At 40.7% G+C, this 60948-nt stretch overlaps 2 protein-coding genes across 2 annotated transcripts; one reads left to right on the top strand and one right to left on the bottom strand.

Moving 5' to 3' along the window:
- The first annotated feature begins 1451 nt into the window (after nucleotides 1-1451).
- LOC109040869 (uncharacterized) lies at nucleotides 1452-28485 on the top strand. The gene is made up of 2 exons (XM_019056962.2): nucleotides 1452-1694; nucleotides 26334-28485. The coding sequence occupies exon 2, from the start codon at nucleotides 26340-26342 to the stop codon at nucleotides 27705-27707; it is 1368 nt and encodes a 455-aa protein (XP_018912507.2). The 5' UTR covers nucleotides 1452-1694; nucleotides 26334-26339; the 3' UTR covers nucleotides 27708-28485.
- A 26564-nt stretch (nucleotides 28486-55049) lies between these two features.
- LOC109040686 (uncharacterized) lies at nucleotides 55050-58608 on the bottom strand. The gene is made up of 2 exons (XM_019056691.2): nucleotides 58483-58608; nucleotides 55050-56189 (listed from the first exon to the last, which is right to left on the bottom strand). The coding sequence occupies exons 1-2, from the start codon at nucleotides 58534-58536 to the stop codon at nucleotides 55455-55457; spliced, it is 789 nt and encodes a 262-aa protein (XP_018912236.2). The 5' UTR covers nucleotides 58537-58608; the 3' UTR covers nucleotides 55050-55454.
- Nucleotides 58609-60948: the final 2340 nt, after the last annotated feature.

Below are 60948 nucleotides of genomic sequence, written 5' to 3'. Positions count from 1 at the left end.
CGCATACAATAAATGAGAACTTTGCCATTGCTTTATAACCTCTCCGCGGCAGTTTCTCATCATGCACCAAAAATATTTTTAAATAATTCTCAACCTCCAACTCCAATCAGTTTTTATCGTTTTCCCCTAAAATTTGCCCTCAAAGTCAGATTGTTTTCTACCCAAACGATTCAATTTCAGAACGTGGAAAATTTTCGGCGATGATATTTGACGGTTTGGAAAACAGGAGAGATAGTGCACCGACACAAAATGGAACGCGCTTCAAAAGCTAGGATAAGAGGTGCAAATCCGTGGATAGAGGAGTGGTGGAGGGGGGGGGGGGCAACATTGGAGGGGGAGCGTGGTGGATGAAAGTAGACCACGGCTGGAGGCAAATCTGCCATTTCTGCGAGGAATTCTTTGATTTTCTCCCTCAAGACACTGATTTTGGAAGATTTCCTAGTGCTTTAAAAAATGCAGCAGAGTAAGGCGGCAAAGTATTGTACACCGGAGTAATCGTTCGCTCCGCTGCGCCGAGCTCAGAGGCTGTAAGTTTCGGATATCACCAATCCGGGTTAGCTTTTTCTTCATCCTGGCAATTTGACAACATTCGGTAAGTTTATTTAAAATCAAAATTTGTCAAGACAGGATTTTTTATCAAGATTTAAGTAGAGAGAATTAGTACATCTTACCAACTCGTCGGATCGATAGGTGGCAACTTTTAGCTCAATGCGAAGAGATACTATTTTCACGATTACTAAGGAAAACGGACGAATTTTACGTGCAAAATCGCAACATTGGGGAGGGTGGTAAGAAGGGGGGAATACAGAGACACGGCAAGGAAGATGCCGGCCCGCCTCAAAGAGTCCTCTCGCCCGTTAACTATTCTAGCATCCCCTGTGGGTTTCCTCCCCCTCCCACCGTGGCCCCGCCGTATCCTTGTCCTTTTCACTCGAAAATAATGATGAACTAGTTTTAATTTCCATAATGAAGTGCACGGTGCAGGACGATATTCAGCCACGCGGTTGCCACCGTGCTGTCTCGATTTTGTATTGCTCGTGATCATGACACAGTCTTAATTTAAAAAAAAAAAAAAAAAAAAAAAAAAAAAAAAAAAAAAAACCTGATCTCCATGTAGTTTTTGTTACAAGTTTTAACATGACCTCCGCCTTTACTCACACATTTTCCAAGAAAGCGAAATTTTCAATTTTAAAAAATTAGCTTCTGCGAGGCAAATTCCAGTTTCGAGAGAACTGGTGTACGAAATAGAAATTCAGCGTCAATAAATTGCGGATTAGAAAGGAAAACAACCTAGAAAAAAGCCTGGCACGGTGCCGATCATGAGTGTCGCACAACGAGCGGACTCCCCGCTAATTTGAAAAATGGCGCGTCAATTTGTATATTCTGCCGCGCGCGGCACTGGAATTGGCGGGAACCAATGGGAGTCAAGATTCGACTTGTTTACATTTGCCCTATTTTGATAAGCAAGTCGTGAACAAACGTGCTTAGTTCTTTATCATCTCGTGACTGTTGTAAATCCTTTGGATAGTTAAAGTTTCTGGAAGTTCTCGATTTGTTGTGCAAGTGTGAAGTAGTTATTTGCTTAGGTTAACGACTTCCCTTCAAAGAACACTAAATTGTGTATTATTATCGGTGTTCCCTAGTTCAATCTCCGTGTTGGAGACGAGACCTTCAGCTGTGCTCTCAACATATCTGTAAGTCATCACAAATGATTTATTATTTCCTCCTTGCAGTTTTACTAGCATTGTACTGTTCGAAATTATTGAGGCTTTCGAACTCCAGAAAGCTTCAAACCGTTCATTGAACCGTTCATCAGTTCATTGCTTATTTATCACCAGGTATTCACTTGTCATGTTGTGGTCTACCCAGGTACTCCAAATTTCTTTTGATCAGCATCTCACCAGGTTATTTATACTCAGAGTCACATTAAAGAGGGTTTTCTTAGCTGAGAGGTAGAACATTTTTTGCCTGAAATTATGACTCGGGAAGAGAGTAAGTATAATCTACTGGGTAGTGGCTTCTAGGGGCTGACCAAAGTTTGATCTTCCTACGATGATGATTGATCATGGGTAGAAAGTGGTTGCTTTCAAGCCTCAGGTGTAGGAGATCTATATGTATCTTTCAAGAATCGATAACAGGATTGAATTAATTTTCCTTGAAGTCCTGTAGCCTAGGTTTTTATTGTTTGAGAAGGAAAACAGAAGAGTTGATCTAACGATACGATCTAACGAGGCAGAATAAATTGAATGCTTTACGGCTGTCATGAACACTTACATTGAACGTTAAAATTGCTAAGTCTTTGAACTTCTTTCAAACAAATCTAGCTTCCCTCTATTGCTCACTGCTCTCCAGCAGAAAGTTAATCTTCACCGATAAAACCTAGTAGAATATACAGAGTGCGTTTCATACCATCTGTACCGGGCTGGTACCAACCCAGCGGTCTCTGACTTTGTATGACCTAAAACAACCAAGAAAAAAGCCTGGTATGAGTGGTCGGGGACACCCTGTACTTACCTGTGTTAGTGACATTGGAAATCTCCATTGCTGTTGGGGGTTTTTAAGTTCAGCCATATTCTTTAACTATTGATTCAGAATTAAGGGGCCGCAATGCATGCGTATTGCGTAACCTCATCAAAATTTCACGCAAAACATTTTTACTAAAAATGTCCAAAATTGACTGATAGGAGACAGATCAACGTTTATTGCACAAACTAATATTGGTCATTTCAAGCTTCTCCTTCAGAAAAAAACCAAAACCGCGCACGGTGAAGGGTTATTAAAAGTAAGCATAAACATTCAATAGATACCACAGTCTGGTGAGAGCATTTCCTTCCTCCTTGGCTACATGATATACCTCGAAATTTCAAGAAAAATTCAGCATCCTGAGTATGTTTTATAAAACAAGTAATGACTGAATTGAACTCAATAACGCTATTGGATCAAGTACACTTATTTTCTTGGCTAGCAAAGAGTTTAAACCGTCGAAGAGGGGGGGGGGGGGGGTTACTTGCTTACGTGTTGAATTCAGAAATTTCCGATGTGCTCACGTTGTTCCTCGTCCAATTCTGATGAGATTTTTTTATAGTATACATCATGTACCTATGCATTAGAACATACTGCACTCAGGTACACCAGAAACTTGAAGCGCACCATGAAACCACCTTAACACAAAGCCCTAGAAAGAGGAATATTGGTGCGTTGAAATTCCTTCATTTGAGGTAATTTCAGAGATCAATCAAGCCTAGGAATTCTCAAGGAGCATTTCAAATTTTCGGCTCTTAATTATTCAATTTTTTATGCTGTGAATCAGTGACCTATTCTACCAACAAATTGGCAACAATGTTAACTAGTGAACAATTTTCAAGTTGAGATATATTGTCACTTTAAGGAAGGACGTTAAGGGTCGATTATCGATATTATTAAAATTTCAAGATAGGTGCGAGCTTAAGGTGCTTCAAGGTTTGGTTTAGTATGCTGCTATCGTCTGCTCAATACCCGATGGACATTTTCACTTAGACATTTTCTCACCATTGATGCCGCAAGAATATCACAAAACCACTTTAATCTGTCATCTTTTTTTCATGAGTTTCACACATTATCTCACGTATGAAATTCTAAACGAAAAAAAATGAGCCAACCATACGAGCTCTCAGAATCGTGCTTTTTTGAGGGGGGGGGGGGATAATTATTCCCCTTCTTTTTAATTTATACAGGTCGGTCCAAACACTAAGTTACATCCTTCAATATTCAACAGAAATTTCACCCTTCGAGATTTTTGGTACTACATTGGGGCGGAATTTAATGCGACTAGTGCGATGTAGCTCCGATTGTGGCCTTGTTCATACGAAAATGCATTTGAATATCATAAGAACACTCCGTCGTATTTTCACGGATTTCCCGACTATGTCATGTATTTTGGCTCTAGGGCTGAAAGTGCCGTACCTAAAGCGAATTATATCTGATAGCAAAAAAGCACCGCTCATCAGATTAAATGGACGATTTATGCTCAAAGAAACTGTTGCACGCAAACCATGTCCACATAGCTCTTGTGTATGTATGAGCCGCTTTTACGGCGCGCCAGGGCGCTCTGCGACGCCTACTCGCCACAGGAATCTGTCATGGTAGAGATCCTCCGGAGGCTGGCATCTCTCCATCTCTTCACGGATGCCCTTGGGCAACCTGGTATCAGCCATTCTCTGCACATGCCCGTACCAAACCAATTGCTTGGTCATGATATCGTGCACAATCGTCCCCTCAACGCCCATTATCACTCGGACACGTTCATTCCTGACACGTTCTCTCCTCGAAATTCCAGCCGATCCTCGCCAGAAATCCATCTCTGTTCACTTCTTCACTTATCTGTTCGTCCATCCACATAGTTCTTTCCAACATAAATACGTTCAAATGGCAAAGTCAATGCAAGGAGTGGTGAATTTCACCGACATTTTTTAAGCGAGTCCTAGGAAAATGCTTTCCCGGCCCAAGGCGGCGACGTCGCGAACCTTTAATCGGTTTAGTTGCCTCAGGTGCATGATATACGAGGGAATCCTAGCGGATCCGACTGGAGACTAGAGTGCAAATATTGACAGTCATAGTAATAGTAGGATCCATTATCTCCTCCGACGAAGCTTTTGCTTGCGGCTGCATTTTACAACTCGGGCACGAAAACCGGAGAGAGATCTCGCTGAAACACGAGTACGATACGACGCGTTCAAATTTAGAATAAAATGTGATCGGCCGCGGAAACAGGAGACATCGAACGCATTAGCGAAACGGAACCAGCGCGATTACACAGTTGTAAAAATTTTGCTTCTTCACAATTAAGATTTGCTCTATAAAAAATCCCCAGAATAGCAAATAGTTTTTGCTTCCCGCCAAACAAAGTTTTGATTTTAAAGGAAAATAATTGTGTAATTTTTAACACCATACAAAACTTAAGTATTTTTATAAAAATAGAGGAAGTTGCACAGTTTTTAGAACACTGTAAACACCCTGGTTCCTTTTTGCTAAGTGTGATCCACATAATCCATTGAGGCAGAGGATAATTTTTCACAATTTTATAAAAAATGGAAAATTTAATACAATTTCCCGCTTGCATGCTACTGGGGTTCATTTCCTCAGAATTTCATTTCTATAGTTAGATCGCATTTCGCAAAAAGGAACCAGCGGGATTACGGTGCGGTTACAAAAATGTTGCCTCCTCATAACTATCCAAAAAATCTCCCAAAATAGCAAATAGTTTTGGTTTCCCACCAAAAAATTGTCACCATTGAAGGAAAATAATTGTGTTAATTTTAATAATGTACATCTTTTAAGTACTTATAAAAGAAAAAGAGGAGTTGGACGATTTTGAAAACACTCTCAACGCGCCGGTTCCTTTGTGCTAGATGCGATTCAGTTATACTGCTCTTTCTGATAACATGGCAGTGGTTCCGTAATGTATTTTTCTATTTGAAACGGGAATATGTTTTTGAAAGCTTTGATATTTTCTCCGCTGAAATGTAATCCAATGGAAAATGGTAAAATATTTGAGCTCTAATTCCTCACGTACCTCCCAAGTTGGTGGTGGGGGGGGAGGAGGAGGAGGAGGAGAGGAGGAGGAGGGAGGAGGAGGAGAGAAAGTATGATAGAAAAACGATTGGCAGGTTCTTTAACATTTTTTAAATTGATCATCAAAAATACTTAGCTTAGTTACTACCTGGTGGATTTTTGGAATGAGTGGGGAGGGAGGTAGGTAGCCTCCCTTCCCCTCGTTACGCCCTTGGTTGATTTATAAGTATGTTGAGGACATTAACGTACAACAAGGAGCTCTTGTGATTGAAAGAGGCATGGCAGCATCATAAAAAGCCTCTAAAAGTGAACTTTAAACCGGCATAAAAACTTTAATTTTCCCTCCACTCCGTGCAGTTTACCTTGTTGCCGTCGTTAAGGAGCCCCATTAAATATTTCAATTACGCGATCCCCCTTTAATCTGGAGAGCCTCGCCGAACCGAAGTTTCCTGGTATGCTCGAGTTCTGTTTGCTGATACAATTCAAAAAGTTGAGTCGTGGTCATTTTTTACAACTTTTTTCCCGCTCACCTCGAGTGGCCGGTGAAAAGTTCGCACTTTTGTTGTGGTTTAAGATAATATTTGTTGAAAACAAGCTTCGGGATTTCAAAAAGTGGGAGGGAAAAACTTGTTGCGTTGCTAAAGAATAAACGGGAGGTGGTGTTATATCCTTGATTGTTTTTGTGCGCGATGGAATGATTCTCGTCGCGGTATAAAATGGATGAAAGAAAATACTTGAGATCGGTCGTTCGTATTGATATCTAGCTGCGAAGATGACGGTTACCTTTGTTTTATTTGTTTCGCTGTCCCTTGCAAGTCTGCAGCTGTAAGTTCCTTGCAATTTGTAGGCATAACAATTTCATCACGGTGGTAAAATGACCCGGCACTGCTGTCTGCACCCTAATTTAGAAGTTACTTTTGGAAGTCGACGCTCATTATTCGCTAATGATAACAGATCACAAAAGAGTAGAGAGATTGACTAAGCAATCCTGACCAAATTTGAAAAACTCGTCCTTCAAAGTGTTCTGTCTTTCCGACTTTTATTAGCCATCAGTTGGCGAATGGAGGATTTGCACGCCAATTTTTTATTGCTTCACCTGAGAGTGCATAAAGTGTTTATTCCAAATTTGCAAAAGTGTTTGTTGAACTTTTCTGTAATCTTTGATCATCTCATTCTCAAATTCCAGTCTCCGTTCTCACGCTCATTCCTTGCCGTGCCCCTCATTCTCTGGTCCTTTCTAGTTTATAATCTTTGCAATTGGTGCAAATGTAATCTTCATTCCCGTTTGTGACACTGTGGAGGCCTAAAATACGGGAACCAATCAGAAATGGATTCACATTGTCTTGACTCTCAGTATAAAGGGACTCTACTGGCGACTTGCGACCTGATTGGCTACGAAGATTGCCGAACACGGCCGAAGGCCCACTCGCCGCTCAAGACGCGCGTCTAGCTCGCAGGTGTATATGCCCCTTGAGTCAGAGTCCCAGATATTTCTTTGGCATCGCGAAGACTGTGCGACGGGAAAGCGTAAAGCGAGGGCTCGGGCGATGGTTGAACCCGGTGCGAAGTTAATGTCACTCAAAGACATCCGACCGCGGGGCCTTGGGCGTAGGCGCGGGCGGCTGCTACAAGTTGGCCTCTGCGGCGGGCGACGATAGGCCGCCCAGCCCGCCACCGCCGCCTCACTTATTGATCACTTAATACGCCCATTTTCCGCGTCAACCCGGACCCCGTTCACTTTTAGCGAAATATTAATGGCGTGCTTAGCCACCGAGGATTCTGACCTCCGTGTCCGCGGACCCTTCAGGATTTTTCGTCAGCTAACCAAGCCAGGGTTGTCGTTTCTAGCTATGGAGTGCCTACACCATAGAGTACATAGAGTCGTAATGTAAGTGGGAGAGCTGGCGCCATGTTCTGCTCGACGAATTCCGAGCCCGGTGTGCGCCGAGTTCGGGTCGCTTTTTCGATACATTTTCGATCCAAAATGGCGGTGTGGAATACGTGGTAATTCCTATCTCCTTTGTTGTTGTTGTTGTTGTTGTTGTTGTTGTCATCGGATGGCCGGGTACCCGTGTATCGCAAACAATCGATTAAGTATCGAAAAAGTGACCCGGCGTCACACAGGAGTCTCGGAATTCGGGACATGGAAAATGCTTAAAAGTAGCGCCAGCTCTCCCACTTACATTACGACTCTATGTACTCTATGGCCTACACCAAAAACATTAAGACGGAGTGCTCGTATCCAAAAGCACGGGGCAAAAGCAGTGGCGTAGCGTGCTTTGCCATGTATCGATTGTTAGCCATTTACACCTATGGGAAAGGATCGATAAACAGGGTGTTCGCAGCGAAGACCTTAATAATCGATTCTTTACCATAGGTTTAAATGGCATAACAATTGATACATCGCAAAGCGCGCCACGCCACTGGGAAAAAGTGGGGCCAGATCTCGCGCTTGGCGATTGTGTGAAGGCCTAGACACACACGGCGATTAATCGCCGCGAGTGAAAAACGAAAGCCAATGGAGAGCCTTGATTTCGATCCATTGACGTCGATTCATCGAAATCAAGGCTCTCCATTGGCTTTCGACTTTCTGATTTTTACTTGAGAGCAGAAGGAAACTCGGTGGAATTTTCAGTTAACAATTCCCAATTGTCTCCCCGTAAAAATAAAATATGCGGGTAGAAATTCGGCAATATTTAAATGTGGTTACGCTTGTTCTAAAGGAGAACCACGATCGGTGAGAAATTAACGTTTTAACGAAATACCCTACTTTTGCGTTATGCCGAACCAGCTTTATTTAAAGTAAGACGGTCCAAAAGTCCATACGATGTCTTCACCGTTGTCTCTGTGAATGATTTAGAGCCAAAAAGGGAGTGTGAGATCAAATGACGAATTCCCACTCCCAATTATTTCATGTTACTCTCAAAATCAGTATGCGAGTTTATTCGGAGCAAAACGATCTGAAACACGGCTTTAAAGCATGTATTATTCGTATTACTTTCCTGTTTTTACCGACCAACGAGAGGAACTTGTTAATACGCACATAATGTCGGTGCTGTAGTGAAAGCAGACATTTTTCTTCCCTTAAATAGAGCAAATTTGCGCTCTCTCTGAAAATGGTGCGGAGCAGGGGTCCTACAGTCTGAACGCGCGCATTTGTGCTGAGTCCTTCTGCATCATTAGTCTGAGAGGGATGGTAATGAGGAGAGCTGTGCGATTAGTTTTGCATAAAAAAGGAAGATACAACAGGGGCGTCAAATGAGGATAGAGAGGCATGCAAAAGAGCAAACTTTTCATAATGACTGCTGCGACTAGAAAAATACTGATGGGGATCAGCTCGCAGCATTGCGCATTGTCGCCAGTTGTTCCTTCGGCGTCATAATATACCCATCTCATGGCAATGGAGCCCTAGATTGAAATATTGGACCAAAATACCCAATAAGGAACCAAATCTGGCTCATTTTAGAAACACACGCTGTTATGTGCCAGAGAGAACGTTTGTGCCTTTAGTATCTCCATCCTAATGCTTGAATTTTTGAATGAGCAAGAAATGGCGATTTTTGTTTGTATGATTTGGTTCAATTCAAGTTCCACAAGAAAGCCCCCTCCCTCTCCCATAAACATTTCTCGAGGGACACGTTAGACGTAACGAAATTGTACGGAGCGACTTATCATAATAACTGAAGGCTTGACGTTAGTAACTCACATTAATCAGTAAATTTAAATTTTCCTTTCTCAAAAAAAAGAAAAAAAGAAAGCAGTAATCGGCGATTGAAATGGTTTTGATGTCTGGTGTGGTTTTACATGATTAGTACCTGGATACCTTACAACTGGAGGAAAAATTCAGGTATAAAAAATTGGACACGGGGAAAAAAAAACATATTGGATCTATGGTCCAGACTCTTAAAAACATCGACAAGAAAAAATACTCTTGATTCAATCAGATTGAAGCTTAAATCAAGGACCAAGCCTCTTAATTTGAGCGGATTTCCTTTTGATTTAAGCTTAAATCTGATTGAATCAAGAGTCCTTTTTCTTGTCAATGTTTTCAAGAGTCTGGACTCTAGATCCAATGGTTTTTTTTCCAGTGAGGGGTCCTGGGATCAACGTAAATCGTACACTAAAAAGTCGACATTTTCTTTCAAACTCCCCGGCGAGGCTGGAAGGGAACGAACAGCAAGGAGTGTTTTGTCGATTTTAATGGTCTGCAAGAAAGGAACATGCCTTCGTTTCACTTAGATCGTATACTCTTAAACTGTCAGACCAGAGAACAATCGCGATCGCGACAGTTTCAACTCAACACTTGGATACAACTATTCGTGTTCGAAAGTAATCTATATTGCATAAGCACTCGATTGAAGGCACTTTGCACACTCGGCGCGCTAACCTCGCTGTTACCTCAAATTGTCGACTCAGAATTTTGCGTTCTTTCACAATGAGAAAGTGGGTCTCTAAAACACTTCGCCTGTTGCCTTCGTTTCACTTGGATCGTAAGATCTTAAAGTGTCAGACCGAGGTGCAATCGCGCTCGTGACAGTTTCAAATCAACACTTAGATACAACTATTCGTGTTCGAAAGTAATGGATCATTGCCAGCACGTCAAAATATAGTAACCGGTTTGACTCAAGTATTTTTTGGCAAGCTGGCTTGAGTTTTGTAATGCCTGGTTCATCGAAAAAATATAACTTTTACTGCATCTTTAATGCACTGAATCCAATTTTCTCAATGTGATTGTTACTCTGTCAAGTTGTTCATTACCAAATCATACTCGAAAGTCCTCGAATTTTACGATGCACGCCGTAATCTCATTCGAAACCCCCGAACACGGGGGAAATTCCAATCTTGGCCGCAAACCGCACCGGAGTTTCAACTAATTATACAACGCTCTTATCGGCGCTCTCATGCTTGGTCCAGCTTTCGAGTTGGCGCGGATGGGGAGTCGGCTTCCGGAGATAGGACGTGTGAGAGTTTGCCGGGCAGTGTTAGCCCCGAGAGTGTGAAGGGGAAGGGGGTGGTGGGGGTAGTGGGGGCGCTACCCAGCATATGGAACTTAATCGCCGAGGGAACTAAATACCAACTAAGGCGTGTGTCGGAGACTCGGTTTCGGGGGGAGGGGGGTGTTTCAGGGTCCTCCGCAGAACTTCCGAACAAAGCTCCACATCATCTCGAGTAATTTGGCCATCGTCTGCGTGCATTTATCAACTCGGCAAGGATCAAAGTTGGAATCTAGTCGATCCTCGTGGAATTCCCCGCAGTGCAGGAATCAGGCCCGACCGGAGGCGAAGTATTTTGGAGATAACTTGCGACCAAGTTCATGGCTCGAGCCCGCTAGCTTTGATGTTTTAAAAATTGGAGTTTTAGGTCTGAATCCATAGTATGAGCATAATTGGACGGTTTTAATTATCTGCACCGAAAAACAAAGATGCTGTTGTAACATCCCGGATGTTAAGGTTGTTAAAAAAATGTGCGACAACTCTTGGATGTTGCTATTAACACCCTGACAGTTAACGTAGCATGATAGGATGTAAAAGTAACATCCTAGGATGTTACTTTAACAGCCAGAGTGGTAATTACAACATCCAAGAGTTGTCGCACATTTTTTTAACATCCAGGATGTTACTACAGTACCTCTTTTTTTTCGGTTTGAATTTGAAGTTTCCTTTTTCCTCGCACTTTTTCTTCTTCATTTTAGGGTAAAATCAGATTTGCAGGGAGGTTTATATCGCTGAACGGGATGAAAGCGGTAACTACATGATGAAAAAGGGACACAACTTCAGCTGGTCGATCGTTGAATCGTTTTCGAATAAACTTTATCGATTAATCCCTATCTTGGCAATGCTATTTGGACTTCATTTTGCAATTCGGAACTATAACTTTCGATCCATCTGTGAAATCACATGTCTGGATGGAGAAACTAATGGTACATACGATGGTTTTAAACTGAGGCATAATATATAGTTCCTAATCACAAGAAGTAATCCATTTATCGATCAAGGTCATTCGATAACGATTCAACAATCAGCCCATAGAAGGATTGAAACCACTGGAAACAGTTAATGAACTTGCGAGAATCTTGGGTGGTTTCTGCAAGTGCTTATCCCCTTTTCAACTTAACTAAAGTGCTCGGAAGCTCGTCAATGCAGTGGCATGGCGTGCTTTGCGATATATCGATTGATTTGCCATTTAAACCTATGGGAAAGGATCGATAGACAGGGTGTTCGCAGCGAACACCTTAATAATCGATTCTTTACCATAGGTTTAAATGGCATATAACAATCGATATTTCGCAAAGCACGCCACGCCACTGCACCAATGTGCCCTTGTCTAACATACGCTGGCAAATCTGAAGTGTTTCACGCTGGTTCTTGTGCAATTATCTCAAACCATATGTGTCTTTTTTGCTTGATTATTGCATCCATATTTCATGCAGTGGTTAATATGATTTTTTTTTCTTTCTTCCTTTTTTTTTTCTTTTTTTTTCTTTTTTTTTTTGTACTCCATGATCAGATCTAATTTGTTGCCTGATATGGTATTACGTCTTGTCCACTTGTCCACTCATTTATTGGAAAATCCATAGAAATAAATACCTCTAACTTTGGGAAAATCATTGATATTCAATATGTACAGAAATATCTCTAAGAATTTAAAATAAGACACGACATCCGCTTTGGGTTTGGGGTTTCGTAATTTCACCATCCAAATGCAAGGGAATCCAATCTAAGGGATAGGGAAGACTCGAAGACAGGCAAAGTGTTTTAGAGACCCACTTTCTCATCGTGAAGGAACGCAAAATTCCGAGTTGACAATTTGAGGTAACAGCGAGCGTAGCGCGCCGAGTGTGCAAAGTGCCTTCAATCGAGTGCTTATGCAATATAGTTTACTTTCGAACACGAATAGTTGTATCCAAGTGTTGAGTTGAAACTGTCGCGATAACGATTGTTCTCTGGTCTGACAGTTTAAGAGTATACGGTCTGAGTGAAACGAAGGCATGTTCCTTTCTTACAGACCGTTCAAAATCGACAAAACACTCCTTGCTGTTCGTTCCCTTCCAGCCTCGCCGGGGAGTTTGAAAGTAAATGTCGACTTTTTAGAGTACGATTTACGTTGATCCAAGGACCCCCTGCCAGCAGATATAGATATAGACTGGGCCAATGAGAGTCAAGTTTGCAAATCGGCATTTTCCTACCCGACTTTCATCGGTCCGATCTCCCTGGTTTCAGATTTCCCGCCACGGCCGAAACGAAACAAACGGAACGGAGTGTTTCGTCGATTTCGAGTGGTTGAATAGAGGAGTAACATACCATCGTTTCACTTGCTTTGGAATGTTCTCGGATTTTTTTCCTGGGCGAAAATTTATTTTTAAATTTAATCAGTATTCCTAAGATTCTGAGGTCAGAACAAAATGTACTTGCCGGATTCATTTTTTACACAAAAGAGACAGCGTCAAAAATTGTACTGATTTTTGACGATAGTCCGTAGGAGAATATGCGGAATCAATAAAGAAAATCCTCAGTAGTAACGAGTAAAAATGCAAAGCTGGAATAGACAATTTGTGGCATTCAAAGAAACTACATTTCGCAATTTGGAACCACACTTCCTGGCTCAGTTTAGAAGCAACGCATGTACTCTTAGTTTCCCTATGCACACAAGTGTTTTATCAGAAGAAAAGAGAAGAGAAGTGTTTTATAGTTCTAAATGGAGATGTTGCATGTGTGAGGAATTTGCGATTTGACTATTGTTTCTCACGTAAAAGTTGGCGAGAAACACGATGGTGCCACTGGTTTTCCCTGAAATCAAATCCCAAGCTCAAAAAAGCTCTCAACTTGAGGCCGAAATGGAGAGGATATCCCACGCTATCCTGAGAGTTCACCTCTACATCAAAACAAACTCTCCATGCAAAGATAGGGAGCAAATACATTAGCAGGGTTGCCGTGTTTTCAGTTTTAGATTCCCCACATTAAGTGGCAGCCCTGTCAATGTATTTGCTCCCTATCTTGGCATGGAGAGTTCGTCTTGATGTAGAGGTGGACTCTCAGGATAGCGTGGGATATCCCCTCCATTTTGGCCTCAACTTGAGAGCTTTTTTTGAGCTTGGGAGTTGATTTCAGAGAAAACCAGTGGCACCGTCGTGTTTCTCGCGAACTTTAACATGAGAATCAACAGTCAAATCGCAAATTCTTCACACATGCAACATCTCCATTGTATAATGCAGTCCAGTTCTCAATCGCAAAATTTAATCAAAATGCAGTTACATCCTTTCGTCTCCAACGGCCACCACCGAGTCGAAATATTTCGGTCTCTGCAGATTTAAAACCTTGGAGCTCGTGCGGATCGGCCGGGGATGAACGCAATGTCGTCAGATTGTACCGAGTAATAATAATTTTCTCCGTACAATACTAGAGATTATTAGAGTACCTATATTGAGAGAGTATGGCCACTGGGGTTACCACCTCTGATTGGCTCAGCTATCTTAGGCTAAATGGAGCCCTTAGGACCCAAAAATGGCGGACGCCATACATTAATGTAATGCAAAATGACTCAAAATGTAGTTTTCTTTGCTTATCGTAACGAGAAATTCACTCAAATGCACTATTGCGACATCTTTACATATTTTTAAGGCTAATCGTGTGCAATTTTTGAGAACAATTATCTTAGATGTAGTAAGGTTGGCAGCAAGTGCGGTTGGTGATAACCGTCAAAAGTTGGCAATGACCCCCCTTCCATCCACAAAAACCAAAACAAAGCACCGCCATTTTTGGGTCCTAAGCCTCTCCATGGGGCCCAGTGGCCATACTCTCTCAATATAGGTACTCTAGAGATTATTCGGACGACGAGGCAACTGCGGGAGGACGGCAAAAACTGTCCGGTCGCCGTCTATAAGGAAGCGAAGCACGCTCGCAAAACCCGCATCGCCCGCGGCACGCGCTCTTTTATTTATAACTCAGCAACGAACGTCTGCGTACGCCAACATAGTTCAAACGCCTCCCCCAAGCCCGAGCCCCGGCGCCGCCACCCCCGCCCGCGCATCGCCCCCTAATTCCGCGCTAAACAAGAGACACTCGCTCCCGACCGAAAATATTTGAAATTCTAAACAGTTGCCCGATCCGGCGGCGGGTGGAAAGCGCGTGTCCGCCAGGGGTTTCCGTTGGCGGTTGCGCGGTTTGGTCCGCGCGCTTCCCCGGGGCGCGGAACGGAGTCACTTTTCGAGAGTGGCGAATTATCGGCGCGCCGGATCTCTGCCGGCCCGGAAAATCGCCGAGCGGAGGAGCCAGGGTGGTCGCAGTTGGAGACAACCTAAGAAAACGGGAAAAGTCAAGAGAAATGAATCGGACTCCATTTTGCAGTAAGGAGCCTCTATCTCTGAGTTGTCTATGTCGCAGGCAAATGGTCAAATCAGGCATTTTGTTAATTGATTAGGCAAATAGTTAAATATTCTTTCGACTGAAATGGAGTTGTTATGTGTGTGAGAAATTCGCGATTTGACAATTGATTCTCAGGTAAAAGTTCGCGAGAAACACGATGGTGGTACTGGTTTTCTCTGATATCAACTCCCAAGCTCAAAAGAAGCTCTCAAGTTGAGGCCAAAATGGAGGGGATATCCCACCCTACCCTGAGAGTCCACCTCTACATCAAGACAAACTCTCCATGCGAAGATAGGGAGCAAATACATCGACAGGGCTGCCACTTTATTTGGGGACTCCATTATTTGCTCTCTAAATTTCGGAGGAAAGTCTTTAGTTCTACTCGAGAGAACTTGGAGGAAAATGTAGTTTTTCTCGAGAAAATCTGAAAGAATATCTATTCGTAGTTTTCTTCCAAAACAACCTGAGGAAAAGTCAGAGAAAATTCCGAGTTTTCATCAAGGAATTTCATCCTGATAATCATTAAATTAAAACAATCGAATTAAAACAAACCTGGAATTCTATATGCCCCGCATTTCGTCAGGGGAAACCAGAAAACGTTAGGTGACAATTGAGTTTACTACAGGGCTGGAAAATCGTCACATATGTCACTTCTAGTGACTTAAGCTCCTCTCATGTCGCAGTTAGAAATCCTGAAATTTTAACATCAAAAGACAAATCTCGTACAGTGGCGTGGCGTGCTTTGCGATTTATCGATTGATCTCATTTAAGACTATAGAAAAAGATCGATTAACAGGGTGTTCGCAGCGAACACTTTGATAATCGATTCTTTACCACGGATTCAAATGGGGAAATATTGACAATTGATCATTCACGCCACGCCACTGATCTCGTACATACATACATACATACACACATACATAAAATAAATGTATTTACCAACCAACCATACATACATACATTGAACCCAATATTACCACCAAAATTCTAAAACTCTTCACCTCTCTTAATTTAAAAATCTAAATTTTCGATTATACTCCCATTTTCAAAATTATCTGTAAAGACGTTAATAGCCTGAGTCGCTGAATGTCTTAAAATTGTAATAACTAACTAACTACATACATACATACATACAGTTAGTTAGTTATTATAATTTTGAGACATTCAGCGACTCAGGCTATTAACGTCTTTACAGGTAATTTTGAAAATAGGAGTATAAACGAAAATTTAGATTTTTAAATTACATACATACATACACCCCTACATACATACATACATAGAGATTATCGAGGTTTCGAGTTAACGAGGTTTGGAGATGAAAAATTCGAGTTATCGAGGTTGGTGCTAGGTCAATTTAGAAAAAAAAAACCGTTATTTGTTTTACGTTATCATAATAAGGGAATATTGGGGAATGAAAGTAGGAACTAATATTTAACCTCACGTCCGATTGGGGTAGGGCAATGGTTTATTATTGGAAAAAATATGTACACAAAGATCAAGAATTAAATTTTAAAAAAACTGAGTTATTCTGCTCTGCTGCAAGTGTTGCAAACGGTGTCTATCTACCTCATTTTCAAGTGTTACCAAAGCAGAAAAAACATCCTCGTTTTTTAATATCGTTGAGAGGGTGCTGGGTAGGATACCGAACTCTTTTGCAATTTGTTCCTTTGTCTTCGCACCTCTGTTTTTCACCGCCTCCAATATGCTCACTTTTTGGGCGACTCTCAACGCGGAACACTTGCGCATTTTTTTTTAACGCGTCACAACATTAACTGATGATAAACTGATTAACCTGCCACCGCTGATTGCCTGCGGCCGCCTTGAGATTATCTGGGCCGAAGCATCCTTCGAGTTATAGAGGTTTGTCTCCAATTCCTTCGAGTTACTGAGGTACATATTTGACACATGGTAGTTGCCTTCGAGTTATAGAGTTAAACCGCCGATTCCTTCGAGTTACTGAGGTACAAATGAGCCTCAAATGTCTTCGAGTTAACGGAACAAATTTTTCGAGTTATCGAGGATTTTGGCCTTCTGCGGAAGGGAACGGACATTTTCTTCGAGTTATTGAGGTTTTCGAGTTATCGAGGTTCGACTGTACATACATACATCACCAAAATTCTAAAACTCTTCACCTCTCTTAATTTAAAAATCTAAATTTTCGTTTATACTCCTATTTTCAAAATTATTTGTAAAGACGTTAATAGCCTGAGTCGCTGAATGTCTTAAAATTATAATAACTAACTAACTAACTACATACAAACAAATCAATAAGTTTAGTAGATGATTTTCCGTTCAGAGTATTCTGCCCACAGAGGTGCGAACCTACATATACCTCTTCGGTTGACACAATTGGATTTGTGAAGTTTGTGAAGCATGTGACACAATGTGAAGTTTTGTCCCGTGAACCGAGAGGTGTGTTCGCGTAGCTCGGTCCCTAGGACCGAAAAGCTCCTCCTGAATTAAACGGTTCGCATATTTGAGGTCTTTTCTCAGTGCTGATACCCAAAAATGAAATTTTGTGAAACAATGAGTACACTGTCATATGTGCTAAGCATATGCAGGAGGTGGAGAAACAACAAATTGAACATCGTACGACAATAAAGACTAAATGGAATGACCCGTCTTGAGAGGTCCGCGCGAGATTTTCCCCTGAGGGAGAATCAGGGCTGTGAAAATCACATTTTCCTCTCTTTCACGGAAAAAAGCTGTGAACTTTATTTCCTTTCACTTTTGTATTTTTTCTAGGTCTAAACTACTAACCTCCTCTCGACTTGACACCTATTCTCTTTTTTTATGATTGTTTTCCATTAAATGATATTTTTTACCTTCACGTTTAAATATTTCCAAAAAAGAACAAAATATTCTGAGATTCAGGTGTGATGTCGCTGAAATGAAGCGCATATTTATTCCAGCTTAAATAATCATAATATGGAGGAAATGATATTTCAGCCATTTATCGTCAGAACAAACTCTTGCTTTCACAGTTGCTGAGGTCCTCAACAAATTCGTTTCGCCTTAAATCTGGCGTGATACCTAACGCATTACTCGGAAGTTAGTTTAGTTGCCTCAAAGAATCAAACTAATTTATCCCATAAACGTTTAAGTAGCAAAATTCGTTTCGCCTTAAATCTGGCGTGATACCTAACACATTACTCGGAAGTTAGTTTGGTTGCCTCAAAGAATCAAACTCATTTACCCCATAAACGCTCAAGTAGGAAAATTCGTTTCGCCTTAAATCTGGCGTGATACCTAACGCATTACTCGGAAGTTAGTTTAATTGCCCCGGAGAATCAAACTCATTTATTCCATAAACGTTTAAGTAGACAAAGAGAATGATGAGACGTGGAATTTCAAGATGAAAACGGAGGGCTGAGCTAGAAATGGACCGGAGCTTAAATAAATGAACAGACACGCTATCGAGAGGCGTATCAAGGCGAATACAAACAAGCCGGCCAAAATAAAACTGTTGATTAAAACGGACAGGATAAGGAAAATCAATTCCCAAAATTAGAGACGTACCTCCACCGCGTGAGCACGAACTGGAGGAGGAAGAGGGGTGGCCGCGAAGGAAAAGTAGGACAAAGTTCTGTACGTGAAAAGTTTATCTTCAATGGTTTCAATGAATCACGAGACGGAATACAAAATTAAGCACCAAAACACGTATGCCTGTATCACAATTTCTCGCGAAACACGGTTGAAACATTATGTCTGTTCTCCGATTACAGCTTCCCACCTACGAGGGGCGTGGGTGAGGGGGATCAAAGTCCACTCACTCAAGGTTTGCCTCTTCAACCAGTTTCAGTGTTTTGTATACGATTAGTATCTTTCTCAATTCGCTGCTTTTTAGTTGTCAAGATTACAAATACCTTGCATTTATCACGGAATGGAATATATGCACATGTATCCGGGGAAGCACTAAATTCATGAGGAAATTAATATAAAAAGGATCTGCCTATCATTCCATTCATTTTCGCTTATTTTATCTTATTTTTTTCCCACGATATACTTACGTTGCCTTTACAATAAATAATTATGCAAAGGAGGAAACTAAATCAATGTTTATCGACACAATAAGGCGGTCGGGGATGGCGGATAACGAAAATGTTGGACAAGAAAAATATCGGATAATCAAAACACGGAGAAACAGACTAAAGAAAATGCAATTTTAGGCTCTGTTTGTAACAAGAAAGCACAAGCTCGGCCAATATTTTATTGTATTTGTATTTTTGTAAAACATAGTCATTTAATTGGAAAATGTACAAAAAACCACATACTAATATTCCACTTTTGCCCAAAAAATCGTTTATCGTGTCGGATCATGTAGGGATCAGGTGATTGAGTATTGGATAATCGAAAGTCTACTGCAACTTTTTCTCAGCAGAATCTAGAGGAACCCGGAACGACTTCCTCCAGAAATTCCCTTCTTTGCGTATCAGAGAAACATCTGAGTATGAAGGCCTAGATACACACGGCGTTGAATCGCCGCCAGTGAAAGACGAAAGCCAATTGAGAGCCTTGCTTTCGAACCATTGACGTCGATATATCGTAATCAAGGCTCTCCATTGACTTTCGTCTTTCACTCGCGGCGATTAAGGTGATTCGATGGACGCCATATTTTGTGTCAGAACGGCATGCGGTATATCGCATCAATTGGTTCCATTTTTTCAGCTATTCGTCATTTTTCTCCAATTTTGAGATCGCAATTCTGTTGTCAGGAGACTAAAGCACTCACTTACCAATTTTAACAAAGAAATTCAACGTAATAAAGGCGTGGTTTTTTTAAAGAGAAAACATCGCATTCGATACTGATATCGAAACTGCACTCGAATGCGATATATTCCCTCTGAAAAAACCACGCCTTTATAACGTTGAATTTCTTTGTTGAAATTGGGAAGTGAGTGCTTTAGTCTCCTGACAACAGAATTGCGATCTCAAAATTGGAGAAAAATGACGAATAGCTGAAAAAATGGAACCAATTGATGCGATATATCGCATGCAGTTCTGACACAAAATATGGCGTCCATCGAATCACCTTAATCGCCGCGAGTGAAAGACGAAAGCCAATGGAGAGCCTTGATTACGATATATCGACGTCAATGGTTCGAAAGCAAGGCTCTCCATTGGCTTTCGTCTTTCACTCGCGGCGATTGATCGCCGTGTGTCTCTAGGCCTTAAGAGAAAATGCCAGAATCTACGGTTTGAACTCTTCTCACTTTTGAAAATATGGGTATGATGAGTTCCGATGTGTCATAAGTTACATTCCAACACGACCAAAACGGCAACGTTACTTATCAATAATATGAGGATGGGGAAATGGACATCCCGGATCACCGGCGGCTCAATTCACCGCAATGCCACTTGAGTTTACCTTTTCGATCTCCTGGGCCACAAGAATTTGCGGCTCCTCCTGTAGAACGGCCTATACACGTACTCCGATTGATTCCTATCGTCCATCTGTCGCCACGATTTTAAGGATTCACGTGGTAGTGGAGTTATGCGCTTTTGTCGGCACAGAGGCAAATTGATATCGCCGCCGATGAAGCTAGCCTACAGGCGATATTGCAAGTTCGTGCACACGAATCAAATAATAATTATGTTCAGGGTGTCTACAAGTCCGGAATTTCCGGAAAGTCCGGAAATAGTACTGATTTTTGAAGGGCGGTCCGGAAGTACTGAAAAAGTGCGGAAATTCCGCAAGGAGGTCCGGAATTTTTCTAATTTTTTTTTGACATTTTTGTCTCAATTTGAGCCAAACTCAAATTTTTTAAATTTCGTCAACCAATGGAACTACTGAAAAAGTACTGAATTTTTCTTTTGAGGAGGCACTGAATTTCTTGGGAATGTATTGAAAAAGTACCGTAAAAGTACTGATTTTTTGTTAGCTTGTTTTAGTAGACACCCTAATGTTGATGTTAAAACATAGCGTGACCACAAAATCGAAATATGAGTTTTTTCTGGAAGCCCATATCTGAATGGGCGTCCATGGTATGTGTCAGAGGTCGCGCAGCAGTCTAGAAAATCGGGAATGTTTTTTGGCCGTTTATCTAGTTCGCGAACGTCCATCTGATACTGTGCTCAGTTTGTACTTTGATACTTTCTTGTTTGTTTAATTAAAGTTTGTACTGCCCCTATCAAATTTAAAATTTTGCAGGGTGGCTGAAACCTGAAAAATCGAAAACAATCGAAGTAGGAAATAGGTCAGTAAAAACAGGAAAAGAGCAAAATGACCAAAAAGTCACAACGAAATCGCCTTTACTGCGTGACGGGACGCATAGTTTCAGCTTTCCTTCCAGCCGGATCAAAAAATCTTCAGATTATTATTAATGGTATGTTACGGTGTCAATACTGGATTTTTTATTTTAAATTCAAGAAAAATAAAATGTCTCGACATCGTCAAAGGAAAAATCTGGAAAAAGAACGGTATTTAAGTATTAAATTTCTGCAGACACTCTTTTTTTTTGGGGGGGGGGGGGGGTTAAACATCAACTTATTTGTGTCACCACCCACCTTGTGTCCGTGAAAAAAGAGACAAAAAATCGACATTTCGTATGAAAGTTTCACAACGGCGCCCGTCGGTAATGATGAATAAACAGGGTCTCGATCGGGCTCGTGGGTGTGGACATCGAAGCAGTGTTGACGGATCGCGTTGAAAAATGTGTAATTAAGCTGTGCATTTTGTGGGAAAGATCGAAATACTTCCGGACGACTCGGCAATGGCGCAAAGGTTATGCCATCTCTTCACCTCCGGACCATTGAATATTTCAACAAGTCGGATCGACCTATTTCGTCATCAGGGTTGCCGGAGTACCGATGCAGTGGTGATTCTCGTAAATTGGCAATACTTCGTTTCCTCCGTCTGAATGTATGTAAGACAATCGATTTTTATCGAGGCAGGCTGCTTTATTTTGCATCCATTTTTTATAACGTATTTGGACGGCGGATAAAAACTGAGGCATGGCTTCGAATGCTTAAGCAGAAAACAGAAGGAAGTGTGGATACTCTGACACACCGAGTTTTAGGTTGGTGAGGCGCGGGAACACACTGCAGCACTACGTGGTTCAAAAATAATAGATTGGGCTGAAGCCTAATCCTTTCAAAAGACGGAAAAGGGAATTTGCATGGTTCTTGAAGGAGGAGAGGTGTCGTCAGGTAAGTTGGCACTTGCTTACATTCTGTTTGCAAGCGATCGCGATGCAATCGTCCAATGGAGATCGAGGATTGACCATGTACGCTCACGATCGGGCCGCGGTCAATCCTCGATCGCTATTAGACTCTTGCGACGACACCTCTACTCTGCCGTCTGCCGTCCTAACGAAAACCGGCGTATGAACCTTCAGGCGTTGCCAAATTTCCTTTGATAAAACACGAATATCCCGGTAAACTTGTGAAAATTTTCGTTTCAATTTTTCAGATGAATTTGTGCGTAATTTCACCTGAAGTTCCTGAAAATTCTAAGGAACAATATTCATGACTTTCCGTAGAAATAAATATTTTATCGAAGGACATTTGGCAACTCACGAATGTTCATACGGCGTTCTTCATTGGCACGGCTGTACTAGCAAAGATTGCCGGCCAGGCCTCCTTTCTCCTCAGGCAACGCAGAGCGCCCGCTGCCCATTGGCCAGTGGCACGTAGAGAGAGACCAACCGACGCGCCCCGGGACCAGCCAATGAGGAGAGGGCGCTCAGCGTTGTCCAAGAAGCGGAGGGCCTGGATGTCATAGTGGAGATGTTGCATGTGTGAGGAATTTGCGATTTGACTGTTGATTCTTATGTTCTCTGAAATCAACTCCCAAGCTCAAAAAAAGCTCTCAAGTTGAGGCCAAAATGGAGGGGATACCCCACGCTACCCTGAGAGTCCACCTCCACATCAAGACAAACTCTCCATGCAAAGATAGGGAGCAAATACATTAGCAGGGTTGCCGTGTTTTCAGTTTTGGAGTCCCCAAATAAAGTGGCAACCCTGCTAATGTATTTGCTTTCTATCTTTGGATGGAGAGTTTATCTTGATGTAGAGATGGACTCTCAGGATAGCGTGGGATATCCCCTCCATTTCGGCCTCAACTTGAGAGCTGTTTTTGAGCTTGGGAGTTGATTTCAGAGAAAACCAGTGGTACCATTGTGTTTCTCGCGAACTTTAACATAAGACTCAACAGTCAAATCGCAAATTCCTCACACATGCAACATCTCCGTTCCGATATCTATATGTTTCCGATTCACCTGACCTGAACTCCATCCAGTTACGACTAAAAAAGTGCGCGGACAAGATAACGAGCCATCCGACGAAAGCTGGAAGCGTCGGCGACGGTACAAGCGCGGGCTTTGAGCGGTGACTCATCGCCAAGCGTCGAGGCGCCCCCGCGGGAGTGATAAAGCCAGTCGCCGTCGAAAAATGTTTGCTCTGCGGACAAGTGGTAATTAGCGAACGCAACAAAAGGGACATCATCCCCGACCCCGGCGAGGCCACCTCCGGCCACATGCGTTTCGATCTCCGTCGCGCTTTGAAGTCGGAAAACGGCTGCGAATTGATCAGCCACCCCCCGCCCCACGATTTCTTCCCTCCCGGTGAGAACTGCGCTTTTTCTGGCTGCGGTGTTTGTCACTTTTCATTTACAGCTGCTCGCCGCTGTCGCCGCCGGGCAAGGAGCAAAAAGCGCGGCGTTGAAAGCTTTCCCTTCTCGATTCGTGCTTTGTTCATACGAGTGTTGATCACTTTACACGGGGCCAATAAACAGAGCACGAGTGGACCTGTTGCGAACTTTTGCTGGGGCTAAAAGAGGGTAATTAATTGAAGAAATTACTCGAAAATATCGATGGACGCATTATAAAGGCATTTGGATGACTAAGAATCGTCATGTAGAGAATGGGCCTGGTGCAAACTTTTGGTAACGCAATAATAAGCACGGAAAAAAGTGTGAGGGGTTATTCCCTAAAATTGTGGTACTACCCCAATTTGTTGGATGATATGGACATTTCTAATTGATTTTGGTAGTATCGCAACTCAAGTTGGGGTAGCACCGCAACATTTGGGCTGGTAGCCTAATTTATTGGGGTACTACCACAATTAGTTGGGGAAGAACCACAATTAATTGGAAATGTCCATATCATCCAACAGTTGGGACTTAACTCCTACCTTTTTTTTCAGTGGCAGTTGTTCCTCAAAGATAATGTCTCAAAAATCACGATGAGCGCATTGGTAAACTCTGAAATGCACTCCTAACTTCACAATCTGCGTAAGAAATTTGCGTTTTTTTGAGCTTCCTGCTTCATAAAGGATACTACAGCACAGGCGAACATTTCGTTAGAGGAGTCGTCCCATTCAATCCCTGCTCACAAGGATACTGCGCAATATTGAACATAGCCGACGCCAATCCGCCAAAACACATGTGACGGGACGATGATTTTAACCACCTGATAACAATCTGCGTGTTTATTTACATTCACATTTTTCTCGCGTTGATAGGTATCCGCCTTGATTGACCTCGTGCTCTCCTGAACTTGCGCGCGGAAGCGTCAGCCATGTTGAGCAGGGATGGAATGGAATGACTCCTCTAACAAAATGTTCACCTGTGCGGTAGTATCCTTGTTAAGCGGAAGTTTAAAAAAATGCAAATTTCTTACGCAGAATGTGAATTAAGGAGTGCATTTTAGAGTTTGCCGATGCGCTCATCGTGATTTCCGAGACATTATCTCTGTGGAACAACTCTTATTTTTGCTCTAGCAAAAGTTTGAAACAGGCTCATTGAACAAGTGAAAAGGTTAAAAGCAAACAAGTGTGCGTGGTTATTGGATAGAAATAGCTGATCAAGTTATTATTAATCATTATCAAAACATCAACAAAGTCTGATCAGCTGACTGCTATTATATTTTAAATCAGCGGGGTACGGATTTATAAGTATTAAAAATAAACTAAATATCGTAACCCGTTCATGTTCATCTTTAGGATTTACAATAAGAAAATACCCAGAAAATCAAAAATCCATCAACATAAAAGATTGAAACATCAGTAACTTTTTTACAAGCTCTCATAGATTCAGAGCGAGCCCGCCAGTTACTTTTCGGCAAGCAACTCAGGCCCTCGATACATGCGGTGTCGAGTAGGGGGTCGAAACGATCGCAAAGTATAGGTATACCACGTATACGCGCCAAAAATACCAGAAAAAAACTGTTGCGTACCCGAAATTGGATTGCATTTGCAAAAAGGAACCAGAAGTATATTGCAATGATGCTAAGATTGTGCATCTCCAATCTCCATCCTATGCAATAAAATAACTGAAATTATGACAAAATATGAAGTTAACATGGTAATGTTTGTTTTAATCTTCAGTTCTTAGCGAGTAAAATAGAAACTGTCAATGGATAATCAAGTTTCTCTTCCAAGACAAGAAGTTCTTCTAGTTGCCAAGAATCTTGGCAACGCTGCAATGCTCCTGGTTCTTTTTTGTAAAATGCAACTCAATTATTCCGACCAGCGTTACTAGGAGCTTGGAATGAACGGCGTAAGGAAATAAGGGCCATTTGATTTTTTTTTTGTTTTTCGAGCCTCAGATACCGCGCATCCGTAATGACCAACCATGTGAGATACTCTGACAGTCTTTCTCAGAGCGAACGATATTCTTTTGCTGCTGTAATAATAAACGACACTGGAAAAAAAACACATCGGATCTAGAGTCCAGACTCTCAAAAACCTCCACAAGAAAAAGTACTCTTGATTCAATCAGAATCTAGCTTAAATCAAGAACCAAGCCTCTCAATTTAAGCGGATTTCGTTTTGATTCAAGCAAAAATCCGATTGAATCAAGCGAATTTTTTCTTGTCAATGTTTTCAAGAGTCTGGGCTCTAGATCCAATGGTTTTTTTTCCAGTGCTAGAATGTTATTTTAACGGCAAGAGTGGTAATTACAACATCCAAAAGTTGTCGCACATTTTTTTAACATCTAGGATGTTACTACAGCACCTCTTTTTTTTTTTTCGGTGTGAATTTGAAGTTTCCTTTTTCCTCGCACTTTTTCTTCTTCATTTTAGGGGAAAAACAGATTTGCAGGGAGGTCTATATCGCCGAACGGAATAAAAGCGGTACTGCATGATGCAAATGGAACACAACTTCAGCTGGTCGATCGTTGAATCGTTATCGAATGAACTTTATCGATAAATCCCCATCTTAGCAATGCTATTTGGACTTCATTTTATGTAACTATAACTTTCGATCCATCTGTGAAATCACATGTCTGGATGGAGAAACTAATGGTACGTACGATGGTTTTAAACTGAGGCATAATATATAGTTCCCAATCACAAGAAGTAATCCATTTATCGATCAAGGTCATGATAACGATTCAACAATCAGCCCATAGAAGTGGTTTTTTTCTAGTGGATCAATTGTGCAGTATGCTACAACATAGTGATATTCTTTGTGTTTCAGCGGAGCATGGCTTACAAAAGAGCCGAGTGCCTAATATTCTTGCCCAAGCAGGTTGTCTGGAAGGGCTCTAGAAGTCGCGGACACTGGTGCACTCAGAAAGCTAACAGCGTCAAGGGGTACGTTCTCCTGGCCTCGGAGTTCATCGAACAGCACCCGAAGTTGGTTCAACTCTTCGACAAGAACAGCCTCCTCGTCGTACGAAATCGCGATGTGCCACGCCTTCCCGCCATTGACGAGGAGATGGACTTCGTCCACGAGATCTTCCTCGACGATAGCCCGTCGGCCAGCGTGGACCCACTCTCCATAAGCACGGACCATGAACATACCAGTCTCCTACCCCTGTTGATCCGTTACACCACCGTCACATTTTCGCGCGAGGTCTGGAAGGCAAGCGACATGCGCCCTGCCGTCGACGATTCCAACCGCAAAGCCTTCCGCCGCCTCGTCGCTCGCAGCTTCCGGTTGAGACATTCTGACACCGGTGGCATTCTGCACCTGGCAACCTCCAGGCGGCAGGAGGTCCTAATGCGGATGGCGCTTGAGAATGGTGCCAAGATTAACAGTAAATCGGAATTTGGTAAAACAGCATTGCACCTGGCCGCCATCGAAGGCTCTGTCTCTCTTGTGAAGGTACTTCTCGAGAAGGGCGCTGAAGTGAATGTGTATGAGCGCAACGGCTTCTCCCCGCTTCTTGGTGCGCGTGACTTGGAGTCGATCGATATATTGCTCGACTACGGTGCCCAAGTTGACTTCAGTCACTTTAAAAAAATGTACCCTATCATCGGCTTGAAAAAATTGCAGCTCCTCCTAGAGTGCGGCCTCATTGATCCTGAGCCGCTGGCGAATCAGTTAGACCTCCCTCTCTTCGATAGATATGGGCAGTTGAGGCTCAGATGTATCGGAGACCACGTGGTGAAAGTTATGGCCTTGCACGGCCTCACCGACTTGAGGAATTTCCATGTTGAAGAGTACTGGAATGGCAATTTAAGTCAAATGACGAGATTCAGGGAGGAATGCGACGCGGAAGTCGCTTCGATGAAGAGACACAAGTTCAGCGGTACCGACGTGTCGATGCGCGACGCCCTGGCGCGGAGCGATTACCACCTGTACCGGCTCTTGAAGAACCCGGTTGTGTCCCGAGCGATCGGGCCGGACGCCATCAAAAAACGGTACCCTATCTATGGGGGCATTTTGAACAATCACTTCCGGAAAGGGAGACACCGAAGATGGTTGCAGAGAGAGGGCGTCGAAAGCCTGAAGCTCCTGTCGCGGGGATTCCACCGACTGCCGGACGAAATCGTGGAGGAGATCGTCGGTTGCTTGAGCACGGTGGATATTTTGAAACTCAGACGTGCCAGTGCGGGTCAGCCCTAACGAGTAAATCATCACATTCTCCAAAATTTACATTTGTAAAGACTATCTTCAGTGCAAAATACCGTTTCACTATATACAACAAATAAATATGCTTTTCATAGTTAGAAAGAAAAACAAGATGGATTCGAAATAGAAGGCCTCTGTCTTTAAAAACTTAGTTTTTCGTCCAAAGAACCGGAAAAATATTCCTAAATTTTTTTTTATTTAATTTTTTACTTATTTTTCCTCATGGAGAAACCTTTAAATCTTGCATTATTAAGGAGACTAGATGACGTCTCCTTGTCATCAATTTCCCCAGGACTGTCGTGAAGTCACTTTTTGTGAGAGAGATAACCTCACCAAATAAATTGTTTCTCATCAATTCTCCGCTAAATTCTATACTTTTTAGAATTGCCTGTTAAATAGAATAGAATTGTCCTGAAAAAATGAAGTTTCCTTCCAGGCATTTTTTTTTCCAGTGCCAACCGATTTCGACAATTTTTATTCCATAGTTTTGTTGTTTCTGCTGTCGGCTTTGAAGCATTCAATACGCCTTGGCTCATCAAAATTGTGAAGATTAGAAGATTAATGATTTAAAAAATTTACTGTCTTATGTCACTGGATAAATGTAATTTTCTTTCCTTGTTGCTCTTTGTCGATTTCCGAACTCAGTTTTAGGGTTTTGTAATACTCTTAACATTTTCAAAATATTTCTTCCTATTAATACGAGTACTTTACAGTTTGGCATTTTTGTTTATCATTTAATAAAGTTTCTATTTCAAATTCAAAATATTAGTTTTCCTCTCGATTTGCTACTAAGTCACTGTATAGTAATAATGCCCGGTTCCTTTGGCCACTTTCACTACTAAAGTTCGAATAACTCTGAAATCATCCACTTTTTGATGGTCTACCAATTGTATTTATATTGTTTTAGTTTCGTTATTAATTTGTTAGTTATTAATCTAAAATATCTGAAGAATTCCTAAGAAAAATATGCACGAATGTCGTCAGAAATACATATTTTATCAAGGGAAATTTGCCGACTCCCGAATGTTCATACGGCGTTTTTCCTTATCACGCAGTATAATAAGTAGTTAGAAGTCACAAATGATACATCAGCGGTGCATGATCAAAAATTCCGAGTCTCAGTTTCCAATGCTGCCGTGCCAAGAAAGAACGCCGCACGAACTTTGAGGCGTTGCCAAATTTCCATTGATAAAACATGAATTTCCTGTTAAACTTATGAATATTTTCTTTCCAATTTTTCAGATACTTTTGCTCGCAATTTCACTTAAAGTTCCTGAACATTTCTCGTAAAAATATTCATAACTTCCCTCCAAAATGAACATTCTATCGAAGGAAATTTGGCAACTCTCGAAGGTTCATACGGCGTTTTTCCTCAGCACGGCAGAATGCTAAACATTTTTTTTTATACCCTCAGGAATTTTAGGCGATTTAAAGTCAAAATGCGTGATTTCATGAGCGCTTTAAGATGAATCGACTCCAGGGCTGCCAAAGAAGAAGAAAGCGAGTTCGCCTTGGTCCTCGTGAAACAGAACGTCTTGAAAATGACGCTTTCAAATTTCGAGCGAGAGACTCGACTCCAGAGTCAATAACGGAAGACAACACTGAAAAAAAAATCTTGGTGTATTTACTAAGAAATGGGTAAAATTACCAAGAATTCAGGGTTCTATTTGATCGCAGTTTTTTCTTGCTAAAATTACCATTTATGGAATTGGTAATGGCTCCGGAATGCGTGAGATATCACGCCGCATTTGAAGGCGTTTTCAAAACAGTCAATTTCCGATACCCGGATTATCGTTTTGCATAGTTCATATTATTTTGTTATATTCCGTACCACTTGTTTATTCTTAATCCTCGTATAAAAACCACCCATTTGCTAAGTACAATTCTACCTGAAACGCACTTTAGCTATGCGTTGATGACTGCAAAAATGTGAACGGAAATCGAAAATTCCAGCGTGCATGAAGGGTATTTCCATTTTAATCTTCCGTCACATTCTTACGGCGCAATGATACAACTATTTGAACTCTCCGGAATGCGTGAGGTATCTCGCCGCATTCGAAGGCGTTTTCAAAACAGCGATGTTCCGATACCCGGATTATCGTTTCGCATAGTTTATATTATTTTGTTTTATTCCGTACCACTTGTTTATTTTTAATCCTCGCATAAAAACCACCCATTTGCTAATTTCACCTAAAGTTCCTGAAAATTTCTCGTAAAAATATCCATAACTTTCCTAAAAAATGAACATTTTATCGAAGGAAAGTTGGCAACTCTCGAAGGTTCATACGGTGTTCTTCCCTAGCACGGCAGAATGCTAAACATTTTTTTAATACCCTAAGGAATTTTAGGCGATTTAAAGTCATAACGAGTGATTTCATGAGCGTTTTAAGATGAATCGACTCCAGGGCTGCCAAAGAAGAAGACAGCGAGTTCGCCTTGCTCCTCGTGAAACAGAACGTCTCGAAAATGACGCTTTCAAATTTCGAGCCAGAGACTCGACTCCAGAGTCAATAACGGAAGACAAAACTTATTAGTTAAGAACTTGCGTTAGGCGGCAGTTACATCATCAACCCGGTTCATTAATAATGCTGCCAAGGATCCTCCCCTCACTCCACGGGCTCCGCTGACGCAAAAACCTAACTGCGCTCCCAGGTGAGCCCTGCCGTTCGTATGCCTTCGTGCTTTCCGAGGCTCACGGCGGAGGTGGGTTGTGCCCTTTCGGTGGCGCAGCGAGAATTTGACGAGGGTCTCGGCGCAGGTGAAACTTTGTTTTTCGGAACTGTCCCTCCACGGAGCCGCACAACGAGTTTTTAGGCTGATACCAGACTCGAGTGAGAAAATGAGACTGGATATTATTTTCCTCTAGCTGCACTCGAGCGATAAATTAAAGGGGCAAGATTTTAAAGTGTGCTTTAAAGTACGTTTAAGTAACGTAAAAAAAGACTTTTTAAAAACCTGAATAGATACTGGAATCAATATGATCGTTGATTTTAGGACCCGCTCTTGCTTCCGGCTCAAGATTTACAAGTTTTTTTGGAACCGGTCCCGTTTCTGCCAGTGGCGTGGCGTGAATTGCGATGTATCGATTGTAATTTCATTTAAACCTATGGTAAAGAATCGTTTATCAAGGTGTTCGCTGCGAACACCCTGTTTATCGATCTTTCTACGTAGGTTTAAATGACATAACAATCGATTATCGCAATATACGCCACGCCACTGGTTTCTGCTCGTAGGATCGTATTCGTGAGTTGATTACAGAGTTGGACGTATTTAAATCCAAAGGAACTACATTCTTTCTGACATGAACCGCGAGGTCCACGAGAATACATGCATGGTGGGGCTCGTGTTACAGTTATTTTTGATTTAAAAACGTCCAGTCAGGACAGGTTCGAGTTCGGCTATGAAAAGCATCGGCGGATCCAACGAATTGGCAACATTGTTTCTTCTCCATTCAAACCCATGGAATTATATCGATTCTCGGAGGGGCCAGGTGCTCCGACAAGAATCGATTATTAAGCATAGGTTTAAATGGAGGAAATTCGGTGTTGCCAAATTGCTGGGTCCGCCTCTGATGAAAAGGGTTCGTAAGCGATTCCGTGTCACATAAAGGACCGGTTCCACTTATGGTTTCCAGACCTTAAACTTTGAATTTCGCTCCAGTTTTGGTTGTAATCCAAATGGATGGTTGTAATGGATCGATGAGAAAGGGTTTGCCGATTTATAATTCTGCTGAACACTGACGCAAATTTTGGTGAATTGCAGTTCAAATTACATTGCGTATTCCTGACCGCTAAGCTCTCCTTTCTTTGATACGGTGGCGCAAAATTACCTCGGACCAAATGCGGTTACGTGGGCTCCGTGAAATAAGGAAGATTTCAAATTTCATGCTTGCAGAGGCTCCAAGAGGTAATCTTTGACCCTAAACCTAAATTGGATTTGTTGACGGGCGCGAGACGCCTCTAGCCCTTTCGTTTGACCGCCATTGTCAAACTGTGAGGGATTTGCGTATATTTATTGGTCTAGGAATTCGTGGAATTGCTCAATATAATAGTCAAGGCTTGCAACCGTCCTTATAGGAGGCGGCAAATGACAAAATACCACGCGATGACTAAGATATATAATAAGTCACTACACACCTTAAGTCTCATTTTGCCTGTCATTATCATCTGCGACCGTTAACGAGAAAAGGGATATAATCCACGGGGGCAAAATTTTCAGAGATACGATTTCTATCAAATCAAGCCGAAAAATCGGATTTTGAGTTTTCCATGGAAAGAGCGTCTTATATAGTATCTCAAGGAATGAGATGTATGCGGCTCAGTTCCAGTTTGTGCTGATAGTACACATTTCATCATAATTTGGCTTGAAATTGTTCAGATGAAGATCCTTAGAAGTATAGTTAAAGCCCATTGGTATGAGAGAAATGCAGATATCAGAGCGGATCTCAACATTGACTCTGTAGAGGATTACATTACTAAAATGTATGTCTCCTACGAAAATCGATTACACAACCATCCGAACCCAGAAGCGTTAGCACTGCTGATCAAGGATGATGGCGTAAGGAGACTAAAACGCAGGAAAACCCATGAGCTTGGAATCCAGGGTTTTTCAAAATTCACTCTATAAATTAAACCATGAACGCCTCCTATAGCTCTTAGGACTTGTCAGGAGACACTCGATTTCGGACGGGTTGGCCCGTCGTAATTCAGATAAAATGAAAAGACATTTTTATTTTTTGTAATAATTATGTTTTAATATATTCTCCGGTTTTATATAGGTAGTAAGTACAATTAAGTTAAAAATTAAGTATAGCTATAAGTACATTAATAGCTAAGTTAAATTAAGCACTTTAAAGACTTTATAGGTCTAAGTGTATCCCAGTACAATTGTTCTATTATTTTGTGCTAATAAAAAAAAAAAAAAAAAAAAATCATAATTTGGCAGTTTCATAAATACACACGTACATAAATGTTGCTCCCACAATCCCACTCTGGCGTTCTGCGGAACCCAAACGCCACGTGCCTATCTTTCCAGAAGTTATCGGGCAATTAACAACGCAACATCTCTTCGTCAACGCCCTGCCACCATCTCTTTATGGGACGTCCCCGTCGCCTTTCCCCATGTGGTACCCAATTCAAAACTTGTTTGGGTAACCTCGAGGTTAATTTTCAGGTGGTTATCTTGATCAGTTGATAATTTGCCGCGTGTTATTTGCACCAACTTGTATAGAGTGGTTCCGTTCAATCAAAAGCCATGTAGGCGCGTAAACTTTCTGCATAAAATTGACAAAAATAATTAAATTCTCAACGGGGTTCTCAACTGTAATGTAGTATCTCAGCAGGCGGGAGTCGCTAAATAGCCCTTAATGAAACATGTATTTTTAACGACATTCATGCACATTTTTCTTTGAAATTTTTCAGATATTTTAATCTAAGTGCGTACGATATTGTCTAAAAATATTGGGGATTAATATTAACAAATGCTCCATCAATTTCGGTTTTCACGTAGGAAACCTGGCAACGCCAAAAGGCTCATAACGACGGTGAAACTACCAAACCACGTATCTCGGTTTGCGACGTCGCATACTTCCTGTCATACTTTATTTTTTAAATGAAAAACTATTTAACGTCCAGCCTTGAAAATTTCTGTGATTTTTCCCCTTCGCGCGGAGAAAATTCTGTGAAAATTTCAAGGAATGATATTGATTTGGTCTACTTCCAAAAATAAAATGTGAGCGTAGATTTTTAAACACCGCAAACGAGATACGTGGTTTGGTAGTTTCACCGTCGATAAGGTGTTCTTCCTTAAGCCGGCTCCAGACTACGCGGCATTCGCCGAATATTACTCGCCGAATACCGAATATTTGGCAAGTCCCGCGTAGTCTGGATGGAACATTCGCGTCTACTTGGCTCGTGTTAACGCGAGGCGAGTCACTCGGCTCGGCATTCGCCCCAACCCGCTAAAAGTCGGTTTTTGTGACACGAGTCAAAGGGATCGCGAGCGCGAAGCCGAGCGTCCATCGCGACATCGGGGCAACATCGTGGTGCCATCCAGACTACTCGCCCTCACTCGCCGAATGTTCGCTATAGTTTTGTAGGAAGGGGGCGAAGAGGTGCAGCGTTTGCCTGTGTATTTTCTTCACTTGGCGAACATTTGTCCTTTCCCATCAGAAATTCGTTATTTGCCAAATGACGAGCCAAGTACGACTTTCACGAGTAGTGTGGCGCTGTACACTCGTGAAAACAGTGGAATCTGCCCGTCGCTTCCGAACCCCGAATATTCGTTACTCGGCTCGGTACTCGGCGAATGCCGCGTAGTCTGGAGCCGGCTTTAGCACGGCAGTATACGAACTGAGTGAAATTCAAGGCGTACGTAAGACTTTAAAAACATCATATGGTGTATCTGTCGTTATCATACTTGTCGGTGGTAGCACGTGAAAAAAAGTAACCTCACGGTCATGATACTTCCATGACCGGGAACAGACTCCGCGATAATTCTTAGAAAATCCGTCTATTTACTTTTTTTTCGAATTTTCAAGTCCTTAAATCCGTAAACCTTACGGAAAAGCCCATGTACTTGAAATCCTTTGAAATTCCCATAATTCATTTATTTTGTTCACAATTTTTGGACACAAAAATCCTGTTTCTTGCTGAATTGATACTTTCAACTTGTAGAATGCAATGTCAATTTGCCATTTTGCTTCTTTTTGAGTAGGTAGTATAGGATAAAGGTAAGATCAAGAATGAAAGAATGAGGTATCTGAGAAGAGCAAGACATAACCTCCATTTTTTAGGTATTCGATTGAAGATAGTTGACGGACGCATAGTGGATCGAGTGAGTAGGAGAAGTCGGACAAAATTTGGAAACTTTAAACGCTTATAACTCCGTTCATACAAATTTATGAGGTTCTGAAAGTGGTCTCATTGGTTTCCTCGTAGATGAAAGAACCCTAACAATTTAAAATGTGACGGAATAAGCGTCAAAATTTGCAGTTTTAGTAAAAAAATTCATGTCCGACCTCTAACTGACTCGATCCACTCTGGGACGCAGCCGAACGACGTTGATCATAACGCCTGGATGCAACTATTCGCGTTCTAAGGACGCCCATATTGCATATTCAGAAAATTGAAGGCGTTTTGACTTCTCTGGTCCGTTCAGTTCTGCACGCAACGCGGTACACTTTAATGCAGCGAGAAGAGGTCATGTTAAATGTATTTTTTTAAGATGCATGCAGCGAGGTGTAACTAGAGATTGTATGGGTCAAAAGGTCAATTATATGAAATGTATGCGAAGAAATCCGTGCAGGCAGCCAAGTCCCAGAAGCTCAGTTGGAGCCGTGTTTTCGGATCGGCGCGCAGCGCGGTGTGGCGATTCGCTTTAATTAAAACTGTTTGTCCGAGTGACCCCGACCCCCAAACGCTCTCATTAAGTCGCTTTCATTACTCTGCCGTGCTAAGGAAGAACGCCGTATGAACATCAGAGAGTTGCCAAATTTCCATCGATAAAATGTTCATTTTTGAGGATAATTATGAATTTTTTTCCTTGAAATTTTCAGAAGTTTTCGATCAAATTACAAACAAAATTATCTGAGATTGGTAGACACATTTTCAAAAACTTTTCCTGAAAATTAGTGATTTGCCAGAGGAAATTTGGCAACACCTGAAGGTTCATACGGCGTTTTTCCTTAGCACGGCAGTACTGTCCTCGCCCGAGGCACCTTAAGGCAGGGCTCCGCCACCATTCTGTCATGCTAAGGAAAAACGCCGTATGAACGGAAAACTCTCCATGCAAAGATGGGGAGCAAATACATTGACAGGGCTGCCACTTTAATTGGGGACTCCAAAACTGAAAACATGGTTACCCTGCTAATGTATTTGCTCCCTATCTTTGCATGGAGAGTTTGTCTTGATGTAGACGTGGACTTTCAGGGTAGGGTGGGACATCCCCTCCATTTTGGCCTCAACTTGAGAGCTTTTTTTGAGCTTGGGAGTTGATTTCAGAGAAAATCAGTGGCACCATCGTGTTTCGCGCAAACTTTTACATAAGAATTAACAGTCAAATGGATTGCATTTTGCAAAAAGGAACCACTAGCATTGCAATGTTGCTAAGATTGTGCAACTTCTTTTGTCTTGGAGTAAAACCCCGATTATCCCTTAATAGTTTCTATTTTACTCGCTAAAAACTGTAAATTTAAGACAAAATTACCATCTAAATTTCATATTTTTTCACAATTTCCGCAATTTTATTGCAAAGGATGAAGTTGCACAATCTTGGCATCATTGCAATGCTAGTGGTTCCTTTTTGCAAAATACAATCCAAATCGCAAATTCCTCACACATGCAACATCTCCATTTTGCCAGTGAATTCGTTTTTTATCGAAGGAAATTCGGCAAGGCCTGAAGACTCATACGGCGTTCATCTTTAGCACGGCAGTATAAAATGAGCGTTTTCATCGTTGCCGAGACATTAGTTGGACCGAGTTTAACAGAAAGGAACCAAGCCACATCAGCGATTGCCAAACTTAACCGGGCACTTAAAGTTTTTACGAGAGAACGTTTGTGCGGATTCCTTTGAAATTTTTAAGGAATTTTCTTGAAACTGTGGAGATTGTTCACTGAAATTTGCACGGAAATCCGCGCGATCGTTTTCATGTTAAAAATTGAATTGCCCAATTAAATTTGGCGATAGCTGATGTGGCTTGGTTCCTTTCTGTTTAACGCGGTCCAGTTGGGGATGATGTCTTTCTAGTCTCGGCGCAGGACTGACCCACATCGAGGGGTGAAACCGCCGAAAGTACACGGAGGGCGCGAAGGCCCAGCGCAGGAGGCACAAGGATAATCGGCGTGTTTGGAGGCCATTGAGCGTTGATTAAGGGAAAAGCGGAGGCTAATTGGAATCAAAGTAGCCCGGCATCGACATTGCCCGAGCCCGGCTCCACTCCTCAGTCACTTAATCGAAGCTCGTTGAGTCGAGTGCGCTTTTCCGCGACTTTAATCTAGGCGCGACCCATTCAATTTCCTCCCGCTCCCCCCTCCCACCCTCGCTGACCGGGAATCGTATCCCTCGGACGCTAGGCGACGTGATGCCATTTGTATTTTGCCGACTGCCGTGCTAAGGAAAAACGCCGTATAAGCGATCGGATGTTGCCGAATTTCCTCTCAGAAAATATCTATTTTTGAAGAGAGGAATGAATGTTTTTCGAAAGAATTCGCTGTCAAAAGAATGACGGACGAAAGGCTGCCAAAGAAGTTGCTTGATCGGGTTCCTCCTGGGAGGAGACGAAGGGGACGCGCAGTGAAAAGGTGGCGACAGGGGCTTTCAGAAGAAATGAGGGTTTGTCAACTCCCTGAAGGGCTTTGGGAGGATAGGGGACTTTGGCAGCTAGGGGTCGCAGAGCGCCAAAGAGTGCTATAAAAGCGGCTTTATACATACATACATGAATTTTTTTCCTCGAAATTTTCAGATTTTTCAGATCGAATTTCATAAAATCCTCCGAAAAATTGAAGGATGAATTTTCACAAATTTTCCAGAAATTCGTTGTTTTCCGAAAGAAAATTGGCAACGCCTGATGGTTCATACGACGTTCTTCCTTAGCAGCGTAGCCTTCTCCCGACTTAGCGTAGCCGAAGAGCCAGCCTAACTTTCGCTACGTGTTCCGATCATGAGTCCGTCGATATCGATATCCTCGTTACCCAGCCTGATAATCCAATGAGGCTGTTCCATGATTCAGAGCAAATAGAGCTTCAAAGCGAGGCTAGTGAAAAGAAGGTATGCTCTCTCGCTACAGGTCATCCAAAATCGGCAGAACGCGCAGTTTTGTTGGCGCCGCACCGTCGTTCCAGTCGCAGCGAGAAGTCTAAAGAAATTGGCATTTCTGTAATATGAATGGGCCACTAGACTAGGTACGAATTTATGCAATCTGATACATGTCCCTATCCCTTCACCAGAATTTCACGTAAAACACGATTCGCACAATGAAAATTATTGTAATCTTCCGTCACATTCTTACGGCGCACTCTTTGAACTCTCCGGAATGCGTGAGGTATCATGCCGCATTTGAAGGCGTTATCGAAACAGCCAAGTTCCGATACCCGGATTATAGTTTTGCAAAGTTCTTTTTATTATGTTTGATTTCCTACCATTTCTTTGTTTTCAATCCTCCTATAAAAACTACTCATTTGCTGAATACACTTCTGGCTGGAGCGCATTTTAGCTATGCATTCACGACTACTAAAATGTCAAAGGAAATCGAGAAGACTAGCGTGCATGAAGGCTATTTCAATTGTAATCTGCCGTCGCATTTCTAAGGCGCAATGATACAACTATTTGAACTCTCCGGAATGCGTGAGGTATCACGCCGCATTTGAAGGCGTTTTCAAAAGAGCCAAGTTCCGATACCCGGATTATCGTTTTGCATAGTTCATATTCTTTTGTTATATTCCGTACCACTTGTTTATTTTTAATCCTCGTATAAAAACCACCCATTTGCTAAATACAATTCTAGCTGGAGCGCACTTCAGCTATGTATTCACCACTGCAAAAATGTCAAAGGAAATCGACAAGCCCAGCGTGCATGGAGACTATTTCCATTTATCAATAGGATCCTCGCAGTAAAGCCCGCCGCGCCGTTGACGCGCGCGGGTGAAGCGGTGGGTGCCCGGACAGTCAAAACGCCTTCAACTTGGTGCATATGCAACACGGACATCCTAAGAGCGCGAATAGTTGCATCCAGAAGTTGAAAAGAAAGATTGTCGCATTTGACACTGACTGAGGGAGTTTCGCTTGCTTTTCTTGCACTGTAACTTAATCCAGCGTTGCTTACTGTGCCGATGAAGTACATTATTACTGATTTGTATGGCGGCATTGTCAAATTTCCGAATATTGCCTCGAACAATACCTGAATTCACCTTCCGAAAATGTCGGTTGCGGCCCCCATACCTTCTCTGATCTGAGAACGATGAATGCGGCGAAGTCGTTTCATGGTCACCTCTGGAAAATTTTGATCGCGCATCTTGACATATTTTCATTTTTTATGCTGAAGAGTCAGGAAAAGGTCCAGTCAGAAATGAATCAGTGAGAACGAGAACACACCAACTCGGTAACTCCAAAATGCTCAATTTTCATTAAAGAGAGTCAGTTTTCATAGAGGTCATTGAAGTTAACGCATCTGTCCCAACTTGGACTTTTAAAAGTGTTCATAAGTGCTTGTGTTTCGGCACCAAAAATCCTTTTCTTGTGCTAACTTCTTCAAATACTGCGCAGTTTTGCGTGTGTCTTGATTGTTTTCATTTTTTTGAGTTGGTGTGTTTTCGTTCTCACTGATTCAAATGTAAATCAACCAACGCACAGTGGATCGAGTCACTTAAAGAGGTCGGACATGAAATTTGTGACTAAAAACTGCAAATTTTGGTTCATTGAGTTCATTAAAAAAAAAAAAAAAAAAAAAAAAAAAAAATTCAATAATGAAGTATATTTGGATTACATCTTGCAATGAGGAGCCACTATGTATGGCTCTTCTATAAAAGCGCCTTCCTGCATACGGAAACCAATGGCATATGGACGGTGAAACTACCAGACCACGTATCTCGTTTGCGGTGTTTAAAAATCTCCACTCACATTTTATTTTTTTGAAGGAGATCGAATCAATATCATTCCTTACAATTTTCACACATTTTTCTCCGCACAAAGAGGAAAAATTACGGAAGTTTTCACGAATTGACATTGAGTAGTTTTCTCTTTAAAAAATGAAGTATGACAGGAAGTCTGCGACGTCGCAAACCGAGATACGTGGTTTGGTAGTTTCACCGTCGATATCTGTTGTTTCAAAAATGAGCCAGAAATATTGGTTCTTCATTGCAAAATGTGGTCCATTTGAAAAGCCGGCCTAAAAATCTCAGATAAAATCCTAGGTAAGGCGTTGACAACAATTGAGTAAATGCTTCCTTTCAAGTTTTGAAAGCACAAACATATTGACAAAATTTTCAAGACTGGAGACCAATTTTCTGGCAACCCTGCGAGAGTAACTTGGTATCTATTTACCATCTCTCGCGGAAGCTGGTATATCAGATCTCGGATTCTGTCTAAGCGGCTGCTCGATCAGAACTTTCTTAATTCCCGCCTTGACATCGCCAGAGAAATGGACTTAAAACGGAAACATTTGAGAGTGAAGCTTCTTAATTGCAACTCGAGCGTTCGAGGGTGTGAGTCAAAGATTTGAAATATATCCTTCCATGAGACGTCGGAGTTTTAATTGCAATTTATCGGAGTTCTCGAGCTGAGGACTTCCCGGGCGGTTGATAAGTTGAGCCTAGCTGAAGGTGAAGCTTCGATGGATATAAATAAACATCGCCATTTCAAAGGCATCTTGCCAAATGATTAGATTCCCTTTTATATTCAAGCAGAGGACAGATGTGGCAAGTCTAAATGTTCAGTTTCTCAGTTACTACATCCGAAGAACGTTCCTTGAAAACGCTTAAGCAATATAAAAAATGTTCTATCGCAATCATGTTCTTCGTCAAGTCAAACAACAAGCCTGTGAACATGTTGTGAACACCTTCGGATAGTGTTAACTCTACTTTAGTTGCCAGAGAGAGGCTAATTTCAGAAAAATAAGACTGTTCAAGGAAATAAATGGTACTCGTCGGAGGTCAAAAGTATTTTTGACGCTTAATTCAAAAGTACTTTTTATACGATGAGGTTGGTCAAAGGTTTTACGATTAGTGGAGAATGTGCACGTTAAAAATGTAAATGTAATTGTGTGTTGAAAGTACGTTACAATGGACCGATAGTGCTTTCTTGATCTTGTGTATTGTACTTACATATTGTAAATAGGGACGTTCCATCGTTTGTCATCCACTTCTTAATAGAATACCTTTACAAGAAGGGCACTTTCAGATCCATTTCATAGGTTGCCTGAGATCCAAAGAAATGACGGTCATCGTAAACAGATGACCCATCGTTACCTGTTGGACGATGGGGTTGTATTTGCTTTCACCAACGTGAACTTATCTAACTCAAATACACATATTTGTAAAAACCTCGGAGTGAAGTTTGGAGTCTAAATAGTGTCCAAAAGACTCGAGTGATATAATGCGAAGTTAAATTCACTCCGAGCGTACAACACTCCGCAAAAAGAATGGATTCCACTCTGTAAAAAGAACAAAGTCCACGCGCGCTCCATATTCCCATCACGCGGGTGTTTTGGACGCCGTAGAGACTTCGGAGTTAGATGTACAACGTATTTCACTCCCAGATTCTAAAAAGTGCATAGTTAGAAGTACTAACTCAGTAACCAATTGTGTGCGTTACATTTGAAAGAAATATTTGCAACTACAGGGAAACGCCCTCTGACAGTTTCGCGGTCCAACCCCTCGCGCTATGCGTCACGCCTTACTCTTATGATTTTATAATATAGAATGAGATATGAACACAATGGCAGTGTTGACAAGAACTGCAGTGGGTGATAATCGTCAAAGGTTGGCAAAAACTTCCTCCAATCCGGCGGGCTGATTGTTGAAATTTATAGACAAAGCTATAGACAAAGAAGATAAAAAGGGATATGGAGGTATCCTATTGGTGGAAGCAGGTGGTTGCAACGGACATAGCGACGGCGTAAGTCGGCAATCACATAACTCGGTTTGCGACGTCGAAGACTTCCTGTCATACTTGATTTTTTAAACGGAGAACTACTCAACGGCAATTCTTTAAAACTGTTGTAATTTTTCTTCTCTGTGCGAAGAAAATTCTGCAAAAACTTCAAGGAATGATGTCAATCTGTTCTCCTTTAAAAAAATAACATATAGGCGAAGATTTTCAGACACCGCAAACGAGATATGTGATTGCGGAGTGCGGACTTACGCCGTCGATAGGTGGTATGTAATAGACTAACTAACGGCAACCCACGAGAGACCCTTTATTTAACCCTTAATTTAGCCTCTTAGTCTATAAGAACCACCCATTTCAACCAATAGGATCACTTCTTACTCCCTAGGTCTTTTTTGTCCATCAATTTCACTAATCAGCCCGCAGAGTTTTCGCAATTTGTTTGGATCAAAAGACTCTCCTCGCGATCCGGTGTCCAGATTCTGTTTACGAAAGTTCTCTCAAGAAAACAACATTTTTAACTTTGACTCGAGGTGGCAACATGGGTGCAGCGCTCGGTGCAGTAGCCAGGGCTTAGGTTACCACCTCCGACAGTCTTTTGTGCATTGTTCGCATGACGCTTTGATCGTCAGAAGTGACTCACGGTGCGCGGAATTTTAATAATGTGCTTAAGCAGATTTTCCAAGTATTTAAACTCCATTCCGGCACGCAACGAGCAAATGTTTCGTTTTTATCTTCCCGCTCCCCCCCATCCCCCAAACCACCCCCCTCCCACCACGAGCCCGAGATGCTTTGTTGAATTATCTCAGTTTGTAATATTCCCCGGCTTCAACGGTCCTTCTTAATTATGATTTATATTCGGAGGTGCCTTCGCCCTTTGAGGCGACTTCCACATTGATTTCTTTTCCCCCTTTTTCTTCCGCGCCGTGTTTAGTGTGAACTCGGTTCCTGTTTAATCACACCTCGAGGAGTTGGAGAGCGCTTTCGCCCGGGTTTTTATTGCTTTTTATCGGTGAGAAACAAGGATTTGGCCAGTCAGTTTTATCACCCGTGGTTCGTGCGGATGCTTCAAGGTACTTGAGTGTACTTGGCTTTTTTCTCACCTTTTTTTGCACGAAAAAACACCTGGATTCGGGAAAAACGACAAATTATACCCGAGGTTTCTGAAAGAGAACAAAGATGCATTGATTCAGAAAGTTTGAAAAAGAAGAATATTGTGGAAAAAACATCTGAGGTTGTAGAGTTTTCGGCAAACAACTGGTGAAGGGTCGTTCACAAATTACGTAATTCATTTTTTCGGCATTTTTGTTCCCCCTTCCTCTTGTAACACTTTTGTGACGTAGGTCTCTATCCTTAAATACGTTAATACAAAATGGCGTAGCGCTCTCCTCGACCCCCCTCTCCCTTAAGCATTGCGTATTTTAGAGACGGACCCTGAAGGCTTAGATACACACGGCGATCAATCGCCGCGAGTGAAAGGCGAAAGCCAATGGAGAGCCTTGATTTCGATATATCGACGTCAATGGACGAAATCAAGGCTCTCCATTGGTTTTCGTCTTTCACTCGCGGCGATTAATCGCCGTGTGTATCTAGGCTTAATGGGTATGCTTATATTGCAGGCAATTGGCAATTGCCGGCAATTTACAAGCCAGTGGTGAATAAATATAGAAAATCATGAAATTCAAAAATAAATGAACAAGGTTAGAGTGCTGATTGTGTTGCCTATAATGTGGATAGACACTTTTTCATCCTTAAAAATATGGCAGGAATATGCACATTCAGAAGAGCGTGTAGTGAACTCGGTGACATTAGTTGCGTTGAGATCGGTCAGGCAACTAAACTTAACATCGTGACAAAGCGTAGAGTATCACAAAAAATGAAGGCGCTTTAAACCGAACTCATACTTTTGAAGACCTTTAACCCTAAAAAATGGCATTATATCGATGCGAAGTATTGCGATTTACGAAAACAACGTGTGAACCGCTTGGAAATTGCTGGCGATTGCTAATTGCCTGCCACACTTGTAAGCACTAGATTTTTATTTTTGTAAGCACTTGAAGTACTAGATTTTTTATGGAAAATCTAATCGCATGCACAGGTATACACTTATTAATTTGCAATTATAAAACCTAAACGTTCTTGATATTTTGGCTTTTCAGCCGTACGTTTTTGCGACGAAATTCGTAGTTATTTATCGAGCTAGGTGTTCTAGTTTAAAGGATATTACATCTCAGCATTGGAAATTTTGAATGGCAGTACTGTCATGAATAGGAATCCCCATCACGCGAAAAATTCGAATTAAGAGGTGGATGAGTTTTAGCTGTTCAGCTCTTCTTTTTACCCATCCTGATGTATTTTGAATGAACAGAGCCAAACCGGCACTACTTAGAGCCAGTTTGTTTCGTGGCTGATCAGCAAAACAACACAGGAAATGAGTCATTCAATAATTTTTCCAGTTTCACCAAGCTCCTCCAAATTTCTTCCAAATTTTTCTTGTGCAGTATTGTTGTGAGGCAAAATATTTCTACGGATCTGGGCGTTTCTTTGGAAATTTTAAAACGACCTAGTGCGACGTACCAAAAAAAAAGAGAAAAAATTGAGATTTTATGTATTGGAAATTAGCAATAGGGCATTTCCATAAAGCACCAGAAAATGTATTTTTTAAATTCGTGACAATTAGATGTGAATTACGGAAATTCGTTTATTTTCGGTCGTGGCCGCTCAATGAACTTGCGTCGTTTTATTAGGACCATCAACAATTTCCCGAAAATCCGACAACGAGAAAGCCGTTAGAAGGCGAAAAACTTGGCGTTAAGCACAGACGTCTCCAGCAGCTGAACGCGGAATAAAAATAAACATTAAAAGCAGTGCCTCGGCAAGAGTTTGCTTTGCATTTAATACGGCAATGGCAAATTGAAGAAATCTCATAAAAGTCGACATTCACTGACGTTCGTTGTTTTGAAATAATAACAGAACTGCCGTGATGCCAAACTTCGGTTCGTTAGCTGTGTAAAATGAATTGAATCCTGTTAGTTACGGCTTCATTAAAACACCAGCGAATACAATAATTGATCATTGATGTCTGGCAGTTCATTCAAAAGAACTGCGGTTCGTTCAGGACATCACAATTTATGGTCCAGGCAACAGGAAATCGAAGTTTTCTGTCGTAGGAGCAAAACCTGCTCGGTTCAAGAAACCGAAGCGTTTCTTAACAAGACCGGTACTGTTTTTAAAACAGGCTTTGGTCGTTAAAATCAGATTCTAATCACTATGACTGAAAATTTTGGTTCCCTGGACCAAAAAATGTGATGTACCATATTATCCAAAGATTAATCCTGGTAACCGAAGTTTCTCTGTCTTCTTAATAAACGAGCATCTCTAATAGGGTCAAACGGCAATTATATCGGTTTTTGTTAAGAACTCATGAGCCCTGGCTTCCCTTGATCACGGAGGACGCCAGGGCTCATGAGTTTTGGACTTATGCCCGCCTATCAGAAAGCGATTCAATTACTTGGTGCTAAAAACAGTTATAAAGTACTCGTTAGCATTTTTTTTTTTTCCATGTATTACATATCGTACCGAGAGGATGAAAAGAAATTGTCAACTGTTTTCTCTTTACTGGAAAAAAAAATATAGACTACTAGTGTCTCTAAATGTAGAGAGGTCATTTCATTAATTTGTTCATGAATTCAATTTTTCCTGCTTATTCAGTCTGTGCATTTGTTCAGTATAAAAATAATACTACAATACTCTCCTTTAATTTTATCATTATGGTATTACCTTTGATTTTTTTCTAAAGTTTTTTTCACGAGGATAAATCAATCTTACTCCTTATTGAAATTCATTTTTTTTTACGTTATCCTTTATCTGTCTGTCTTCAACGTTGTAACTCTATCAAAGAACTAACGAGGAGAAAAACTAACGAAAGACTTTGTCAAGATTTCACGCGAAGCTTGACAAACTGGATGATTTCGATTGAATTTAAATTTCGGAAGTATACCCAGCGAAATATTTCGACGTGACTCAAATAATTAAAAGACCAACATCGCAACAGAGTTTTTTATGGTTTCTACCCGGTCGACTCAGCTTAGCAATACAGTGCAAGGAGCAGAGACTCAAATTTCACGAGAAAGTCCATTATCCACTCTCCGGAGCGAGTTGAGAATAAATCTACGTCAAAAAGTTTAGGCATTCATTTTTATTGAACAAATTCCAAAATTTCACAAAATCTCGCTTATACGTCCAGCAACCCGGTTATCTCACGTTTTGAAATTAGCTTAATAACATTTTCTCCCCCTCCGAAAGTTGGAAAGCCCAGATTAATAATTGATCGATTTGTCCCTCAACTTTTCTTCCTGCAAATTTAAATAGATTATGTTGTATCGATGAAGTAAGTCAGTCAAGGTCGAACACACTCAAGGCTTTAATGTGATTCGAAAAAAATAGAATTTTCCAATTGCATACATAATTTTCTTTCTCCACTTGGGGATTCTTATAGATTTTCCACTGGTCAAAGTTAAATAAACGCAGTGGCGTAGACAAGGTGTGGGGGGAAGGTGTCTCTCGGTCATTATCAACCGCCGGAAAACATTGAAGAATCTAAAAAACAAAAGCTAAAAAAGTCCCGTGTTTCATAAATTCTTGTGTTTTTCAGCCTCATCCCCGCCGTTTCTGTCCGTTTTCATATTTGTGTTTTCGGGCTGCCATAGTGTACATTTGTCTATAAATTTAAATGTATAGACAAAAGGTGTTCAAATTCGTTTATTTTTGAGAGAGCGCATTCTAGTTTGAGAATTTTTATCGGTCGATTCCTTTAATCTCATTCTTTTGTAAACCTCATTGATCGCAAAAAATATAATATTTTTTCTTGAAAACTCCTACTGACTGCTGAGAGTTTTTTTTATACCCAAATTTTAAAGATTTACGCTTGATTTTAATATAAGTTTCAACGGACTTTAGAATCTAATAATATTTTCACACCGATTTCGTTTTCAAACTTTTTCACTGAAATTTTACACACCATAGAAGAAATTACTCGCGATTTGTATTTTTTAAATCATGAACTGCCATAAGGCCAAAATTCTGGACCAAGTGACAGGAGTGTCACAACATTTTCCTTTTATCCTGCTTGGTGGTGCTGGTGATGAGAAGGTAATGCGAGGAGATGCCAAACAATAACGAGAAACGTACGCTCATGCTTTTAACAAAATTATGTTGATAAAGGTCGAATTAAGTTGACAATACAAAGTAAAGAGAGGGAATGCGACCACAATTCAAGTTAAATACGATGAAAAGTCGCGTCAACCGCTCTCTGCCCTCGCCACCACCTTTCAGCTTCAGTTTCCGCTTGAAAGCTCCCTTCCTGATAAAATATTAAATTCCATTCATACTTTAATAAAACTATTCAAGAATCCAACACAACAAAGCTGCGGGACAGTGATCTTCATCGAAAGATAAACAAAATTAAATTCAAACTGCTTTGTTCATAAAATTAAGCTTACTTGCTTAAAATATAAACTCTATGAATGTAACATAGACTGATGCACAGAGATGAGTTTATATTTTATGAAAAGCCTAACTCGACTTCTTTGCGAAAATGTGCCCGTTAACAGTTAAAGTGACCTTAATCCGCAAAATTTTTAAATTAGGTAGTTAATGCCGGAAAGAGAAGGAGGAGAGTTTGGTAAGTTTGTTTGTTTCCAGAATGGGATCGAAGTTTCGAGCAACAAATTTTACCTGAAAACTCTTTCAATCATCTCTTTTTAAGCATCTGGCGTATCCTCAGTTGTCAGGGAGTTTTACTAAAATGTGGCACAGAAATCAGGAAAATGTCACGGAATGGAGGTGTTGCATGTGTGAGGGATTTGCGATTTGACTGTTGATTCTCATGTAAAAGTTCGCGAGGAACACGATGTGGCCACTGGTTTTCTCTCAAATTAACTCCCAAGCTCAAAGAAAGCTCTCAAGTTGAGGCCAAAATGGAGGGGATATCCCACGCTATCCTGAGAGTCCACCTCTACATCGAGACAAACTCTCCATGCAAATATAGGGAGCAAATACATTATCAGGGTTACCGTGTTTTCAGTTTTGGAGTCCCCAAATAAAGTGGCAGCCCTGTCAATGTATTTGCTCCCTATTTTTGCATGGAGAGTTTGTTTTGATGTAAAGGTGGACTCTTAGGGTAGGGTGGGAAATCCCCTCCATCTTGGCCTCATCTTGAGAGCTTTTTTTGAGCTTGGGAGATGATTTCAGAGAAAACCAGTGGCACCATCGTGTTTCTCGCGAACTTTTACAGAAGAATTAAGAGTCAAATCGCAAATCCCTCACACATGCAACATCTCCATTTCATTCTCTAAATTCTATGGCAACCTTCTATTGTAACTGTAGTAGGTAACTGTTGTAAATTATATTTATTGAACGTTCCTATTGATCCAAGCAGAAATGTTTCTTCGTGCATGAACATGGGTTCCGAGTACCGAGCCTCACATTCCCGAACGCTTGTCGACATTCCATTTACGTGCGGCACCGAAAAGGGTTTTCCTGATTTCCCCGGACGCCGGGCGTCTGCGCACAATCGCAGTCGGAGCGTCCCAACACCCCGGACGGATTTCAATTTGGCGCGGTTACCAGTAACAATGCCGGCGAAATCGTTCCGAAAGAATATCAAAGTTTTTCGAAACGCGCGGAGCAGATTACCGCAACTTCAAACTCGGTTTCGCGGATCCGAGTCACCGGGTCGCCACGATAGGAAACGTCGTAAGCTCCCGTCTTCGTCGGCGGGAGGTAGGCGGTTTTTGCCGGCGCGGCTCCGCGAGTAGTTTCCAAGTTTTTATCTCTGCTCGAAAAGTTAGGATTCTTTGATGTGATCCATTCAAATTAGCTCACGCGTAGCAGAGACGAGTTCCATGTTCGCGCGGCTGCAGATCACACTGCTTTGCTTCGGAGAACCACCGTATAAGCCTCTAGGTGTCTACATTTTTGCCGCACTGGGAAAAAAAAAAAAAAAAAAAAAAAAAAAAAAAACCACATTGGATCTAGAGTCCAGAATCTTGAAAACATTGACAAGAAAAATGACTCTTGATTCAATCAGATTTAAGCTTAAAGCAAAAGGAAAGTTGCTCAAATTAAGAGGCTTGGTTCTTGATTTAAGCTAAAATCTTCTAGGTGTCTACATTTTTGCCGCACTGGAAAAAAAAAACACATTGGATCTAAAGTCCAGACTCTTGAAAACATTGACAAGAAAAAGGACTCTTGATTCAATCAGATTCAAGCTTAAAGCAAAAGGAAAGTTGCTCAAATTAAGAGGCTTGGTTCTTGATTTAAGCTAAAATCTGATTGAATCAAGAGTGTTTTTCCTTGTCGTTGTTTTTAAGAGTCTGGACTCTAGATCCAATGTGGGTTTTTTTCCGGTGCGGGAAAAAACAACTTTTCTTTTACAATAAATATATAAATAATTTGTTTTTGACTTTTCAGCCAGAAATGATTACAGTCAGAATAAAAGTTCGTGACAAAGCTGACTATAATCGTACGTAAATTATTAAGACTTTTTTTTTTGGAGTTTTACAGCGTCTGGACGTCCTCAAGGCATTGTTCCATGGGATGGTGATGTAGACCAATGTATTTATCTGAGTCACCCTCAGGGACAAGGTTTAAAAAATTCGCGACCTTGTTGGCTGGAAAGGTATACAATCCAGCGTACAATTTTTTTAAGCGCTCAGCCGATAGGCGGCGCTTTTTGATTTCGATTTGCCACTAGAGCTCTAGTATAGTAGGGCGCTCAAGCGGTCAAATGGCGCACCAACTCATCGATGCACGGAACGTCATTTAGGAAAATTTATTTTTTGATTACCTCATAATAGCTCTGTGAATACGATTAAATGCAAATTAGCGTGAGAAATAAATAACAGTCCTAAAACTCTCTTCGCTATGCGGTTTATAGTTATTCTATAAATACTTTCGAAAGTTCAAGATGCGCGTTCTGATTTCCGAAAACTTTTCCACCGGTGATAACTTTATTCGGAGACCTTAGTAGAATTCGCTTACATCTAGGTTATGTGTCTTTGACTTATTTGTCTTTGGCTCTGGCGACGGTAGGTAGTTGTTACGCGTTTACGGTTTCCTTGGTAACCTTTGTTTGCTATCAGCTGATGTCGAGTAGTATGACTATAGGAAGCTCCAACCACGGCATTCTTCGAAAAAAGCGCGAAAACTTATAGATTTGAATTTTCAAATTTTAAGAAAAAAAAAAATTCTATTTAAGAAAGCTTTAATTTAGTTTCTGTAATTTAGTTTTTAATAAAAATTCTGAAATAAAGTAAATATATATTGGTTTAAAAGTTGAATATTTCTTCACTTCAGGCAGACCCTCAATGCTGAGCGCTTCTCTAATACCAACGTATTAGAGCTTTCCCGCTTGTTTTAAATTTATTTAAATGATATGGCGTAGGAACCGAGAGTTTGCCAAAAAGCCACTCAAGCCTCCATTTAATTTCAAAGTCATTTATATGAGACCTTTTACAAAAATAAGAGTTTTGTCCTAAGAAACACAGAATTTATTCATTTTACCGAAGTGATGAGTGTTTTACGAAAATTTCAGGACTAATAATGCCCAGAATGTGAAACCAAAGCAAAGTTATAGAATTTTCCAGTTTTAAGAAATTGATTTCGGACATTAAGCATAAAAAAATAATATCTACTTTGTTCAGAATACACAGTGCTTGGATGATTCTGTAACTAACGGCCGTTTCCTGTCAAGAAAATGAACAAAAACGCTCGCAACTTATTCCTAATGACATCACCGAGAGTTCACGGTCGATTCTGAGAGATCCGATTTTAGGAACCAATAAGAAAGATTTAGTTTTAAAACTTGCATTCGTCGATGGCAATTTTACCGAAAATATTACTCGGTTGCTCCGGTTGAGACAGCAAACCACGTGCATGCGTACTGAAACGGAGAAAAATCGATCATGTCAAAGTGCCTTCAATTTTTTGCGTATGCAACCCGGACATTCTCCAAACACGAATAGCTTCCGGGCGCCTTCATCCACTGCATCATTCACTCTCCTGCTTTCCAAGTCTTTAATGCGTGGAGATAATTTTTTCTTTTGTCTTATTTGACTTACCTTTCGTGACTCATTCTTTCAAAAATTTTCTACATGTTAGAGAGAAAATTATGACAATATTTTAAACAGGAAGTCTTATCGATTATTATTTTTTTTTTTTTTAAAAATTAAAACAACTGCCAAATTTTTAGACATCGGAATGGAGTTTGTAGTTTTTGATTCTTGGTGCTTCATATCGTCGTTTTCCCGACGAAGGAACGTAACTCCATTCCGAAGTTGCAAAACTGACAAAAATTATTAAATCTTTTACGAGAATGTACCGGTGCAATTCTCGTCTAAATTTTTCCTAATTTTTGCATGAGATCAGAGGGAAAATCAGTGAAATTTTCAGTCAGAAATACCAAAGATTCTCCCGGTAAAGATGCAATTTGTGAGGGGATAATTGGCAGCATTGAACTGCACTACGTTCTATTGCGCGAGAAACTACAATATGCGCATATGGCTCTATTTAGAGTACGTGTTATACTGAGAGTAAAGACAATACGAAGGCATCTCTGATTGGTTCTCGTATTTTAGGCCTCCACAGTTTCACAAACGGGAATGAAGATTAAATTTTCACCAATTGCAAAGATTATAAACTGGAATGGAACGGACAATGAGGGGCACGGCAAGTTAGAGTGAGAGAACGAAGACTGGAATTTAAGAATGAGTTGATCAAAGATGACAAAAAAAGCTCAATTTGTGTAATCTTTATTCCCATGTGTGACACCCTTGAGCCACATTGTCTCAACATCTCCTCTGCCGTGCTAAGGAAAAACGCCGTATGAACATTCGAGAGTTGCCAAATTTCCCCCATAAAACCTTTATTTTTCAGGAAAGTTGTGCATATTTTTCCTTTAAACTTTCAGATATTTTAGATTAAAGTGCGAACAAAATGTTGTGAAAATTTTGGAAACAAATAATCACGATTTTCTCAGTAAATTCGGTTTTTACCTTAAGAAATTTGGTAACGCCTGAGGTTCAAAAACTAACTTCTAAATCTAAGTTGAATACAAAATAAACAACTGAAAATGAGACATGGTCTCTGAATAACAGCGATGAGGCTCAGTAAGTTACAGTTTCTTTGTAATTTTGTTTTTTCCATTTCCGGTTGAAAATGCGCTTGTAATGGCTGCGAAATGTCCAGGTTCTTCAAGTTTTACTTTTGAGGTCTTAATCCCATTATAAGTATGGATTTTACTACTATAAGTTAATTATCGAATTATTTGCTGTTCATAGGTAAAATTTCGTTTAATGAATGTGCATACGGCGTTTTCCCTTAGCACGGGAGCATAAAAAGATTCTATCTCAATCCCAGCCGAAAGTTAATTCTCAAATTATTTGCTGTTCTTAGGGAAAATTTCGTTGAATGAATGTGTATACGGCGTTTTTCCTTCGCACGGGAGCATAAAAAGATTCTAGCTCGATCCTAGCCGAACGACATAATTTTCCGGCTTGGATGAAACTTTTTCTAGCTTACTCTTTTGCTAGTGACGGTGCGGTGGGATGCTGCTTGGGAACGCACGACGACAAAGACGCGGAGTCGAGCGAATCCGCCCCGGGCCAAGATTTATCGTTGACTTTACGATAAATTCCGCGGCGCTGGCTCCCAGCCCCGGCTCCAGATTGAGAGTGCTCCAGACTCACGCCCAGAATAAAAAGCTCCCGGACTTATTTCGGAAAACCCGCACGATCGCCCGCGCCCGCTTGCCGAACCGAGCGCCAACTCCACCCTCGCGAAATTTCACGCGAGAAATTGCCGAGGACTCCTAAAATTTTCAACATACGAGACAAAAACCGAGTTCGTATCGGATACGCAAATGAACCGTCCCCAAATTACGTAACGCCCTGGGGGGGAGGGGTCGAGGAGAGCGTTACGTCATTTTGTTTTTACGTGTTACACTGAAAAAAAAATCTCGGTGTATTTACTAAGAAAAGGGTAAAATTACCAAGAATGCAGGGTTCTATTTGATCCCAGTTTTTTCTTGGTAAAGTTACCATTTATGGAATTGGTAACTTTACCGAGAAATCTCGGTAAAATTATTGAACTTTTCTCGGTAATTTTACTGGACCTTGGTAAAAACGCCAATTTTTTTTTATCGACTGTGGTAGAATTACCGAGATAAAATGGCAAAGTTACCGGGAATTGATTACCGATTAAAGTGGTATTCTTACGTGAAAAAAACAGTGAAAATGCCGGTTTTTAGGTAAGCTTACCGGTCTGTCTTGGTAAAATTACCAATAATTGGTAAAAAAAGTGACGCGGTAAAGGTACCAACGGACTTTGGTAAAAATGCCGAGAATTTTTTTTCAGTGCGAGCGCCAACTCCATCCTCGCGAAATTTCACGCGGAAAATTGCCGAAGACTTCTAAAATTTTCAATATACGAGACTAAAACCGAGTTCGTATCGGAGACGCAAAAGAAACCGTCCTCAAATTACGTAACGCCCTGGGGGGGGGGGGGTCGAGGAGATCGTTACGCCATTTTGTCTTTATGTGTTAAAGGTTGGGGCCTACGTCACAATAACGTTACAAGGGGTAGGGAGGGGGGTCAAATATGCCGGGAAAAAGCGTTACCTCATTTAGGTGCGGCCCTAAAACGGAGAGGCCAAAATGCGTTATCCACCCTTTCTGCGTCCTACACTTTCCGATTTAGGCAGACGAGAGTAGTGGGATGCACTGGTAAAAAGTATGTTGGATCCAAAATCAAGACGCTTGAAAAATTTGACAAGAAAAAATACTGTTGATTTAATCGAATGTTTGCTTGAATCAGAAGGAAATCTCTCGATTCAAGCAAAAATCCGATTGAATCAAGAAATTTTTTTAGTAAAATTTTTAAGAGTCTGAACTGTAGATCCATGGGACTTTCTTTTCCAGTGTGTGGAATTTTTGAGATGACGATCTTGCTTTGTCTTTAACGTAGACCGTTTTTCTGTGTTCTGAAATCGGAGTATTATGGTCGTAAAAATGAGTTATAACTCTGAGTTGTTGAAGTTCAGATGAAATTAAATATAGCGGTGTAAATGGATCGCATTTAGCAAAAAGGAACCAGAGCGATTACAGTGTTCTCAACATAGTGCAACTTCTCCTTCCTTTTAAAAACACATAATATAAGCACAGTATTCAAAGTCACACAATTATTTTCCTTTAAATTTAACAATTTTCTGATGGATAGCCAAAACTATTTGCTATTTCTGGGAAAAATGTTTGATAAATATGAAGAAGCAACATTTTTGCAACATTGTAATCGCGCTGGTTCCTTTTTGCAAAATGCGATCCAAATACCATTGTAATTAAAAAGCAAAACTATTTATAAAAATACGACATTCTCAAAATTTTGTCAAAAAGCTGTTTTTCAATGAGATACCAGAATATGAACTAAAGTATTTTCCTCCTCGCGTTTAAAGTGTGCTCTTGGCAGCGTGGTCGGAGCGAGCGTCCTGTCGCGAAGTCTGCTCCGGACGTAACTGGGAGCCACTTTGCATTTTCTGCATACAGAGCAGCATCTTAAGACGCCTAAATGCTTTATTCAACTGTCTCCGCGAACAAATGCCAAGCACGAAAAACTACCTTCCGGTTACGGTTACGTAATTAACTTAAAGGGCTTCCGCAGAGGAGACTCCGACAACTTGATGGGTGTGAGCTACGTTCCGGTCATGAAGAAACACTCTCGCTCATCGATGATGTTCAGGATGAGATTTGGAAATAATCTCACGATGACGGGTAAAACTAGAGTCCCTTTATACTGAGAGTAAAGACAGTGTAAATCCATTTCTGATTGATTCCCGTATTTTAGGCCTCCACAGTGTAACAAACGGGAGCAAAGATTACATTTTTACTTGCAAAGATTATAAACTGGAATGGACCGGGGAATGGAGATGTTGCATGTGTGAGGAATCTGTGATTTGACTGTTGACTCTTATGTAAAAGTTTGCGAGAAAGACGACGGTGCCACTGGTTTTCTCTGAAATCAACTCCCAAGATCAAAAAAAGCTCTCAAGTTGAGGCCAAAACGGAGGGGATGTACTACGCTATCCTGAGAGTCCACCTCTACATCAAGACAAACTCTCCATGCAAAGATAGAGAGCAAATACATTAGCAGTGATGCCGTGTTTTCAGTTTTGGAGTCCACAAATAAAGTGGCAGCCCTGTAAATGTATTTGCTCCCTATCTTTGCATAGAGGGTTTGTCTCGATGTAGAGGTGGACTCTCAGGATAGCGTGGGATATCCCCTCCATTTCGGCCTCAGCTTAAGAGCTTTTTTGAGCTTGGGAGTTGATTTCAGAGAAAACCAGTTTCACCATCGTGTTTCTCGCGAACTTTAACATAAGAATCAACAACAGTCAAATCGCAAATTCACACATGCAACATCTCCATTATGATATGTTCTGTCAAACGGAACTAAGCGCCATGGAAAAGCATTGCGAGTATAGGACGGAATAAGCCGGATGCCCGATTCCGCCGCCAATCCAAGCCCCCCTCTACCTTCCTCACCCTATGGCGCTTAGTTCCGTTTGATAGAAATACGTCCAAATGAGAGAAAGGTTCAGTTTCATGAACCGAATAAGTTGTGTCCATATGGTGCATGCTTTGCACAAAGAAAGATGATCAGAAAAAAAATACGCAGTAAAAATTAATCGTGCAGTTAAATATGTTAATAGTCAATGAGTTCAAAACACAGATTACAATTTCTCTACAATAAAAGCTTGCAATACCTTCAATTTCGGTTCAAAAATTGAGGAGGCTCTGAAGTCTTTACTTAAATCGGATGGTACTAAAAATGAGACTTTTGCAAATACCATTTTCATACCATAATCATCTTTAGTAAGCAGCCAATGATATTATATTTAGATTGGATAAAAATATAGATTTTTAGGATTGAGATGCAGAGGAAATAAGGACGTTGCTTTCTTAGGTATATAGAAAACAAGCAAATTCACTTGGAGGATCCTCAATTCATGAACCGTGGTCGACGAAAATACTTTAACTCATGGAAAATTGAAGGAGAAAGTTGAGAAAAGGAATGATTCGTAGACCGTTACTTCGACAATCTCTCAAAATTTTCAGTTTCCTTTTGTAACTGACGTAATTTTTTAATCTCATCGTTCAATTTTCTGACCTCTCTTTTCTTGGCTTCAATGATTTTGCCCATTTCCTCGGCCTTCTTAAACGGTTCCAGGTCTCTCTGCTGTCTAGCATGGATAAACTCAGCGTTGGCTTTCCTCTCTTCTACAAGTGGTCGCGACTTTGTCTCGTATTCGTCTTGGATCGCGGCGCGTTCCTTCCTCTTTTCCTGCAGTTGTTTCTCCCATTTTGCGATCAGCTGAGGATTGTCTTCGTGGCGGATGATTTTCTTGTTGAGGTCCTTGATAGCACGGTCAGTGTTTTCGGATGCATGGAACCATTTGTTCCACACCGTCTCTAACTTACTATTCAGCACGCTCTGCTTTTGGAAATAAGGCTGAAGCTCTTTTTTCTGCTCTCTGATTTTCCTCGCGCGGGTTCTGTATGCCTCGTTCAGGATACTCTCCTTCTCCTTCTCCAGGTTCTTAAGCTCGGCCTTTTTCTCTTTCAATTGTTTTTTGAGAATCGCCAATTCGTCGACCGGTCCATTTTCTGTTTCGGCCTTTGTGGGACTTGGGGAAACTTCGACATTGTCACCTGTATCCTTTGCGAGGGGTTCATTTCCTATTTCGGCCTTTGCGAGATTTGGGGAAACCTCGACGTTGACTTCATCTTGAATCGAGTCGGAAGCGCATGGAGAAAACTGCACCTAAAATATAATATGAAAAAAATTGAGTCAGTGAATTTGGCTACGATAGAAGTTTTTGCTCCAGTTTAATTCGTTTGCCCATGTCTAAAAACGAGGGATCTGCTGCTGAAAGAAAGTTTCATTTCTATTGGAATGAGAATTTTTGACGCTGGTTAAACATTCAAAAAGTTCAGTAAGGCCTATTTCATCAGATTTTCTCAATTTTACCGTGTTGGGAACGTCAATCGATAAGTGGGAACTCTATATGAAATGAACCTTTTGAAGAGAATTTTATGACCCATGGCCAAAGAGTTTCTTCGCATTCAGTTATGGGGTTCAATTAAAAGAAAAATTTGAATTTTGAATTTTTTAAAATTGAGAAAACCCACGATCACATTTTTGCAAATATCTCCTCAACGGTTAATCCTACGAAAAATACAAAAAAAGAGGAGAAAAACAGCAGAGAGAACATAAAATTTCCCACCGAAATCACCCTCCCTTTTCTTTCATAGCTTAATTTTTTGGTCGTAAAATTAACATTTTCTTCCAAAATTAGCTGGAAAAAGGCGCATTTTTGCTGATTTTGGAACAAACTTTAGTTCATATTAGCCACAGTTATCTGAGAAAAAAACTGTTAAACTCATTGGAAAGAGCGTAAAATTAACTTTTAGAAAACTTATGTCAAAAGTTCAACAGCTTGATTTAATTCTGACAAACAGAATTTTATTAGCTCCGCCCTTAAAATTAGATTTTGAAAACCTAATAATCTAAAAACCACCTTGTTACACAGTTCGGGCCGCGTTTTTAGGTTTTCATATTCTTATTTTAAGGACAATCCAGGATTAAATCAAGCTTTTGAACTTTTGGCGTATGATTTTTAGAAGTTAATTTTACTCTCTTTTCAATGAGCCTCACAGTTTTTCCTCAGATAATCGTGGCTGGAGATATGAACCGAAGTTTCTCCCGAAAATTAGCAAACATGCACCTTTTTTCAGCTAATTTTGGAAGAAAATGTTAATTTAATGACCAAAAAATTAAGCTAGGAAAGAAAAGGGAGGGTGATTTCAGTAGGAAATTTAATTTTCTTTCTGCTGGTTTTTTTTTTTTTTTTTTTTTTTTTTTTTTTTTGTGTATTGTAGGATTAATTGTTGAGGAGATATTAGCACAAATGTGATCGTGGGCCTTCTCAATTTTGAAAAATTCAATTCAAACGCTTCGCATATTAGGGATTAATATTTTGATCAATTTAGCCAATCGGAGTGTTGAACAATTCAAAATCCATTCTTAACTACTTGAAAAACTTGGCGAATCGTCGAAATTTATATTTATTCTGAGGCATTTGTTAAAAATTTCTGATTTAAAAACTAACCCGTAAAGTCGTAGTTTAACGCTAAAGCCATTATTTAAGATGCAACAACATTTCCTTTTTTTTCATCACTGCTTTACCTTACATTGTAAAAATCGTTCAGGACTATTTGGTTACGCGTTGAATCCGGCCCAGAGTGGTATCAACTCAAAGGTACGCTTTATATAATTTGATGGACCCTGACACTTGTTTGCAGTGAAACAAATGTAAAACGGTGGAAAGGATAGGGGCCCATTCAAACTCCATTTTGGCCCAAAATTGATCCAAAATTTAATTTGAAAAAAAAAAAAAAAATCAACTGATTGGCAAAATTATTTTGTACACTTTTACATAGGATCTTAGTTCAGTCTGGAAGGTTTTTTTTCTCGATTAGAGTGATATTCAGTGTTTAGAATTGGGTCTCTTTATACTTTTACACGGAAACCTTAATTTTTCTTACATTTCTTGCAATTTAATGTGGTGAATGTGAAGTCCATGTTGATTATCTTGACATATGTTATTTCTCGACATGTGCGCAATAATATATTCTAGGGAAAAATTCGGAGCGTTTTTCCGCCCATGATTTAAAAAGAGCTACTGCATTGTGCAACTGCATTTTGAAACTGCATTGTCGTGTGTATCTTTTTTCAGGTGAATTCACAAAAAGGCTCAAATTTTATCAGAAGATCCTACCGTCATCATGCAATACAGCTTTAAAATTGAGTCAGTCATGAAGATTTCATAATTACAAAACGTAAAATTGGCTGCTCTGAAACTATTTTTGAAAATTTTAAATTGAAATGCCCAATGAGGCCTATAGGGGCATTTATCAGTTGTAAAAAGTTTTAATCTGAACCGTTAATTCCGATGATTGGGGAACACAATCAATCTAAAGAAAAATATGATGAACCACAAAAAAACACTGAAACTTAAATCGAAACAATCGAACTTGAATAATTTTTACAGTACCTGAAACAGGGCGATCAGGAGCAAAAGAAGTAACGGTTTGTGCTTGTAACCCATGACTGCGTACTTGAGACTGAAAAGTGTTGGTTTCGAAACCCTTTTTATATTCGATTGTACTTAGGCCTTCTAAGGTATAATTGATCCACGACCTTCAAAATGTAGTCTGGTAAATAGGTGCGTCAGTGATTTTTACTAAGAATTCTAGTGTGGGAAGCTCTTGTACGCCCACCCCATATTTAGAGCAACTTACGTGTGAACTTTTTCTAGGAAAGGTACATCAGTGGTTGCAAAGTTTCATTAGTGAGGCCTGCTACTTTTTTTCGTGCCATGAAGAGCTCAGGGTGCTGATGGAAGAGGGCCTAGAGCTCTTTTCAGATGACTTCTCTTCTTCTGCTGGATGCGCCGTATAGGGAATTCCCAAGTCCATCGCATACAGCGAAAAAGGCAGAGTTATCTACATACTCAAGTAGTAAACCGTTTTGACATCTTGCAAATCTCATGTATTGCTCATCACAATAAACAATTATTTACTAGCACTTTAAAAAGATGCGTGTCGCGTCACTCGGTCCGACCCCCTGAGAGCGCTTTGCACCATTTAAATTAATCTTAGTAGAGCGGCATGCAAAGACTATCTCCTCTCAATATTCGGAAAACTCATTAAAATCAACCTGGCAAGTCATAAACATTTACTTTGTTTAAATGGGAAAATTCTCAACCGTATCACGAAATATAGAAAAACCTGGCTAATACACATTTTCAGAACTGAATAGAGTGGGCTCATACAGAAACTATCGTTTGTCGATAATCGCAATAATTAAGGAATCAGCCCAGTAGAAAAGTAGACAGAATTGGGACGACAATTGAAAATTCAGGGATTCAGAGAACGTAACGTAATGGCAATCACAAACTTAAGGATAGTAAATAAGACTGAAGACATATAATATCCATTTTCTAAAAATTGTCCACTTAGATTTTACCAAAGAAGTCGTCAAAACTTTAAACACACTTTATCTCAAAGAAATTACGCTCATTTTTCCTCTAACAAAGTTTATAACAACCGAATCAGCACAGGAGAGAATCTAAGACTCAGTCAAAATGATTGTCGTGATATTCAGGATGAGATTAACAACTCTTCGTCTAGCGCTAGAATGGACTTTAAAGAAACTAAATTTCCAAAATCTGAATCAAGAAAATTAAAATTCAGTACTGATCTGGCATCCTTGTCGAGAGATTGCGTCTGCGTCGCAAAAAAATTTCAGAGCATGATGGAGACATCTCTTGAAAAAAATCGTGAGTCAACGTAAGGGGACAATGCTACCATTACTTGGAAAATTCCTGCCAGGCAGATTTCTTTTTTGTTGCAGCTACAGTACTGCGTTTGAAGATAATTTTTAAGCTTTATTTCCCGCTTCAATTCGATCGCCGAGAGCCCAGCCACTCGATACGTGTATTTGAGTCCCATTGCTCATTGGGTAACAAATTCCACACTCGTGAAGTTCAAACCGCAAGATCACGAATCGGCCATACTTTTCTCTCATTCACATTCTATTTCAAAATCTCCAGTTCCATTTTGCACTTCATGTTAGCATTCTCCCCTTACAATTGACCATATTTTGCTATAAACCTATGCTACATGTGCTCTTCGCTTCAGTTTTCCATTTTCATAATTTTTCACTCATTTTTCTTGTTTAATATAGAGGGAAAACTGTTTGAAGTTCCAACAAATCTTGGTTTCCTATAGCAACAAGTTCTCGTCGTTTGAAATTTTTCAGAGATAACGACACTATATTCAATTTTATTTTCAGACTTTTCCTGACCGTCACTAGGATGACAAGTTCGGTTCATATTGAACACCAAATATTGTGGTTCAGAAAACTAAAGTTTTCGTTAGAGAGACCGATCTTTGGTTCAGCTGTTCGTAATTTGGCTCCTATAACCGGCAACTTTAGATTTCAAAACAGACCGAAGCTCAATCCCTCTGGATTACCGAAGTTTGCTTTTTCTCAGTATGGATTTTTACCACACTATCTTGAATATTTAGCCAAAAGATCAAATTCTTCTCTCATTAGTTAATAATGGAAAGTTCTGATTCTCCAAAATGTTTATGGAAGGAAAAACTTGTTTTCCCATTGCCTAGTTGCCAAGTTGCCTAGTTTTTCAATATCACTTGAAAGAAAGAAACACCTATAATTATTCAAGCATGTTCAAACTTCACCATTATCTGTAATATTATATTTGTCAATATGTTTCGTAAAGTCTCTTTTTACTCCGTATCACCGCACCACTTTGAAGGTTATAATCGAGACTTGCGCTTACTGAACGATCCCATTTTCAAAAGCACTGATCCCATGAACATTATTTGTTTCAAGGCGAAATAACTGTATGCCAGAAAAAGAAGAAAATTAAACTCCAAAAGTCGTATGATAAAATGTGTTTATTACTAATCAATCTTAAACAAAAAATAACACA

The sequence above is a fragment of the Bemisia tabaci genome, chromosome 5 (assembly GCF_918797505.1).
Source record: "Bemisia tabaci chromosome 5, PGI_BMITA_v3".
NCBI lineage: Eukaryota > Metazoa > Arthropoda > Insecta > Hemiptera > Aleyrodidae > Bemisia > Bemisia tabaci.
The sequence above is the reverse complement of the archived record's forward strand: the minus strand, read 5'-3'. Positions and strand labels throughout refer to the sequence as shown.

Coding starts and splice junctions, on each gene's coding strand:
- LOC109040869 (XM_019056962.2), top strand. CDS start 26,340: ATGGCTTACAAAAGAGCCGAGTGCCTAATATTCTTGCCCAAGCAGGTT.
- LOC109040686 (XM_019056691.2), bottom strand. CDS start 58,536: ATGGGTTACAAGCACAAACCGTTACTTCTTTTGCTCCTGATCGCCCTG. Junction 56,190..58,482: donor TCCTGATCGCCCTGTTTCAG/GTACTGTAAAAA, acceptor ATTATATTTTAG/GTGCAGTTTTCTCCATGCGC.